At 40.0% G+C, this 72,089-nt stretch overlaps 1 protein-coding gene across 1 annotated transcript; it reads right to left on the bottom strand.

Moving 5' to 3' along the window:
• Positions 1–47,297: 47,297 nt before the first annotated feature.
• Positions 47,298–51,663, bottom strand: LOC149771332 (sex peptide receptor-like). Its single transcript, XM_089948631.1, has one exon. The coding sequence runs from the start codon at positions 50,838–50,840 to the stop codon at positions 49,539–49,541; it is 1,302 nt and encodes a 433-aa protein (XP_089804757.1). The 5' UTR covers positions 50,841–51,663; the 3' UTR covers positions 47,298–49,538.
• Between the last annotated feature and the right edge of the window lie 20,426 nt (positions 51,664–72,089).

The following is a 72,089-nucleotide window of genomic DNA, read 5'->3' as shown; positions in this document are numbered from 1 at the left end:
CCTCAAACGACCCACTTTGTCAAACGTCAATACTCGGTCAAAGCCCTACGTTGGTTACATTACTTGTGCGACAAGGAAGACAAGTGGATTCAGCATGCCCGCAACGGAGGGGGCGAAAAGACCATCGGAACGTATTCGGTCGATGGCTGGGACTTAGAAAACCCCAAGATCGTGTACGAGTTTAACGGTTGCTTATTTCACGGATGTCCCGTCTGTTACCCTGACCGTGACACTAAAAATCAGTTTTTGCAACGAACCATGGAAGACTTGTACCAGGACACTTGTCAGCGACGCCTAAAGTTAGAACAGTAAGGATACCAAGTGGTGGAAATGTGGGAACACGAGTACGATCACCGTATGAAAACCGATCCCGAGTTTAAACGCCTCGTGGAAAGTTACCAGTTCATGGACCCGCTGAACCCGAGGGATAGTTTGTACGGAGGAAGGACCAATGCCACTTGTTTGCTGTACCAAGCCGACGAAGAGAAAGGAGAAGAAATCAAATACTTGGACGTGTGTTCGCTGTATCCCTACGTGTGCAAATATTGTCGCTTTCCCGTAGGGCACCCGCAATTGTTAACGGAACACATCGACCTGAAAAACATTCGACAATACGAAGGCTTGATCAAGTGTAAAGTTTTGCCTCCCACGAACCTATACCATCCCGTCTTACCTCACCATTGTCAAGGCAAACTGATGTTTCCCTTGTGCCGTACTTGTGCCGAAACGTGCAACCAAGACCAGCCTTGTCAGCACACCCAGGAAGAACGGGCCTTGACGGGAACCTGGGTCAGCGTAGAATTGTTCAAAGCTCTGGACATGGGATACCAACTGTTAGAAGTGTACGAAATTTGCCACTTTCCCAAGACACAACAGTACCGCAAGGGTGATCCCAGTCAGAAAGGCATTTTCGCTGACTACGTGGATGCCTTTTTGAAACTGAAGCAAGAAGCCAGCGGCTATCCTTCCTGGTGTCACACTCCCGAAAACCAAATACAATTCAAACAGAAATACTACGAACAAGAAGGCACCACTTTAGACCACATCGAGAAAAACGAAGGCAGGCGATCGTTTGCCAAAGTGATGTTAAATTGCTTGTGGGGTAAAATGGCACAACGACCGTGTTTACCCAAGACGGAATATTTGACACAACCTTCCCGCTACTTCCAGATGATTCACGACAAAACCAAATACATGAAACACGTGGACATCGTTCGAGAGAATTTGATCTTGGTCAATTACGAAGAAGATCTGGACTTTGTACAAGACGACCCTTTTGGAAATGTCATCATTGCGGCTTACGTGACAGCCCATGCTCGCTTAAAATTGTACGAAGCTTTAGAACTGTTAGAAGAACGCGTCCTGTACTTTGACACGGACAGTTGCATTTACATCCATCACCCGATTCAACATCACCCTAACATCGAAGGAGACCGTTTAGGAGCCTGGACAGACGAGCATCCCGACGACAAGATTCTAAGTTTTGTCAGTGGCGGTCCCAAAAATTACGGCTACGAATACCGTGACAAACAAGGAGAAGTGCACACGACGTGCAAAGTGAAAGGACTGACTCTGAATTATCGTACCAGTCGAGTGGTCAACTTTGGGGTATTGAAAGAAGCCTTGCAATCGGGAGAGGATGGAAACTTTAAAGTGACCACCTATCAACCGAACAAGATTGTACGTTTACCCACTCACCACATCGTCAGTCGACCCTTGGAAAAAGTCTATCAAATCGTGTACCAGAAGCGAGTTCGACTTCCCAATCATTTCACCTTACCGTATGGACACGTTGGTATAAAACATTGGTTGTAAGAGGATAGTTACCCCACCAGAAAGATGACTTCGCCACAGCAAGAATCGAGTGAGAAACCCGATGAGAACTCCAAGTTCAAACCCTACCATTTTCCAGTCTTCTTACCTGACTATTGTGATTGTACCCGTCGATTGGACACGTTTCAGAAATGGCCTACGGATAGGGAAGGATTACCTTCTTCGCATGTTTTAGCTAGAACAGGATTTGTCTACTTGGGACCTGAGTCAGGATTGGGATACGAGGTACAGTGTTTTGCTTGCGGACTGAAGTTACGAATGGATCTATGTATCTATAAAGATTCAGCTATTCTGGAACATACTCGATGGTCTCCGCACTGCCCTTACCTTTCTATGGCCTTTCCACCCATCACACTACGGTACAATGTTGACGGTACCTTAGAGACGGTACCTTCCGAAACAAGACATAAAAAACGTAAAAAAGGAAAGATGTACAAGCTGGAGACTGCATTGCGACTAGTATAAAAAGGGGGCTATGGTCAAGATCGATAGTTCATTGTGACTACCAAGACCGAGCGAACAAGATGAATACTTTGAAAAAGACATCGTTCCAGTTTGGGGATTGTAAAAAAGTTTTATCTTCCTCTAGTGTGACTAATATTGGATGGATAAGACCCAGGCATTGCGACGGAAAATGTCCGGAAGGAAACTGCGATTGTCCATGTGGTTACCATTGTAATTGCGTAACGGAGTTTGCAGACGAGTGCGATTGTGAGCCTTGCGATGGGATCGATGCTGTACGTTGTGACCTGAGCGATGACGTAAAGCATCATGGGAACTTTGTTCTCACTGCCCCTGTCATGGAAAGTGATGCTGTGCGTGTCAAACCTGAGGGATGCGAAAGCGATGCCGCTCGTCCTCTTAGACATTTTACCGGGTTTAAAGGGGAATGTCGACCTTCACGTCTACCCCCCTACGGATGTCATCCAGCCCTGAGCAAACTCCTGTTCCTGTCACCCAACCCTCATCGAAACGAACCTGTGAAAGACGAATATTCGTTCCCTGTGCGTTTGTCGGAATACTGCGACTTTGAAAATCGTCTTCAATCGTTCAAAGGAAAATGGCCAAAGTATCTGGGAGGACCGACCCCTGAAGAATTAGCCAGAGCCGGATTTTTCTACTTGGGCGAAGGAGATAAAGTCAAGTGCTTCAGTTGCGGTGTGTCACTTCACCACTGGGAACCGCAAGATTCGGCCTACGTTGAACATGCTCGATGGTCACCGAATTGTCATTACTTACCTTTAGTGGGACCGAGACATTGAAGTAACTTCTTACCATAATAATCTGTTCATGGATACTTTACAAGAGAACATTCGTGCTTTGCCTGTGGAGTTGAGAGAACGCATTTACCGAGAGCTGGTCAAAATACAAGTCAAACGTAAAGAACAATTGCGTCACCAGATCTTTAACCACTGGTACCTTCAGGCTATACAAGGACTGATTGAGTTGAAAGTGTTCCATTGGACAGACATTGATCAACGACCTCACCACTGGTGCCAAGACGGAGGGCCTGTCCTGTACACGTCTCCGTCCTCGACTTCATTTCACTCCCCATGAAAAAATCTATAAAAACCTCAGACCCTTTTTCGTCTGTCTCACACAGTGTGAACATGACGTCCCTTCAGTCGCATCTTCCCGTCAAATTGATTCGTGCCTTGTATGGCATCAGTCGAGAAAAAGATCCACAAACACGAGCCCGTGTCTTAGAAGCTAGTCTCAAAGAAGTCTTACGATGGTTCACGGTGACGGCACGTCAATTACTCCAAGGAATCATTCAGATTCCTCATCAAACCCAACGCTTTTTCGATCGAAACAAAGTCGCTTTGGTCCAACTGGCCGATCCCCGCATCGACACTCAAACCAAAAAACAAATCATTTTGAAACCTGGAGGGAGCGGTACTCTAGGAGGGGTCATCATTCGCTCACTCTTAAGATGGGATCCTAATGCCCCCAAAGTTATCCCCAAGACAAAAGTCCAACGAAGCCCCAAGAAGAAAAAGAAAAAGACCAAGTCCCCAAGAAGAATAACTTCTCCAGTGGCAGGACCCTCCTCTTACCAGACACCACCACCCCGGAAAAAGAAAAGAAGCCCCCAGAAAAAGAAACAGAGAAAAAGTCCTCAGAAAAAGAAAAGTCCACAGAAGAAAATTAGTCGCAAGAGAGGCACTTCGGCCAGGACGCAACCTTACACTCGCAAACCACGATCTGCCACAGCGTCTCCGGCAGCCTCACGTTTGTCCACTTCTCCGTTGATGTCACCAGGAACTGAAGAATACTTGGAGACGTTGATCACACCAAGAACTTCTCCGTTGATGACCCCCAAAAGAACTTCCCCAGTGGCAGGACCCTCCAATTTAGTGGCAGTGGCTGCTGCTCACAAAGTACCTTCTCCCAAAATCAAAGTCCATGAAAGATCGGGCATGTTACAAAGTTTACTGGATTTGTCCAAGCAAGAACTGGCTCGATTTAGTCCGTTACGTACCCCTGCACGACGTGTCATGCCTGTCCTCAAACTGATACGCCGTAAAGACAATCAATGGCGACGCGTTTCAGTATAAAAAAGGCCTGTGACCGAGTAGGGTATCAGTGTTTTTAGGTGCTCCTAAAGACTCAAAGATGTCACTCTCCAGAAAACCCCAAGGAAAGAAAAGGAAAGGACTACCACCACGTTTAGCCAAACATGGGGACCTGTTATCTGTCCTGTCCAAAGCTTCTCCACCCCTACGAAAAAAACTCATTCAAACGGCCTCCAAAGAGGTCATCGATACCGTGTGCGAATGTTGTTTGAACGTCTTGAAAGGCACGATCCCTTTGTCCAAACACCAGAAACAATGCTTAGGCAAACATCGTCACGTTCTTCGGAAAATGGTTCAAAAGAAAATTCCCATTCGTCAAAAAAAGAAGATGTTGGTCCAACGTGGAGGCATTTTACCTCTCTTGTTAGGCCCCATACTGAAAGGAGTCTTGGGAACCATGTTGGGAGGACTGATGGGAGCAAGATAAAAAGGCCTTCGGAAGTCCCAAGATCTCAGAATTCACCCCTGACAACCCCATGGAGGACGAAAACTAGCTTTAGTGCCTTACAAACGATGGATGGAATACCATCGGTGGCAAGAACAACGCACCCCGCATTTACCTCCCAATCCCAATTTGAGCGAGATGTCCCAGTCACAACACGAATTGCAGTCCTTGATGGATCGCCAAGATTTGTCCGAAACAGAAAAATCGCAAAAGTACGGTCAACTCTTGCAAAGACTGCAACTCTTTCACCAGAAAGCTTTAGACGAAACAGCTCTACCCACTCTGAAAGATTTTAAGACCTTGATGAAAAGTCCAGCACCATCACCAGTACCAGTACCAGTACCACCAGTACCCGTGACCAAGACAGAAAAAGGAAAAGAAGAAGAAGAAGAAGGGTTTCAAACTCCACCAGAAAAAGTACGCAAGTTAACAACACCACCTACCTCCAGAATTGAATGGATTAAAAAGATGATGGCCACCCCTTCTTCCTCACAAGAGAAAAAGAAAGTGAAGACAGAAGTGAAGACAGAAGTGAAACAAGAACCGATATCCCCCGCTCAGACATCCTCCTCCTCTTCGACACCTATTGCCGGTCGCACACGCAAAGCCTTGCAATCCAAGAAAATACCCCAAGAGAAAAAGAGTAGCCTCTTCCAAGAGTGGGTGCCTTATTAACACACCAATCAACACAAAAAAATGGAAAAAGTCTTAGCCAGCATTTACTACGATCCCTCGCATCCTGCAGGTTACGCAGGAGTTCAAAAATTGTATCGTGCTGCCAAAACGCGGCTGAAAAGTCTCCGTTTACCTCAAGTGCAACGATGGTTACAAGAACAAGCTACCTACACTTTACACAAACCCATTCGACGCAAGTTTGCCAGAAGTCGCACCCGAGTGGAAGGCATCGATCATCAATGGCAAGCCGATTTAGCCGATGTCTCTCATTTGGCCAGCTACAATCGTGGCTACAAATATTTGTTTTGTGTCATCGACGTCTTTTCCAAATTTGCCTGGGTCGTGCCCTTGACTTCCAAATCGAGCAGCGAGTTAGTGCGAGCCCTGCAACGGGTGTTGAAACAAAGCGGTCGTCGCCCTCTTCGATGGCAAACGGACAAAGGCACCGAATTTCTGAACCAAGCTTTCCAAAAAGAATTAAAGAAACGTGACATTCATTTTTTTACCACCGAGAATCCCGAAACCAAAGCCAGCATCGTGGAACGTTTTCAACGCACTTTGAAAGAACGCATGTGGAAATATTTTACGCATCACCACACTCTGAAGTACATCGACGTCTTACCGCACCTGGTGCAAGCGTACAACCAATCTTACCATCGAAGCATCGGACGTGCCCCGCAAGACGTGACTCCCGACAACGAAGTGTTGGTGTTTGAGCGTCTGTTCGGTACGTCCCCGACGAGAGCTGTCCCCAAGAAAAGTGGAGAGTTGGCCGTAGGAGATTGGGTGCGCATTGGCAAAACCAAACGCACTTTCGACAAAGGTTACTTACCTAACTGGACGACCGAATTGTTTCGCGTCACTGGACGAGTGCATGGCCGTTATCCTGCCGTCTATAAATTGGAAGACATGAACGGAGAAGTACTCAAAGGAACGTTTTATTTGCCCGAGTTACAACGTGTCACCAAAAAAGAAGACGACGTGTACGACATCGAAAGCATTCTCGAACGCAGAACCCGTAAAGTGGGCAAACGACGTGTCAAAGAAGTCAAAGTACGTTGGAAAGGATATCCACCCAGTTTCGATTCTTGGATCGACGCTTCGCAAGTCATCGACTATAAAAAGAAGAAGTGACCATCATGCCTTTTCACACAGCAGCAGACGCAGCTACGTCGACCACTCCTTCTTCCCCTAGTTCTTCTGTGCAAGATTTACAAAAACAACCCTTGTGGGTGTGGTGTGGAGAACGTGTGCCTAAAACGCAAATCGTCTTTTTCTGCCAAATCTTCGTGGTGTATTGTGTCATCGGGGCAGCCATCGCCAATTTGAGTTTGCAACAAGGAGACAAACAATTGTGGACCATTTTATTGAGCAGTTGCGTTGGTTACCTGCTTCGCAATCCCTCCCTGAAATTCTCCTCGAACGGGAACGTTGTGTCCAGTGCCAGTGCCAGTCACCACTCCAACAACCAGAACCCCATTTTGGGCGGAGACACGCCTCTGACGTCCAGTAATATCCCCTCGGACAGCCACAGAACTCTGGAATTATGAGTCACCAAAACCAGTTTTACTTAACCTTACCCAGTGACAGTTCCATGGAGGTGTTTCCCAATAACACGTTGTGCTTGCACAGCCAAATTACCTCAAGCCATCCCCTTAGATCACGAAGCCCATTGGGAAGTGGCTTTAGTGGAAATGATTCTCCCGACCCAAGTCCACAATGTCATTGCCCAGCAAAATAAATTTGATGTGGAAGTTCATGACGAGCAATTGCAAGAGTACTTGGATAAGAATGTCAAATATGACAGTAAAACCTATGATGTGAAAACTAAAACGTGGACCTACCACTTCTTCATTCCCCCAGGCTATTATTTCAGTGGTCATCATTTGGTCAGCACCATAGTTTCCAGGTTTAATGGTGTGTTTGGGAAAGCTTTTGACATTGTCAAGAACAAAAGTGTCACCATGGAGTACCACAAAGTAGCTCGTCGCTTCTTGATGAAATTTGAGCGAAGTAAAATCGTGTCCATTCAATTTTGTCCTGAATTGTTTGACATGTTGGGCGGTAACACGGAGATGAGGAAGAGCTTAGAACAAAAACAAAAACCCGAATTACCCATCATTTACGACAACGTGACTTTTGGCCAGTATTTTAATAGCCCGGTAGAACTGAACCAAGGACTGAATTTGATCTTTGTGTATTCCGATGTGGTGGAATACAACGTGGTGGGACACACCTCCGTACCGTTACTGCGTGTCATTCCTTTCAAAGTGGATTCTGCCACAATCGCTGACGAGGAAGGTGGAAACACTTACCACGTCCACCGCGAATTTGTCCATCCTCACTATTTGCCGGTCAGCAAGTCGTATTTGGACACGGTCAACATTACTATAAAAGGAGATTTGGGACAAAATATTCCATTCACCAAAGGAAAAGTCACGGTGAAACTCCATTTTCGAAAACGGTTCTCTCACGACTCGTAAGTAAGTCATGTATCCAGTGTACCGAGGGGTGGCTCGACAGCGAGGACACGGTTTAGGAGACATGTTAAAATCGGCCTTTCGTTCGGTGGCCCCGGTGTTGAAACCGATGGTGACACGCGGATTGCACGCCTTGAAAGATGCGGCACTGACACAAGGCAAAGAATTTCTCCAAAATGTCATCATCGACAAACAAAACCCTAAAGAAGCCTTCATGAGGGCTGGCAAAAATGTCTTGCTGCAAACGGGCAAAGACATTTTAGGCCGACGAGACACACCTATAAATGCCCTGCACGCTACCGAGTCAAGCATTCAGCAAGGACAAGGCAGAAAGAGACGACGAAGAAAACACCCTTTCACCAGACTTCAAGCGAGAAAGGCCAAGAAAAGAAGAACCGTTCGAGACTTAGACGTTTTCGATTATTGAAACACAAAACAAAATGATGCACCGAGAGTCTTGCGCCTGTTCCAAGACGGAACTGGATCTGTTTGCCATGCCCCCCACCATGATTACCATGCAAGAATCCCAGTGGGTGGAATTTCATCCCGTCTCCTCACTGACCGATTCCGCTCCCATCGAGTTTGAAATCAAAGGACAGCCCGAAGATTACATCGATCTGAATAGCAGTTACTTGTACTTGAAAGTCCAAGTTCTAAAAAAGGATGATAAAGGAGTAGAAGACGATGATAATATAGCTCCCGTCAACAATTTCATGCATTCCTTGTTCAGCTCAGTGGATTTGTACTTGAATAACAAACTGGTCAGCAGCAGCATGGATACTTACCCTTACCGTGCCTACCTGGAAAATCTCTTGACGTACGGAACAGATGCCAAGGAAAGTCATCTCAATGCCTGTGTGCTGTGGGTAGATGACACACCGGACAAGTTCGACGCAATAGATCCAAGCAATTTAGGCTTTGGGGCAAGAGAAGAAAAAATCTTAGACAAGAAAAGTTTAGAACTGATGGATCGTTTGCATTTGGACATGTGGTTGCAAGAGAAATATTTGCTGAACGGAGTCAATGTCCGCTTGAGACTGAATCGCAGCAGTACCACTTTCCATTTGCAGGCTGCTGATCTTACTAAGGCTCCTAAAAGCATAATTTTAGAGGCCAAACTCTACGTACGACGCGTAGAAGTGTTACCCAAAGTGGGTAACGACATCAGTCAAACGTTGAGCAGAACGACCGCCAAGTATCCCATACGACGTGTGGAAGTGAAAACATTCACCATTCCTGCTGGACAGCATTCCATGATCGAAGATCATCTGTTTCAAGGACAGCTACCCAAGCGTTTAATCCTTGGTATGGTCCTGAATTCAGCCTTCAACGGAGCCATCAAAGAAAATCCTTTTAACTTTCAACACTTCAACGTGAAGAAAATCGAAGTCAGTCGCGATGGCAAGACCTTGTGTACCCGACCTTTCGAACCTGACTTTGCCAACAAAAATTACTTGAGATCGTACTTGTCCCTGTACGAAGCCACCGGCCAGTTAGGAACCAACACCAGTCACGGCATTGAGTACGACGATTATGACGGAGGCTATGCTTTGTGGGCTTTCGATTTCACTCCAGACCAAGGCAGCGACGAGGGACATTTCCACCCTATAAAATCTGGCCAGATTCGTGTGGAACTTCAGTTTGCAGCAGAACTGAAACAGACAGTGAACGTCATCCTGTATGCAGAATTCGATAATACCATAGAAATCAACAGTTTGAGAGAAGTCATTCTAGATTATTAGAAAGCCATGGAAGACTGTTATCCCTCTTTACCTAGTGGAGAAACTTTGGAGATGGAATGTAAGGAGACCGTGGAAGTAGAAGAATCTCAAGACAAAGACGAAGAAGATATCATAATGAAGTCGAGATGGCCAGAACAAGAAGCCCATTTAGTCTGCTGTTTTGCCAAACACTTGGTCGACAAAATGACGGAATTGATCAAGAAAAATTGTTACGGATGTCAAAACGATCATCCCAGTCAAATTCAACACGATAAATGCCTGATGTTGAGTCAAGAAGAAAAATTGGACGAGTATCTGGACGAAGCTTGGAGTCTCATCTCGAACAAAGACGTGTTGCACCAGTGGTATAAAGACTTGCGTGAACATTCTTGTCCACCATTAACCACTCAAGAGATCCATCGTATCGAAGCTCTCCTGAATCAGAGTGAGGAAACAGAACGAATAACCGTTTATTCGTCAGACATTTTCAAGCAAAAAGTCAGGATCGAATTGACGACTTATTATTACCTGTGAAGAAGAAAACAAACACAAATGGATACCTGGGAACTTTATTACCTTCTGAACCACAGTTCGTATACGGCTTCTTGGAATCCTGTCGTCTGTGCTAAAGATGAACTCCCTCATCGCAAACCTAAAGACCATCAAGCTTACGTGATCAACACGGACGACAGTCATCTCCCAGGAACCCACTGGGTAGCCGTCTACTTTCCTCAAGAAGGCTGTGTGGAATATTTCGATTCGTACGGATTGCCCCCTTTGGAAGACGATATCATCGACTTTATGAGAAGAAATGCTCAAACCACCCGATTCAATAATGTGAAATTACAAGGCACAGATTCCTTGGTGTGTGGACAGTACTGTGTGTATTTTCTGCATCATCGCAGCCTGGGCTATTCCTTAGAACATTAAGTGACTCATTTCGATCCTCGTTCTTCTGCTAGAAACGATGTGAAAGTAGATCGATGGTTTTGTGACCATTATGCTTATCTTTTGTCTCAAGCTAGGAAACGTAGTGTCAATCAATGGCCTAATGATTTCCAACAGTGGAAATCACAATTTCATTCACAACGTTGTCAGCCCTGTTTAAAGTAGATTGTTAATTGAGAAAAAAAATGTTTGTGATTTGAAAAAAATTGTTTGATGTTATAGTGTTGGATTATTGTTTAAAATGTTAGAGTTGTTGTTTAGTGTTAAGTGATTTTTGAATAAAAAATGTTGTGTTTAGAAAAAAATGCCTTTGTCTTTTGTTTAGCTATAAGAATGTTGGATTGATGATCTTTGATTTCTTACTATCCCTCTCATGAACCAGAAGAAATAGAGAATGTGAGAATGTTAAAAATCACTGAAGACCTGATAGAAGAGCTCTTCAGAGAAGAAATGAACAGGGAGAAAGAAGAATGGACAGAGAAGTACAGACTTCAGAGACAGCAGCAACAGCAGCAACAACAGCAACAGCAGCAGCAGCAGCAACCTGAAGCTGACAGAGGCTTTGTCGATTGTCGTATCGACACCAAAGAATTCTTCTTCTCTTTCCGAAGAAGCAGACCTATCGCCAGAAAGTCTATCCTCAGAGGACATCGCATTCTTAGAAACTAAAAAAAAGAATGCCATAGCAAAACAAAAAAACAGCCCTTTTCAGGGCTACCCAATACTCTAGAAAAGAAATAACGATCGATTTGCCAATGTGTGTAGGTAGAGTAGTGTGAAAATAAACACTAACTCTTTCTTAAAAAATGTGAGGGTATGTGTTTGTGTGTTTGTGTGATTGTGTTTGTAAGTGATAAAGTAGGTTGGTGTGGATAGTAGATTAAAATGATGTTTGTTTTTTGGGCTGTTTGAGGTGTATATTTTGGGTTAGATTGGATTGCTTTGCGTATGTGGATAGTCTATTGAAGTGATGGGTAGCATAAAAAAAGTGAGCGAGTGTTTCTTTTAGGTCCGCGCGTTGTTCTGGGTCATGATCTAGGTAAGATGAATTTTATGTTTTTAGGGGATGTTTTCCTTCACGTCCGCGCTTTCAGTATAAATTGAAACTCGTTCGGCAGTCCAGCTACCCTTGTTGATTGATCAACACAGCCAGAAGAATGAATAGCAGAATAGTGAAACTGTTAGAACTCCAGATGCACCTGGAATATGCCAGGCGCATAGTAAACGAACTATCAGCGGAGGCTATCGTAGAAGAAGCAAGAATACAGAAGGAAGAAGAGGAGAGAAGACAGAGGGAAGAGGAGGAAAAGAAAAGAGAAGAGATGATGTCGTTTAATATTCCTGAAACAGAGGATTGGGGTGCTGAAGCGAATCATCCTCCCTCTGCGCTCCCCAGAAGAAAGGTGAAAGAAGACTGGGGAAGAAGATGCGTGTGCGGCGCCAGGCCAGGAAGGTGCAACCATTAGATAGGTGCATCTGGAGTTTAAAAAAACAGCCCTTTTCAGGGCTACCCAATACTCTAGAAAAGAAATAACTATTAATTTGCCAATGTGTGTAGGTAGAGTAGTGTGAAAATAAACACTAACTCTTTATTAATAGTGGAAGTGTATGTGTTTGTGTGTTTGTAAGAGCTCAGGTATGTTTGTGTGAATAGTAGATTATGGGTTTCTTAGCAAATGTGGAGAGTATAGTTAGGGTTATATTATATGAAATGAGAAAGTAGGGGGATGTTTTCCTTCACGTACGCGCGATGTTTGGTCATCATCTAGGTAAGATCCATTTTATGTTTTAGGGGGATGTTTTCCTTCACGTACGCGCTTTCAGTATAAAACTAACAGTGTTGGCCATTGGAACCCATTCTACGGAATAAGCAAACAAGAAGATGCTAGCAGCTTCAGCTTTATACAACGATCTTATGGGAAGTTGGTATTGGATGGTAGATGGATTGAGTGTAGTAGAAAGGGTTGAACAGGAATGGAGGTATGCAGTGACAAAAGACTTCGTCTCAAGACAAGTAACCAGCCCCCACTTATCCGTAAATATTGTAAAAGAAATAATAGAGGATGAGGAGAAGAGAATAAGAGGTTTAATTAACCCACCGTATGTCAAAGTGGGTAAGTTAAAAGAAGCGATAGATCATGTGACGAGTGCAAGGTGCTTTCTAGAAGACATTGTAGAATGGACAGATTGGTGTTTCGCGAAGTGGGGGTTAGAAAAACTTAAGAAAGCTGAAGAACTAATGAGGAATGTGCTGACCGAAGAGGTCAAGAAGATCAAAGAAAAGTGGTCAAAGGAAAGAAAAGAAGAAGAAAATAGGAAAAAAAGGGATGAATTCGAAAAACTGAACACAAACTGGATGAAAATCCAAGAGAAGTTCAGGGCCATGGGCCACCCGGACTGGTTGCCGGAAACAGAAAAGAAAAAAAAGAAAGGAATGATGGACAAAATAAGAGGATGGTGGAAGAAGTTAAGAAGTTAAAAGAAGAAAAAACCCAAAGGCCCTTTTCAGGGCCCCCATATATCTCGAAAAGAGATAGCCTTTCCATTGCCTACCCCTTTTTTTAAAAAAATCTTTAAAAAAAAAAAAAATCCCATGTTCCATTCCCTTTGTCCCTAAACAAGCCCAAACTCTATTCCCCATGTTAAATTCCCCTTGTACGTAGAGTGACCCACGATTTATTCCCATGTTAAATTCCCCTTGTACGTAGATTGACCCACGATTTTTCTCCATGTTAAATTTCCATTGTACGTAGAGTGACCCAGGGGTCCCTGTAATGCTAATTCCCATTGTACGTAGGGTGCCCCCTTTCACTACTTTTGTCGTTCAAGTCTCTGACGTAACCCAATGTATGACATCATAAGCATATGCACCTGGGTCGAATTAGGAGGTGAATAACCAAAATCATTAGTCAATAATTGTGTCATTATCGTACTATTCTTTATTTTAAAATACGTTTTATGTAGACTAAGTGGTTAGAGCGTCCAAACACACACACACACACACACACACATTCTTGTATATCGAGGACAGGCGTATGGAACCGCGTACCGAGGACATTTGTTCTGGTGATGTTAGAGTGAAAGGAAATACTGTTCGAGGCAGTACATTAATAGCAAATGGAGATGTATCAAGGAGGGAACTGTATTATCAGTTCTAAGGAATATGGAATTTAGCAATGCAAGCGAGGACGCACACGTTTACACAAATGTTCTGTATAATCCATACAAACTAAGGACGCACACTATTTGACAAAATCACGGAGACCGCGGACATTGGTACATTATGATCAACAAGGACATGTTTGCATATCTAGTCCAGTCTTAACAATCAATGCGACCGCTCAGGTGGCCTAGTAGTTAGAGTGTCTGCCTCGGATGTGGGAGGTTGCGGGTTCGAACCAAGGCATAATCATAACAAAGACATGACAATGGTACTAACAGCTGCCTCGCTAGTCGCTCAGCATTAGGAGGTTAGTGTTATGTCTTAGTCGGTCTGGTGTAAAATAATGTGACTGCGTGGGACATCATGCTACATGTCTGCGGTGTAATGCCCCAATGATCGACATCACTATCAACTGCCTCACTGCAGACACCGTAGCGATATGACTGAAAGATTGTTAAAGCTACGTTAAAATCAAATCTAAATCACATACTAGTACTAAGTAAATGTAACCTCTATTAGGGTTTCATCTACAACTGTTCTTCAGGGCAATTACATAATTTTTTGACTGGCTGATGAATTTATTGATTGGCTGATTGTCCTGCAATTAGACTTTAGTACGACATAACACGCTTCTAACTAATCCACCACTTTGGAGATCATATCATAATAATTTTGGAGTATGCGCATTTGGTTACAGCGTCCCGTTTTAAGGAATTCTTTGATTTGTGTGATTACTTGTTTGATTATTTGAACTCGATGCAATGGAAATATTCCTTAGCCCGAAATAATTAGCCATTTAGTAGGAGTAAATGTCAAGGAGTGAAATGTTAGTGAGTTTCCATGATGCCATGGTTGACTTTTAGTGAATTCAGGTCAAAACCGCATGGGTGTCCCTGGAGTAATATAGTCCCTATTAAAACCTAATGGTGTACATTGGTTGTGTGACTGCAGTGGTAGTATTTACGGCAGGAGACCGGTAAATTACACAAAGGAATAAACAAAGAATAATGATAGACTAAAACATCGATAACAACAACAATAACAACAACTTATCTATGTTAACTGAATTTAAACCTCCTAAATAGCCTTAAAGTTCAGTAATTGCAAAAGTGAGGAACATAGTTCTACGAGAGTACATGTATGTATAGAGTTAGTGGATGGGGATAATTGTCTAATACCTATTTACAAACAGTTTATCCTGTTTTGTTGTTTTGGAGCCATGAATGAACAAGAATATACTTTAATGGTACAACAGTCTCTTGGTTCACCTTCCAAATCACTTAGTTTATACATTTGCTAATTCAAGGTACCACGTAAAGGTGTTTTGTATCGCTGATTGGAAGTTTTAAACAGTTTTTTCACCCGCGTCGCCTTCTTTATTAAACATACTGAAAAAAGACTAAATGAGTAAGAATATTACAGTGTAATGCAGCTATAAATAAATGTTCTTTTAAGTTATAAATACAAGTTGGTCCAGTAGAACATCCTGAGCGTTTTGGCTATTGTTAAAAACCTCTTTAAATTTGGGAAAGCAATATAGATTGACGTTTTGATTTTAGGTGCGTATCTCTTTTAAATTCAGCACTATTTTGATACAGTTCAGAAATTCAGATGACGTAACCAGTATAAAAAGGAGAATGGGACACTATTTATATTATTTACAACTTATGCATATACTATACACGGAGAATGGGACACTATTGATATCATTTACAACGTATGCATATGCTATACACGGAGAATTGGAAACTATTAATATCATTTGCAACGTATGCATATACTATACACGGAGAATGGGACAATATTGATATCATTTACAACTTATGCATATACTATACACGGAGAATGGGACAATATTGATATTATTTACAATTATGCATATACAATACACGGAGAATGGGACACTACTGATATCATTTACAACTTATGCATATACTATACACGGAGAATGGGACACTATTGATATCATTTACAACTTATGCATATACTATACACGGAAAATGGGACACTATTGATATCATTTACAACGTATGCATATACTATACACGGAGAATGGGACAATATTGATATTATTTACAATGTATACTATACACAGAGAATGGGACACTATATGCAACGTGTGCATATGCTATACACGGAGAATGGGACAATATTGATATCATTTACAACTTATGAATATACTATACACGGAGAGCGGAACACTATTGATATCATTTACAACGTATGCATATACTATACACGGAGAATGGGGCAATATTGATATCATTTACAACGTATGCATATACTATACACGGAGAATCGAACACTACTGATATCATTTACAACGTATGCATATACTATACACGGAGAATGGGACACTATTGATATCATTTGCAACGTATGCATATACTATACACGGAGAATGGGACAATATTGATATCATTTACAACGTATGCATATACTATACACGGAGAATGGGACAATATTGATATTATTTACAACGTATACTATACACAGAGAATGGGACACTATATGCAACGTGTGCATATACTGTACATGGAGAATGGGACAATATTGATATCATTTACAACGTATGCCCACACTGTACACGCGATGAATTTCATTTTATTGGTCAATTGTACCTTCCATTTAAAATGTAATGACCTCTTTCTAAATATTTTATGCAAGCCCTAGAAAACTCTGAAAGCGAAACGATTTTTTTATAATGTAAATATGCATTTTTGTAGATAATGGTGTAAATATGTCTATTCTAAGATACCTGTGTCCTTTTTCTGATTATATACCCTTTTATAAAGTTTCAAATGGACTGCTTCAAGCAAAGGATAAATTCATATTCGGATTTTATTTCTTTTAAAAAAAACAATAGCTACCGAGGGTTTCGGCGTTAACTTCAAAATGTACTTGGATAAAATTGAGAATGACTTATCGTTTAGATGTAATGAAATTAAACACCCGTTTCTAAACGGGATTTAAAAATGGTCACGGAATTATTCTGCTACCAACGAATATTGCATATATAATGAATGTAAACTCATCCAGTGAGAATAAGGTCGAATAAAATCAAAATGATCAACTATTAATTACGGAACATAGATTGTCTTAGACATTCCACTTTATATACAGCGTCTGTAGTTTATTTTTAAAAGTATTTTAGCAAGTTGATATATAACATTCTGCAAACCTGATTGGTCCAAAATAAGCCCATGAAAGTTTTGTGCTGTATTCTCATCATTGATTGGCTGTATCTATATCAACACCACCTTCTGGTACATTTTTAATCGTTTACGTTTACTTTTAACAGTATGGCTACCGTCTTTCCAATCGAAATAGATGACACTGACAAGAAAGCATGGTAGTAGTTAACTTATGTCAGGAATACATGAGTTTTCCTAGTTAAAACAAAAAAGGTGAGAGAACTGAGAAAATCCATAATGCTGACCAACGCTAACATACAGAGTCTATGTAGAGAAAATCCAGGGAGCCCAATTTAATGAAGACAGTCCCCTTGACGTTACTGCGGTATGGCCCTTTCACCCTACCCTTAGGATAAGCGTAATTTAATGCAGACAGTCCCCTTGACATTACTGCGGTATGACCCTTACACCCTACTCTTAGCATCGGCCTAATTTAATGCAGACAATCACCTTGACATTACTGTGGTTAGACCCTTACACCCTACCCTTAGAATAAGCCTAATTTAATGCAGACCGTCCCCATGACATTACTGCGGTATGGCCCTTACACCCTACCCTTAGGATCAGCCTAATTTAATTTTCACCCTTTGGCCTTAAAGAGTAAATACTCTCACCTGTCTTATGCCGAGAGTGTCCATAAATACTGGTCTCTCACCTGCCTTATGCTGAGAGTGTCCATAAATACTGGTCTCTCACCTGTCTTATGCTGAGAGTGTCCATAAATACTGGTCTCTCACCTGTCTTATGCCGAGAGTGTCCATAAATACTGGTCTCTCAATCTAAAGACAGTTATCCAGTTATAGCATCCTTCCAAATGAAATAATACAAACATCAAGTCACAACAACATTATATAAGAAAATAAAGAGAGATTCAAGAATGCAAATTAGCATTGGCCTACCCATTAATCACCCTTGCAGACAACTGGAATATAATAGTATAAATTAGCATTGGCATATCCATTAATCATCCTTGCAGACAACTGGAATAGAATATTATAAATTAGCATTGGCATATCCATTAATCATCCTTGCAGACAACTGGAATATAATATTATAAATTAGCATTGGCATATCCATTAATCATCCTTGCACATAACTGGAATATGATATTATAAATTAGCATTGGCATATCCATTAATCATCCTTGCAGACAACTGGTTAAAACACTATTTCTCCTACCATATCCAGTAGTGCATTTGTTGTGACTGTAAATGATAGACTCAGATGGTATAGCAGACGCACTCGCATGTCGACCTAGGAATTACATCTCATTTGTCTACATAGCCATTCCGGATTACAATAAAAGATCTCAAGGTATATAGGATTAATTAAAGGGAATCACAAATATAATATTTAATACATACGAATGCATATAACAGCGACTAAGAAGCATCATTTTTTTGTGATGTGTGCTTAGTCGTGATGGAATATGGGCTTGTGGGTGCAGACAAGGTGATGGGTACCGTTGACCTGCGGATATGGGTTCGAATCTCCATAGAGTAAGAATTAAATCATTCTCTTACCTTTATGAAAGTAGTAAATCTTAATTTTGCTTACGGAATATAAATTAGAACATCATTTTGTTTATCAAAGGTTATGTCAAAAATAAAAGGCAAATGTCATACAATTTCGAACATTTATTCATTCTTTACCAGTAGAAAAGGGAAAATGTGAAAATTTGCCTTTGTGTGAACTATTTTGTCATCTTTGCAAGGAATACTGCGTGGGTGATGAATCTATAAATGTAATTGACGGAGCACTAAGAAAGTAATTACCACCAAGGCATTTCTATGCTAGACTAAATGAAGTCAAGTTCAAAGAATTACCAACTAAGCATTTCTACATTAGACTAGATGTAGTCACGTTCACAGAATTGCCTGTTATGCATTCATATAGTAGACTAACAGTAGTCGAATTTTAAAAACAAAATAGCCACTGAAGCATTTTTATATCGGAGTAATTGTAATAAAATTCACATAATTATCACAAAGGCATTTCTATATCATACTAAATGTGGTAAAGTTCGAAGCATTACACCAAAACTATTAATTTGTCATGCTACATGTAGTAAAGTTCAAATCATTACCCCAAAACTATTAATCTGTCATACTACATGTAGCAAAGTTCAATGCATTACCCCAAAAGTATTAATCTGGCATACTACATGTAGTAAAATTAAAGCATTATCCCAAAACTATTAATCTGTCATATTACATGTAGTAAAGTTCAAAGCATTACCCCAAAAGTATTAATCTGGCATACTACATGTAGTAAAATTAAAGCATTATCCCAAATGTATTAATCTGTCATACTACATGTAGTAAAGTTCAAAGCATTACCCCAAAAGTATTAATCTGGCATACTACATGTAGTAAAATTAAAGCATTATCCCAAAAGTATTAATTTGTCATACTACATGAAGTAAAGTTCAAAGCATTACCCAAAAGTATTAATCTGTCATACTACATGAAGTAAAGTTCAAAGCATTACCCCAAAAGTATTAATCTGTCATACTACATGTAGTAAAGTTCAAAGCATTATCCCAAAAGTATTAATCTGTCATACTACATGTAGTAAAGTTCAACGAATTACATAATTATGTTAAAAAGTCTATTCAAGTAAACTGAATAAAATGAACGATATTATTTTATTGAAATTCCATTAATTTCTAAAACCTATAATTTGACGTTTATATATTTGTTTTCTGATGGAAGAAAAGGTATCAGAACAACATAGCCAAATACTGAGAATTGTAAAGTAGTTTCGCACAGTGTCTGTTATAGAAAAACTATAAATTCCTCACTCTCTCTCTAAAAGTATTGAAGTGGGTTTATATTTAATTGGATTTATTGGGCTTTGCCTAGTATGGCCACTTGTCCCATGTATGGTGGCCATATTGACCTGTTGCGGCCATCATAGTTCAAAAACCCAAATAATGACCACTAAAGTGGCACCCATTCAAGGTAATCTTCAAATAATCTACGAATCCACAATCCCATAAATCAGGTCGATAAAATTCCCTTCAATTGTCCGTGTTATCATCTACACTAGCCATTTAGAAAAATGCGAGTTATCACCCTTAATTAGTGCCCGAGTGCTAATTATTAACATGTGTTAAAAATAAATTCTGGTGGAAATCCATTAATATGTACTATATAAGATGAGGGATAGATTTTCATCTTTTACATTTAGGACCAACTTCTGTTGCAATAATTCCTTGAGAGAAAATTCCATAACGTCTTTGAAAAAGTTGCCATAACAAGATTTTCACGATTATCTCTCTAAGTGCCATATTTTTGGCCAGATCTAACCATTTTCAACTAAATCTAATGTAAGTAGTCTTTTTGTATAAACCTGAAGTAAATATAATCATCTATTAAAGAGACGCAGCGATTAAAAAAGACCAAGATGACCACTGCAGTAGAATGATTGGATGTCAGTTTAGAGCCATTTGCATAGAGATCTACAAAATATCGTAAGACATGTTGCAGCGAAAATTCCATGTCAGTACAGCAATCCGTTCAACAGGCTTAGCGATACTAATATTTTCAAGATGTCTGCTGTTGCAGCCAGTTAGGATGTTTGAACGATTCAACTTTATTACGAACACGCTTCTTATTAAAAGACGTGTTTTTTGGTGAAAACCCAAAGTCAATAAAGAAATACCTGTTTAAGGGGACAGGTGATAAGACAATTTTAAATATGTCCGTATCAGTGGCCATTTTGGACATGAGAACGGCATCATTTCATTTTGAATAAACGTAGGAAGTGTTTTGCATAAAGCCTAATGTCTTTATAATTTTCCTTTCTGGATGAATAACTAGATTTCAAGAAGATAGCTGTGGTGGCCATGCTAGAGGAGAAATTGACACCTTTTCCAAATATGTTTAATTAAAGATCGTTCGAAGTCAACACCCCCCCCCCCCCCCGCGACATATCGGAATGAAATTCCGTTCGGTAGCAATAAGCACTACACAATTTTCATTTAGATCAGACTAGACTTCTAGGAGAAAATTTTCATTACTTTTCTTCCTGTAGTTATGAGAAGTTGCAATAGCGAAACTTTCTTTTCAGACGACGGACGGGACATGTATGTAATCATTATCGTTTGTCAAGTACAGCCCGTCCGGATTTGAGATTGTTAACGTAGATACAGTTTGCATTTTTCTTAAATGTATTTCCTTGTTTCAGTAACAACAACCTCATCATTAATAATAATAATAATAATAATAACAATAATAATTCGAAGAAGAATCTTTTAATAAAAAACGTACATTTTACTGTGGGCATATTTGTTAATTATACGTTAAAAAATTTTCATATTTGGAACATTTTTGTATGGTATATATGCAGGTTGGAAGGCAAGGTATTAAAATTGATTGACGAATAAATATACAGAGAATGTCATTAATACAACTGATAATAAATATTTAAATTGTCACATGTGAATAGTATGAACGGTGTGTGGGCATGTGTGTGTGTATGTGTGTGTGTAAGGGAGACAGACAGACAGACAGACAGATAGACAGACAGACAGACAGAAAGAGAGACAGAGAGAGGCAAGGGACCTAGAACGAGATTACTTCATTGAGAAATGCAGCCTTAAGGGAAGACATTTTCTCTTACTATCTCATATCTAAACAGCGAATTCCAGTATTTTTGACTTCAAAAACACTACTACTGCTAATACTGCTACTACCAACAACACCAATAATAATAATAATAATAATGATAACAATGCTAATAATAATGAAGTCTTTATTTTCGTAGACTGTAAGCTTTATAAAGTTAATCCCTATCCACGTACAAATTATATACAGAGATGAAAACGTTAAAAATGTCATTAATCCAGATTAACATTAGATAAAAGTGTACAGCCTAAAAATATATTGTCAAGTTATCACTACAAAAACAAACCAAGGCAACACTCACAAAATGATAATGCACTCGTAGATGAGTTCCAAAACCGACCGGTAGAATTTGAAAGGGTCGGTAGGCCAACCATATGTTTCATAGATGGCTAGTGGCCTTGTTATTACCTATGGTGCCCCCCACCCCCGACATCGGTACCTTCTGGCTGCACAGGTGTAAGTTAATTAGACCCATTATACAGCCAATACCCATTCAATAAGTTGTCAAGCAACACCTGTCTGTCAATGTGTGGGGTACTACTGTACACTAAATAGCAATCAGACCCCTATAAGGTGCAACCGTCCTTTATGACCCCTAAGTTCAGACTGACCCTGGTCAAAATATCCACTTTTATAATGTGTCTCGGCCTTTATGACCCCTAAGTTCAGACTGACCCTGGTCGAAATATCCACTTTTATTATGTGTCTCGGCTTTTAGCACACATTAGACTAACTGATCTGCTCAAACAGGTCTTAACTATATTTCCATCTAATAAGTAAATATTTAGCAACCGAAAGAAAAATATTAAACAAGCAAACAGATAGACACATTTGTAATCGATTTTTATGTCCACGGGAGCTCTACCAATAATTGATGATTAAGACCGCTTTCCCCTGTGTTTCCCATTAGCCGATGACTTGATAACAATTTTCATTAAGGATGTCGAAGGAAGATATAATTTGCGATAATATAATTTATTTGATGCCGTGATCAAAGAGCAATTTTTTTCCACTGAGTGGGCTTGAGTTACCTACATTAGAGCCGTAATCCTACAACGGCAAAACCTATTCCTGAACCATTTACCTAATGTATGTTATGAGACATACCTATTTTGTTCCCCCAACGAGAAATAGGTCACTTAGAGGTGGGAAATATTTCTCCAGAATTTGTTTTTCCAAGAGAAATATCGCTCAAGTATTTTTTTCTTCTCACAATTAAGATTCAAATAAGACATAGTTATCCTAAAATTAGAAAACATTTGGTGCGCAGTTTCTGAGAAATGTTCATAAATTCTTCAAGTTTCGATATATACGTGAACACTGACTTAAAATAGTCACACATCTTTAGTCAAACTGTTTTAAAAAAATAACTGATTGACAGGAAATATAAGTGGAGCGATTAGTTTGGCACAAGAGTAGAATTTTCCCAAGGGTCAAAGTCAAGAGCGAATGCCACTAAACGCAACACTTTGGTTTCATAGCTAGTAGATTAAGTCTCTAATGTAACCCAATCATAGGCAGAGTGACGTAAGAGACAGTGACTTGCAGTAAGCCAGGGTTTAGGATCTCATATCACCTTCATGTACGCGCATGAAGTTGCTATTTTATGGCTACTTACTGTGGATGAGATTGCCACAAGGATTTATAACACCCCCAGAAAACAATGTTGATGGCCGAGAAAAACAAACATCACGAGGTCCAAGACCAGAAAAATAGCATTCACCTGGATAGAAGGACAAAGTGAATAGATTTATTTGGTTTTAAAAATCCTTGTTATAACCAAAATCAATTGTACATGATTGTGCAATTATGGTACGTTTACTTATTTTAAAATACCGCTCCGGTGGTCTAAGTGTATCGAGAGTCCGCCTCGGATGCGTTAGGCCGCTGGTTCGAATCCGGGCTGGGTAGTACCAAAGACTTATAAAAATGGTACTCACAGCTGTCTCACTAGGCGCTCAGCATTATGAGGTTTGTGTCACGTCTGGTCGGCCTGATTTCAGGATAATGTGAATGGGAGGAACATGATGCGGAATGATAGGCCAGTGCTAGATATCACTATAAACGGCCACACTGCAGACATCGTAGTGATATGACTGAACAATTATTAAAGTTACGCTAACATCTAATTCACACACACACACACTTTTTTTAAATAATATTTTATCTGAAAAGTAATGAGACATTACTCTGTATATTTTGCATTATTTAGCACCAACCAAAAAACCACAATAATCAATAAATACACCAACAATGCCAACAAAAAAGAAAAGACAAAACTGCAAACGAACCAATCAAACCTCACACAAACTACACAGAAAGAGTGGAGCAAAGTATTTCATTTCCTAAAGGAAACAATATATATAAATAAACTCGATATATCTATATCAGAAAAAATAAAATTTTAAAAAAGGGGGGTGGGGATTTTTCATTTTAACAATAAAAATGTCGCCTGTTGAAACAAACATTTAAAACGCAATTTGGGACAAACGATGGCATGGAAAAGAAACAGATAGACAAATAGACAGGCAGACGGAAAACACATTCCGTCAATGATTCGTTATTTATGATAATGCTCACTTGAGCAAATATGAAATGTGGCTGCGCACAGTAGTGATCAGTTTGAATATCATTGTGTACACATGTGCTACAGCGATAACTTTTAAGCAACGAGAGCAGAATGCATCCGAATTTGAAGTCATCTAATAAACTATTTCAGCAAAGACAACTCCAGTTGATTTAACAAATTAATAGCGTGATTATAAAACTACTACTGCCTCTGTTGTAACAGTTGTTGCTCCAAATAATGTCACCTATATTATTTCTCCTCCTGTTTCTATTGATGTTGCTACTGCAACAACAAGTACTACCACCACCATTAATACTAATACTTGCAAAGGAGGGAGAAAGGATATACAATGATACGGTTTCAATCAAGCGTTATCCAACATAAACTATGAGAACTCGAGATCTTGAGATATGGCGTTGTAGAAACACATTTTCCTATTCATCAGTTGTACTACTAACGGACGTAGAACAGTAATTGCTCAGAAGCGCTGACATAACCTTCATTCATTAAAAAAATATGGAGGAAGAGAGATAGATGCATCATAAATAAAAATTGACAGTTGGAAAAATAATAAAAATTATATTACTTTATAAAACGTGAATTTGATTATAGTTTCAATGAACAGATTAATAAACATTGTTATACGTGCAAAGTAATATCTTGATTTTTTGAGAATGCACGAATTCCGGGTCCTTTGGCACTAATGTTATGCTTCTTTGTTCCTTTGCAAATAAAGATGTTTTGTATTTAATTATATGTACATTTTCCTAAAGACCCTTTTTGTATCGCCTCAAATTCATTTTTGATCTTAAAGAGTGACCATGACAACGGATATGGTTGCTGCGAGAAAGGTTCGATTCATCGCTTGACAAGAACACATCGTCACCTTTAAGGGACAGTTGCTGCTAGAAAGGTTCGATTCATCGCTTGGCAAGAAAACATCGTCACCTTTAAGGGACAGTTGTGCGGTCAGACGATAATTTGTTGAGTTGGATGTAGATGATCGTGAAGAACGCATAGATTAACGACGAGATGACAGACTGCGCAGACGCTGGAAGCCCCGCTTGACGTAGAGGAACATGAAGAACGAAGAACTGTTCTCCTGAAACCTTTCATCAGACATCAGTACACCCAAAAATTAAAGTTACAACTCAGCACCAAAAAGACCATGTATATGGCGGAAGCATGACGACCTATCTCATGAAGAAGAATTGACGTATTCATTTAGAATCAACAACAGGTAAAAGATGCCATTTGAACATAGCAGAAACATTTATAATACGCGGAAATGGTTCTATTTCAATTTAAGCATTTGATCAAAGGCTTCAAAAGCGAAACAAAACTGTATAAGATACATTTATTTTGTCGATACATTTCATCAACCTACCCGTCTGTTATCCGGCCTGAGACACAAAACACACGTACCAAAAAAAGGGGAAAGAAAGAAATTATTGTACTCACAAAATTCAAAAGAAAATAATTGTAAGGCTAATTATATGCAACGTGCCGCGCAAGTTTGAATACAAAAAAGAAAACATCCATCTTTCTAAAACATTGATTTCAGCAAAATGTAAACTAATATCACAAAATAATTAAATGATCGTCGACGCTTGTATGATAATGGAATGAAAAGTCGGGGTCGTCTGTGTGCGAACGGGTGCTGCAGAAGAAGGAAAGCTTGAGCTAGAGAGTTCAGAGTTATTCTCTTGTGTTCTGATTAATGCATGCAAAAGAAGTGGAATTAAAGGCAGATAGTTTAAAATTTTCCCGAGTGCTGGGAAAGAGAGGACTTTGCAACCCCTGGCTATCAAAGTCTATTCCTTGTAAAGGGCACTTCTAAGGTCAGCAGATGATGATTCAGCGAATCAAAATCAAGCTTATGGAACAGGGGAAGGATGGCGAGGCAAAGATAAATAGAAAGAAGAACAATGAAAATTCGAGTGTCCGAAGACCTTTACTAGATAAGTAAGACAATCAAAACTTCTGCGATCAAAGTAGAACTGAAAAGACTAAACATTAACATGGAAATCATCCTAGAAGCAGGTATCAAATCAACAGGATATCTTAGAAAGAAAGACTACACCTTCTCTGGCAAGGATACAGCCCAGATGAAACAAAATAATACGGAGTTGGCTTTGCAGTCAAAAACAAACTATTTAGGTTGAAAGACTTTTGCACAATCGGTCAAGGACCAATACATTTTTGCAAGCATGTAGGCCCCAACGCTCCACTCGTCCTCCGAAACAAAGGATAAGTTCCATGACGAACTCGAGGCAACCATCAACGGAACCCTAAAACACGAACACCAGTATCTGTTCGGGGATTTTAATGCAAGAGTAGACCCACCTGTCTAGGACATCTTTAGCCCCTACATCATGTCACCGGCAGGATCAACGACAATCGACATATACTACTAGAACATTGTCCCCGCCGTGACCTCTACATCAAAGATCTGGCCGTTTAACCAAATAGATTTCATCGTCCCAGTCATTGAGGCCAAATGTACCACCTTTCCAACTACTAGAGTGCGCTAAACAAGAAAACTTTACACTCAATGGGAGCTGCCAGAAACAACGCTTAATAGACTGCAAGGTGATGTGCCTGCTACTTTTGGTTTTAGCCTGGTCAGAATGTCCGGATATCAGCAGATGAAAGCATCATCAGAAGTTTGTACGATGAGATCAAGAAGGCAATATGTCCTATTTAAAACAAGACAGAACCTCTAAGATTAGTTACACGGGAGATCACAAATTAAAACGACAAGAAAATGGAATGGTGGGTCAAATGCTACTCGGAATTTTATTTTCTAGGACGAAGTCGACGATGAGCCAACTGTTGATGAATTTTGCAATGTCAAATAAAGCCTAGCAAACGAAAAGTCCCCCAGAAAAGATGGCATTCCACCAGAAGCGGTTAAATGTGCAAAATCTCTCCTGCAGAGCGACATAGGCAAAGTGTTTGGTCGGATCGTCCTGAACAGACTTCGGAAACTTGTGAATCGAGAATGCCCTAAGTAACAGTGTGGCCTCATAGCAGAAGGCCCGCAATCGACATGATTTTCTCATTGTGCAAGATAAATGCAGGGAACAAAGAAGGTCACACTATAAAGCCTTCAATGACACTTCAAAGGCGTTCGACCTTCTCATTTGAAACGGATTGATTGGTCATGCTGATAGAAAAAAATGGATATCGCAAAGCTACTCAGCATGATCCAGTCGTTTAATGAAAACATTTATGACGCAGTTCAATTTGATGGCTCAACGTCAGAGGCTTTCGAGATACGTAGTGGGGTCAAGCAGAGGCGTGTTCTTTCTACGTTGTTCGAGATTTTCTTTTCTCTCCAGATCAAACATGCCTTTGACTCATCAGTCTATGGAATCTACCTTTACAAAAAGTCAGAGGAAAAACAGCAGATTGGCTCTTCTCAGAACCCAAACCAAGGTTCATAAAGTTCCCATCCATGACCTGCACGTTGCTGACGTTGCGGCAGTGACAAACTGCACAGCAGTTCACCTCCCAAAACTCAATTACTGATTTTCACTAGCTTGTCAGGACTCGGGCTTACCATCAGCCTGAAAAATGACGGTAGAGAGGAATCAACCTATTTGAAGCGCCACCTTAGTAGTGAATGGGGATACCCTAGCGTCAATGGGAATTAGCATTACAAAACCCCCTGGGACACTCTAGCGTCAATGGAAAATTAACATGGAGAAAAATCGTGGGACAATCTAGCGTCAAGGGAAATTAACATGGAGAAAAATCTTGGGACGGTTTAGCGTCAAAGGAATTTAAACAGGGTGGGACTTTATAGCGTCAAGGGAAATTGAACATGGGATTTTTTTTTAAAATTTTTTTAGAAAAGGGGTAGGCAATTGAAAGGCTATCTCTTTTCGAGAAATATGGCTGGCCCTGAAAAGGGCCTTTGGGTTTATGTTAATATTAATATTAACATAGATGGCATCTGTCACATCTTCTTCTTCTTCTTCTTAAACTCCTTCTAACTGCCGGTCCATACACAAGTACCCTCTTGAGACATCCTTGTCTTTCTATGTAAACTCTCCTCATCCATTGACTAGTATCTGTCCTATCAACAACAGTCCACTTGGACCTGACATACATGAGCATGTCCGTCCTAAACATCATGGAAGACATAAGGGTGGATGACTCAACTGTGGTCCACATCTTGAAGCGACGAGAATAGGTGAATCAATGCAGTGAACTGCGCTTATTTATAGGTACAGGAAGGATTGAAACGGATTGAATTCATTCACCAATCCGAACACGCGTTACAAAATTCAGTCAGCTCGCATCCAATCCGAAGAGAGCAGTCTGTGACGTCACGTGGTCTATATAGATTCGTTAGCGCTTGTGTGCAGTCAATCTATGCGACAGTGATTCAACATGACGGAAACTCAGAAAACGATCCATTGGGGTGCACCAGCAGGGGAGACTGCCCAAGGGAAACCGGACTTACTTTCAGAAGAGGTACATTGGGATTTTGTGGATTTTCTTACCTCGCAAGAATTTGTTCCGGAACCTTCGTTACCTTCTTCATTACCGCAAGTGGAGAATTTTAGACAGAGACAGAAAGAAGAATTGGAGAAATTTATGCAACGACAAAAGGAAGCGGAACAAGCTTTTCTCCTACAGCAACAGCAACAGCAACAAGAAGAGGTAAGAAAAAAACAAGAAGAAGAAGAAGTAGCAGCAAAGAAACAAGAGGGTGAAAATCAAACGGCTACGGTACTGTTGGACATTTTAGCGGAGTTAAGAAGTCTGAAACAAATGTATCAGACTTCTTTATCACGACCGAAGAGAATACGACCTTCCCGAGCTAAACACGCCAACCCTGTGACTAAGCCTATCGTACCACCCTTAGTGATTTCAACCCAATCATCAGAAGTAGGCCTCGGCCGTGGCAAAGGCTTAAGGCAGTTAAAGTTGATTGGTTAAACTCACCCCTACACCAAAAAAGGCCCTTTTCAGGGCCACCCACTTCTCTCGAAAAGAGATAGCCTTTCAATTTGCCAATAACTCAAAAAAAAACCAAAAAAAAAAAAACAAACCATTTTACCCTTATAGTACGTGTCTGTGTATGAGTGCGTGAGTGTAGCTTCTTATTTTAAATCAAAACTCAAAGACACTTACCTTATATCATTCATGTATTCTTTTATCCATTTTTTACAATCCAATTCACAATTCACCACAGAACACTTTAATTAAAAGTTCATTGACTTCTTCTTTCTCCTTGTTTAGTCTCTCTGTTTTTTGAATTTCTTCACCGTTTTTTCCTCATTTTCTTCCCTTCTTCTTTTCTTCTCCTGTTTCTTTGCCTCTTTTAAATAGAATTGTCTTCTTTCTTCCTCTTCTTCCTCTGAAGAATCCCTCTCTTCTTTCAAAGAATCCCTCTCTTCTTCCGAAGAATCCCTATCTTCTTCTGAAGAATCCTTCTTTTCTTCTAACTCCTCTTGTTTCTTTTTTGGGCAATCTGGAGACGAATGTCCTTTTTCTTTACAATAATAACAGGTATCTTTACTTTTGTCTTTTTTAGCCCCTGTTTTTTTTTCTATTTTGACGGTCTGGACACTCTGAAGACCAATGCCCTTTCTTCTGACAGATATAGCAAGTATCCTGACTCTTATCTCGAAAGGAAGGAGAGTAGTCCGTCGGCTGGTCTGAAGAGAATTTTCTAATGACCCCTCGCAAAGCTCTGACGAAAAAGTTCCATCTAGGTAGTCTCTTCCATCGTTCTCCTCGGTTTGAGAGTGAAATGAATAGTGAAAGGACAAGACACACCCTTTTTATATACGCTGGTTTGCCATGACTATAAATTAGTCTATGGTGTTTAAACTTGAGTCATTTGACGTTTTGCACTCAAGATGAAACGATCCTATTCATTCGAGAAGAAAGAAGAAGAAGAAAGTAAGAGGCAGAAACGTGATCTATCGCCTCGTACCAGGGCTGAAATCTTGGCACAAATTCATGCCAGTGATTTTGAAGAGGACATGAGTGAACCAGAATCCGAACCCTCTAAACCAAGTTCACCACCCTTAGTCAACCCTGAAAAGTACTATTCCATTCGAGAGATGGAAAAACGCTCCTCTAGAAAATTTAGAACCACGGCTTACACCTACACGGTGAAGTTTAAAGATTTCAAGGCCGACGTACCCTTGGAGAAAGCAGAAGGGTTTATCACCGAGATGTAGGATTCTTTGCTCACCTCACTCAAGCGACAATGTCAACCCAAAGAAGACGATCGTTTGACACTATCCATAGATCACGACGGTTTGAAATCCCCTGTTTGGATCGAGTTTAGCAGACCCGCAGAACTAACCCCTTCCAAAGTCATGGACAAGATTCAACACGTACAACATTCTAATGACCAGTTTGACATCACCGATGGTAAAGCCACACTGAAAATGGCTCACGTCTCTCCTCCTCAAGGGACTGGACGCAAAAAGATGTTATTGGTGGACGACCTTCGCAACACCAAAACAAGTCTCGTCCGAATTAACAACCCTCAAGACCAGATGTGTTTAGCCCGTGCCATTGTGGTGGGACGAACCTATGCCAAGAAGAACGACACGGTAGAATGGAAAAGAACCTGGAAAGCTATTCAACAATCCGACCGAGCCAAACAACGAAATGAAGCAGAACTCCTGTTACAACAAGCTGGACTGTCCAAAGACACACCCTGTGGCATTCCTGAGATGCAAAAATTGCAAGATGCCCTAGCTCCACGCTACACCTTGAAAGTGCACCCTCAAGAAATGCGTGGAACTCTGTTGTTTCGAGGCCAAGATTTTAAGGACGGAAAATACATTCATGTCTATTATCACGATGAACATTTCGATACCATTACCAGTATCACTGGATTCCTAGGATACGGTTATTATTGTGAGAAATGTGACTATGGTTATAACAATCGAGAGCAACACAAACATTGTGGATGGAAATGCTCCGGATGTTTGGCCTTTCCACCCTGTCTGAGCGAAGAACCAGTGCCTTGTCCAACTTGTCTGCGCACGTTTGTCAGTCCTACCTGTTACCAACAACACTTGAAAACACAAGGTTCACAGAAGAAATGCGCTTGTCAACTGCTGAGATTGTGCCCTGCGTGTAGACAAGGCATACGTACCAATAGTACCAAGGCACACGTATGTTCAGGAAAGAAAAAATGTCACATTTGTCACCACATCGTGGACTTGGAACACCAATGCTACGTGCAAAAATACCAACCCCCACCAGAGAAAGAGGACGGTCACAAGAAGAAAGGCAATTTCATCTTTTTCGATTTCGAATGCATGCAAGAGACTGGCATTCACATTCCTAATTTCTGCGTGGCTCATCGAGCGTGCTAGAAGTGCATTCAAGAACCTATCTTCAGTCATTGCCCTCACTGCAGCAAGATTCCTGGAGGGCGTGAAAAGATCTTTCGGGGACCGAACACGTTAGCCGATTTTGCCCGATGGGTCTTAGACCCCATCGACAAGACGTGGAGCCAAGAGGACATCGAACGTTACGGAGATTGTCATCGTCATGCCACGGTGATGGCTCACAATTTCTCCGGATACGATGGACAGTTTCTTTTGAGATACTATACGGAACAAGGCACCGAGCGTCCTAAAGTGACTTTGAACGGAGCCAAAATCATTTTCATGCAAGTGGGACAAGTACAGTTTAAAGATTCGATGAGCTATTTGGCCATGCCTTTGAGTCGAATGCCTAAAACGTTTGGAATGACAGAAATGGCTAAAGGGTACTTTCCACACTTTTTCAATACGGAAGCCAATCAACATGCCGTTCTACCCCATTTACCTGAGGCTCACTATTACGACCCCGACAACATGCGTACCGAACAACGAGAAGCTTTCTACGCTTGGTACCAAGCTCACGCCTCGGACCCTTTCGACTTTCAGGAAGAAATGCTAAAGTATTGTCGTTCCGACGTGGACATTTTACGGCGTTGCTGTGGAAAATTTCGAGAACTGTTCATGGAACACGGAGGGGTCGATCCTTTGAAAGAAGCTTGCACCATTGCCAAAGCGTGTTCCTTAGTGTATCGACAACGATTCATGCCTGAAAACACCGTGGCTGTCATCAGTCCTCAAACGACCCACTTTGTCAAACGTCAATACTCGGTCAAAGCCCTACGCTGGTTACATTGCTTGTGCGACAAGGAAGACAAATGGATTCAGCATGCCCGCAACGGAGGAGGCGAAAAGACCATCGGAACGTATTCGGTCGATGGCTGGGACTTAGAAAACCCCAAGATCGTGTACGAGTTTGACGGTTGCTTATTTCATGGATGTCCCGTCTGTTACCCTGACCGTGACACTAAAAATCAGTTTTTACAACGAACCATGGAAGACTTGTACCAGGACACTTGTCAGCGGCGCCTAAAGTTAGAACAGGAAGGATACCAAGTGGTGGAAATGTGGGAACACGAGTACGATCACCGTATGAAAACCGATCCCGAGTTTAAACGCCTCGTGGAAAGTTACCAGTTCATGGACCCGTTGAACCCGAGGGATAGTTTGTACGGAGGAAGGACCAATGCCACCTGTTTGCTGTACCAAGCCGACGAAGAGAAAGGAGAAGAAATCAAATACCTGGACGTGTGTTCGCTGTATCCCTACGTGTGCAAATATTGTCGCTTTCCCGTAGGGCACCCGCAATTGCTGACGGAACACATCGACCTGAAAAACATTCGACAATACGAAGGCTTGATCAAGTGCAAAGTTTTGCCTCCCACGAACCTATACCATCCCGTCTTACCTCACTATTGTCAAGGCAAACTGATGTTTCCCTTGTGCCGTACTTGTGCCGAAACGTGCAACCAGGACCAACCTTGTCATCACAGCCAGGAAGAACGTGCCTTGACGGGAACCTGGGTCAGCGTGGAATTGTTCAAAGCTCTGGACATGGGATACCAACTGTTAGAAGTGTACGAAATTTGCCACTTTCCCAAGACACAACAGTACCACAAGGGTGACCCTACTCAGAAAGGCATTTTCGCCGACTACGTGGATGCCTTTTTGAAACTGAAACAAGAAGCCAGCGGCTATCCTTCCTGGTGTCACACTCCCGAAGACCAAATACAATTCAAAGAGAAATACTACGAACAAGAAGGCATCTCTTTAGACCACATCGAAAAAAACGAAGGCAGGCGATCGTTTGCCAAAGTGATGTTAAATTGCTTGTGGGGTAAAATGGCACAACGACCGTGTTTACCCAAGACGGAATATTTGACAGAACCTTCCCGCTACTTCCAGATGATTCAAGACAAAACCAAATACATGAAACACGTGGACGTCGTTCGAGAGGATTTGATCTTGGTCAATTACGAAGAAGATCTGGACTTTGTACAAGACGACCCTTTTGGAAATGTCATCATTGCGGCTTACGTGACAGCTCATGCTCGCTTAAAATTGTACGAAGCTTTAGAACTGTTAGAAGAACGCGTCCTGTACTTTGACACGGACAGTTGCATTTACATCCATCACCCGAGTCAACATCACCCTGACATCGAAGGAGACCGTTTAGGAGCCTGGACAGACCAGCATCCCGACGACAAGATTCTAAGTTTCGTCAGTGGCGGCCCCAAAAATTACGGCTACGAATACCGGGACAAACAAGGAGAAGTGCACACGACGTGCAAAGTGAAAGGACTTACTCTGAATCATCGTAACCAGTCGAGTGGTCAACTTCTGGGTATTGAAAGAAGCCTTGCAATCGGGAGAGGATGGAAACTTTAAAGTGACCACCTATCAACCGAACAAGATTGTACGTTTACCCACTCACCACATCGTCAGTCGACCCTTGGAAAAAGTCTATCAAATTGTGTACCAGAAGCGAGTGCGACTTCCAATCACTTTACGTTGCCGTACGGTCACGTCGGTATTGGTCTGTATATGAAAAGGAACCCTAGGCAAGATCGATAGTTCATTGTTCATTGAAGTAACTTACCATGTCGTTGACGAAGAAGAAACCAGATTGGTTAGGAATCAAATGTTGGACATCACCGAGACCAGGGTTTTGAGGCTTGGACACAAGAGGTGGCCCAGTATGCACGAGAGTTATTCAAGGAAAAAAGTTACTTTTCAACCTGTGTTAGTGACGGTGCCAGAAGAACCCGTCACCCAGGACAGGACTGTCGTGGACAGGCCTGAAAGACCCTTTCGGGAGGACACTTGTGTGACCTTACCCCCTACTATAGAACTGGTTAGAACTTTACCCAAAACATGTGGTTGTTGTACAGACACTTGTTTTTATTCCACGTTCATGGTTATCATGTGCCTTTTATTCTTGTACTTAAGCCTTTGGCTTTTAGGTAGTTTTGTCTTTCGTATTCATGTTTGAAAAAAAACATTCAATAAACGTGTTCTGAAAAAGTGTATAAACTCTTGTCTTGTTTGTTTTTCGTGTCACAAGTGACATTCCTCACACTATGGCTACCTCTGCTGTCTCTGCTCCCTCTTCCTCTACTGTCAAAGTGATCGACGAACACTTAGATCGTGCCAGTTGGGAGGCTTTGTATCTTCGCCATCCCTTTAACATGCTCATTGCTGGACCTAGCGGTTCAGGCAAAACCGAATTCGTCAAACGTTTGATCGAACATAAACATCATTTGATCGATCGGCCCCCTCAACGAATCGTGTGGTGTTACAAAGAGTGGCAATCGGCGTACAGCCTCTTGCGAGAAAGTCAAGGCGATTCCATCGTGTTTGTGGAAGGCATTCCTAAAGAAGACGACGGCATCGTCTCTGACTCCCGTCAAACCCATTTGGTCATTTTCGACGACATGTTAGGAGAAGACGAAGAAGAAATTAAACTGATGTTCACGCGCAAAGGGCATCACCGTAATGCCAGTGTCGTTTACATCACCCAAAATTTGTTTCACCAAAGTAAAGTCCATCGCACCATCAGTCTCAATGCGCATTACGTGGTCTTGTTTAAAAGCCCTCGAGATAAATCGCAAGTGCAAGTCTTAGCCAAACAGTTAGGAACGCCTTGGCTGACTCAGGCGTACGACGATGCCACTCAAACTCCACACGCCTATTTACTCGTCGATTTGAAACCTACGACTCCCGAGGATTTGCGATTTCGTACCCACTTGTTTCACCACTGGTGCCAAGACGGAGGGCCTGTCCTGTACACGTCTCCGTCCTCGACTTCATTTCACTCCCCATAAAAAAAATCTATAAAAACCTCAGACCCTTTTTCGTCTGTCTCACACAGTGTGAAAATGACGTCCCTTCAGTCGCATCTTCCCGTCAAATTGATTCGTGCCTTGTATGGCATCAGTCGAGAAAAAGATCCACAAACACGAGCTCGTGTCTTAGAAGCTAGTCTCAAAGAAGTCTTACGATGGTTCACGGTGACGGCACGTCAATTACTCCAAGGAATCATTCAGATTCCTCATCAAACCAAACGCTTTTTTGATCGAAACAAAGTCGCTTTGGTCCAACTGGCTGATCCCCGCATCGACACTCAAACCAAAAAACAAATCATTTTGAAACCTGGAGGGAGCGGTACTCTAGGAGGGGTCATCATTCGCTCACTCTTAAGATGGGATCCTAATGCCCCCAAAGTTATCCCCAAGACAAAAGTCCAACGAAGCCCCAAGAAGAAAAAGACCAGGTCCCCAAGGAGAACTTCTCCAGTGGCAGGACCCTACTCTGACCTGACACCACCACCCCGGAAAAAGAAAAGAAGCCCCCAGAAAAAGAAACAGAGAAAAAGTCCCCAGAAAAAGAAAAGTCCACAGAAAACTAGTCGCAAGAGAGGCACTTCGGCCAGGACGCAACCTTACACTCGTAAACCACGATCTGCCACGGCAGTGAGTGCGTCTCCGGCATCCTCACGTTTGTCCACTTCTCCGTTGATGACACCAGGAACTGAAGAGTACTTGGAGACATTGATTACACCAAGAACTTCTCCGTTGATGACCCCCAAAAGAACTTCCCCAGTGGCAGGACCTTCCAATTTAGTGGCAGTGGCTGCTGCTCACAAAGTACCTTCTCCCAAAATCAAAGTCCATGAAAGATCGGGCATGTTACAAAGTTTACTGGATTTGTCCAAGCAAGAACTGGTTCGATTTAGTCCGTTGCGTACCCCTGCACGACGTGTCATGCCTGTCCTCAAACTGATACGACGTAAAGACAATCAGTGGCGACGCGTTCCAGTATAAAAAAGGCCTGTGACCAAGTCGGGTATCAGTGTTTTTTTGGTGCTCCTGAAGACTCAAAGATGTCACTCTCCAGAAAACCCCAAGGAAAGAAAAGGAAAGGACTGCCACCACGTTTAGCCAAACATGGGGACATGTTATCTGTCCTGTCCAAAGCTTCTCCACCCCTACGAAAAAACTCATTCAAACAGCCTCCAAAGAGGTCATAGATACCGTGTGCGAATGTTGTTTGAACGTTTTGAAAGGCACGATCCCTTTGTCCAAACACCAGAAACAATGCTTAAGCAAGCATCGTCACGTTCTTCGCCAAATGGTTCGAAGGAAAATTCCCATTCGTCAAAAAAAGAAGATGTTGGTCCAACGTGGAGGCATTTTGCCTCTCTTGTTAGGTCCCATACTGCAAGGAGTCTTGGGAACCATGTTGGAAGGACTGGTGGGAGCAGGATAAAAAGGCCCTCGGAAGTCCCAAGATCTCAGAATCGAGCCCTGACAACCCCATGGAAGGACGAAAACTAGCTTTAGTGCCTTACAAACGATGGATGGAATACCATCGGTGGCAAGAACAACGCACCCCGCATTTACCTCCCAATCCCAATTTGAGCGAGATGTCCCAGTTACAACACGAATTGCAGTCCTTGATGGATCGCCAAGATTTGTCCGAAACAGAAAAATCGCAAAAGTACGGTCAACTCTTGCAACGACTGCAACTCTTTCACCAGAAAGCTTTAGACGAAACAGCTCTACCCACTCTGAAAGATTTTAAGACCTTGATGAAAAGTCCAGCACCATCACCAGTACCAGTACCACCAGTACCAGTGACCAAGACAGAAAAAGGAGAAGAAGAAGAGGAAGGGTTTCAAACTCCACCCGAAAAAGTACGCAAGTTAACAACACCACCTACCTCCAGAATTGGATGGATTAAAAAGATGATGGCCACCCCTTCTTCATCACAAGAGGAAAAGAAAGTGAAGACAGAAGTGAAGACAGAAGTGAAACAAGAACCGATATCCCCCGCTCAGACATCCTCCTCCTCTTCAACACCTATTGCCGGCCGCACACGCAAAGCATTGCAATCCAAGAAAATACTCCAAGAGAAAAAGAGTAGCATCCTCCAAGAGTGGGTGTCTTATTAACACACCAACCAACACAAAAAATGGAAAAAGTCTTAGCCAGCATTTACTACGATCCCTCCCATCCTGCAGGTTACGCAGGAGTTCAAAAATTGTATCGTGCTACCAAAACTCGACTGAAAAGTCTCCGTTTACCTCAAGTGCAACGATGGTTACAAGAACAAGCTACCTACACTTTACACAAACCCATTCGACGCAAGTTTGCCAGAAGTTGCACCCGAGTGGAAGGCATCGATCATCAATGGCAAGCCGATTTAGCCGATGTCTCTCATTTGGCCAGCTACAATCGTGGCTACAAATATTTGTTTTGTGTCATCGACGTCTTTTCCAAATTTGCCTGGGTCGTGCCCTTGACTTCCAAATCGAGCAGCGAGTTAGTGCGAGCCCTGCAACGGGTGTTGAAACAAAGCCGTCGTCACCCTCTTCGATGGCAAACGGACAAAGGTACCGAATTTCTGAACCAAGCTTTCCAAAAAGAATTAAAGAAACGTGACATTCATTTTTTTACCACCGAGAATCCCGAAACCAAAGCCAGCATCGTGGAACGTTTTCAACGCACTTTGAAAGAACGCATGTGGAAATATTTTACGCATCACCACACTCTGAAGTACATCGACATCTTACCGCACCTGGTGCAAGCGTACAACCAATCTTACCATCGAAGCATCGGACGTGCCCCGCAAGAAGTGACTCCCGTCAACGAAGTGCTGGTGTTTGAGCGCCTGTTTGGTACGTCCCCGACGAGGGCTGTCCCCAAGAAAAGTGGAGTGTTGGCCGTAGGAGATTGGGTGCGCATTGGCAAAACCAAACGCACTTTCGACAAAGGTTACTTACCTAACTGGACGACCGAACTGTTTCGCGTCACTGGACGAGTGCATGGCCGTCATCCTGCCGTCTATAAATTGGAAGACATGAACGGAGAAGTGCTCAAAGGAACGTTTTATTTGCCCGAGTTGCAACGTTTCACCAATAAAGAAGACGACGTGTACGACATCGAAAGCATTCTCGAACGCAGAACCCGTAAAGTGGGCAAACGACGTGTCAAAGAAGTCAAAGTACGTTGGAAAGGATATCCACCCAGTTTTGATTCTTGGATCGACGCTTCGCAAGTCATCGACTATAAAAAGAAGTGACCATCATGCCCTTTCACACAGACGCAGCTACGTCGACCACTCCTTCAGGACCTAGTTCTTCTGTGCAAGATTTACAAAAACAACCCTTGTGGGTGTGGTGTGGAGAACGTGTGCCTAAAACGCAAATCGTCTTTTTCTGCCAAATCTTCGTGGTGTATTGTGTCATCGGGGCAGCCATCGCCAATTTGAGTTTGCAACAAGGAGACAAACAATTGTGGACCATTTTATTGAGCAGTTGCATCGGTTACCTGCTTCCTAATCCCTCCCTGAAATTCACCTCGAACGGGAACCCCGGGAACCTTGTGTCCAGTGCCAGTGTCAGTCACCACTTCAACCACAATCAGAACCCCATTTTAGACGGAGACACGCCTCTGACGTCCAGTAACCCCTCGGACAGCCACAGAACTCTGGAATTATGAGTCACCAAAACCAATTTTACTTAACCTTACCCAGTGACAGTTCCATGGAGGTGTTTCCCCACAACACGTTGTGCTGTTACACGGCCAAATTACCTCAGGCCATCCCCTTAGATCACGAAGCCCATTGGGAAGTGGCTTTGGTAGAAATGATTCACCCTACACAAATCCAAAACATCACCGAAAAACAAAACACTTTTGAGGTCGAAATCCTGAACCAACAATTACAAGAAGCCATGAATGACATCGGGTTTTCAGGGGACACAAGACCATCCAAGAATTCACCCTTCAATATCTACACCTTGAAAATTCCGGCAGGGTTTTATTTTAGTGGCCAACATTTGGTGGACACCATTGCTTCCAGGTTCGAGTTAACTTTTGGCAAAGCCCTGAACAGAATCAAAAAAAGTGTCACCCTGGAGTACCATAAAGTGGCTCGTCGCTTACTGATGAAATTTCAGGATACCCAAACGATGTCCATCAGTTTTAATCGTGACTTGTTTGATATTTTAGGTGGAGACACAAAAATGGCTCCAAATTTTAAACCAAAGATCAACAGCAATACGGAATTTTACAAGTTTTTTCGATTCCCTGTAGAACTGAACCAAGGACTGAATTTGATGTTTGTGTACTCCGATGTGGTGGAGTACAACGTGGTGGGACACACCTCCGTACCGTTACTGCGTGTCATTCCTTTCAAAGTGGATAGTACCACGACCAGTGACCAGGAAGGTGGAAACACTTACCACGTTCACCGCGAATTTGTACATCCTCACTATTTGCCTGTCAGCAAGTCGTATTTGGACACGATCAACATTGCTATAAAAGGAGATCTGGGACAAAATATTCCATTCACCAAAGGAAAAGTCACGGTGAAACTCCATTTTCGAAAACGGTTCTCTCACGACTCGTAAGTAAGTCATGTATCCAGTGTACCGAGGGGTTGTTCGACAGCGAGGACACGGCTTAGGAGATATGTTAAAATCGGCCTTTCGTTCGGTGGCTCCAGTATTGAAACCGATGGTGACACGCGGATTGCACGCCTTGAAAGATGCGGCACTGACGCAAGGCAAAGAATTTCTCCAAAATGTCATCATCGACAAACAAAACCCTAAAGAAGCCTTCATGAGGGCAGGCAAAAATGTCTTGCTGCAAACGGGCAAAGACATTTTGGGCCGACAAGACACACCTATAAATGCCCTGCACGCTACCGAGTCAGGCATTCAGCAAGGACAAGGTAGAAAGAGACGACGAAGAAAACACCCTTTCACCAGACTTCAAGCGAGAAAGGCCAAGAAAAGAAGAACCCTTCGAGACTTAGACGTTTTCGATTATTGAGAAAGAACAAAAAAATGATGCACCGAGAGTCTTGCGCTTGTTCCAAGTCGGAACTGGATCTGTTTGCCATGCCCCCCACCATGATGACCATGCAAGAATCCCAATGGGTGGAATTTCATCCCGTCTCCTCATTGGCTGATTCCGCTCCCATCGAGTTTGAAATCAAAGGACAGCCCGAAGATTACATCGATCTGAATAGCAGTTACTTGTACCTGAAAGTCAAAATTCTAGATAAGACTGGAGGTCCTATAGACGATGAAGCAGTAGCTACCGTCAACAATTTCATGCATTCCTTGTTCAGTGGAGTGGACTTGTACTTGAATAACAAACTGGTCAGTAGCAGCATGGATACTTACCCTTATCGTGCCTACCTGGAAAATCTCTTGACGTACGGAATAGATGCCAAGAACACTCATCTCAATGCCTGTGTGCTATGGGAAGCTGACGAACCTACCAAGTTTTTGAAAATTTGGAAACTGATGAAAAGAAAGACAACAATGACGGATTTGTAGAACGAAGAAAGAGAATCACGGGAGTCAACACAAGTTTAGAACTGATGGATCGTTTGCATTTGGACATCTGGTTGCAAGAAAAGTATTTGCTGAACGGGGTGGATATCCGTCTGAGACTGAATCGTAGCAGTGCCGCTTTCCATTTGATGGCTGATAGTGACGGTTACAAAACCAAAATCCTAGAAGCCAGACTCTACGTACGCCGTGTGGAAGTGTTACCTAAAGTGGGAAACGACATCAGTCAGACGTTGAGCAGAACGACCGCCAAGTATCCCATACGACGCGTGGAAGTGAAAACCTTCACCATTCCCAAGGGACAGCGATCCATGATCGAAGATCATCTGTTCCAAGGACAGTTACCCAAACGTTTGATCGTTGGTATCGTCGAGAATACAGCCTTCAACGGAGCTGCCGAAAAAAATCCTTTCTACTTTCAACACTTTGGCGTGTCCAAAATCGAAGTCAGTCGCGATGGCAAGACCTTGTGTACCCGACCTTTCGAACCTGACTTTACCAAGAAGAATTACTTGAGATCGTACTTGTCCCTGTACGAAGCCACCGGACAGTTAGGAACCAATACCAGTCACGGTATTACGTACGAGGATTATGCAGGAGGCTACGCTTTGTGGGCTTTCGATTTCACTCCAGACCAAGGCAGCGACGAGGGACATTTCCACCCTATAAAATCCGGCCAGATTCGTGTGGAAATTCAGTTTAAAGACCGAAACCTTGATGAAACGGTGAACGTCATCCTGTATGCAGAATTCGATAATACCATAGAAATCAACAGTTTGAGAGAAGTCATCCTAGATTACTAGAAACCATGGAAGACTGTTATCCCTCTTTACCTAGTGGAGAAACTTTTAGTGTTGGATTATTGTAAAAAAATGTTAGAGTTGTTGTTGTTTAGTGTTAAGTGATTTTTGAATAAAAAATGTTGTGTTTTGAAAAAATTGTTTGATGTTATATTGTTGGATTATTGTTAAAAATGTTAGAGTTGTTGTTTAGTGTTATGTGATTTTTGAATAAAAAATGTTGTGTTTTGAAAAAAATGCCTTTGTCTTTTGTTTAGCTATAAGAATGTTGGATTGATGCTCTTTCATTTCTCACTATCCCTCTCATGACACTCACTAAACGTTGCGACTCAAAAGCCGTGTGGGGGATGTTTTCCTTCACGTCCGCGCTTTGACTTTAAGAACCGGGTTGTTTCCAGTCTAACCATCCATTGTCGACTCATCCTCCTAAGAAGATGTGCTCCAAACTAGCTAAACTCAACGAAGCCTACGTGAATTTGCATAGGGTCAGACACAGTCTGATACCGAAGCCAGAAGAAATAGAGAATGTGAGAATGTTAAAAATCACTGAAGACCTGATAGAAGAGCTCTTCAGAGAAGAAATGAACAGGGAAAAAGAAGAATGGACAGAGAAGTACAAACTTCAGAGACAGCAGCAACAACAACAACAAGAGCAGAAGCAGCAACCTGAACCTGACAGAGGCTTTGTCGATTGTCGTACCGACACCAAAAAGTTCTTCTTCTCTTTCCGAAGAAGCAGACCTATCGCCAGAAAGTCTATCCTCAGAGGACATCGCATTCTTAGAAACTAAAAAGAATGCCATAGCAAGGAAAAAAAAAACAGCCCTTTTCAGGGCTACCCAATACTCTAGAAAAGAAATAACAATCGATTTGCCAATGTGTGTAGGTAGAGTAGTGTGAAAATAAACACTAACTCTTTTTTAAAAAAATGTGAGGGTATGTGTTTGTGTGTTTGTGTTTGTAAGTGGTTAAGTAAGTTGGCATGGATAGTAGATTAAAATGATGTCTTTTTTGGTGTTTGAGGTGTATATTTGGAGTTAGGTTGGATTGCTTTGCGTATGTGGATAGTCTATTGAAGTGATTTATAAAAAATTTAAAATAGTGATGGGTAGCATAAAAAAGTGAGTGAGTGTTTCTTTTAGGTCGGCGCGTTGTTTCATGGTCATGATCTAGGTAAGATCAATTTTATGTTTTTAGGGGATGTTTTCGTTCACGTCCGCGCTTTCACTATAAATTGAAACTCGTTCGGCAGTCCAGCTACCCTTGTTGATTGATCAACACCAAAAATGAACACGAGACTGGAGAAACTGTTGGAACTTCATGTGCATCTGGAATATGCCAGGCGCATATTAAATGAAGTGGCCGCGGAAGCCATTGTGGAGGAGGGAAGGATAAGAGAGGAGGAGGAAAGAAGAAACAAAGAAGAGGAGGAGAGAAGATATAAAGAAGAAGAGGAAAGAAGATACAAAGAGGAGGAGAGAAGATACAAAGAAGAGGAGGAGGAGGAAAAGGAGAGGAGAAGAAGAAATTTCAGAATCCCAGAGAGCGAAAATTGGGATTCTGAAGCGACATATCCTGCCTCTGCTCTCTCCCCCCAAAAGGTAAAAAGTAACTGGGGGATAAGATGTGTATGCGGCGCCAGGCCTGGAAGGTGCCACCATTAACCAGGTGTCCATGAAGTTCCAAACAAAAAAACAGCCCTTTTCAGGGCTACCCAATACTCTAGAAAAGAAATAACCATCAATTTGCCAATGTGTAGGTAGAGTAGTGTGAATATAAACACTAACTCTTTTTTAAGATAGTGTGAGGGTATGTGTTTGTGTGTTGGTGCTTGTAAGAGCTAAGGTATGTTTGTGTGAATAGTAGATTATGGGTTTCTTTACTGTTTCTTAGCGTAGGTGAAGAGTATAGTTAGGGTTCTGTAAGCGCTCACGTACGATTGTGTGGATAGTAGATTATGGATTTTGTTAATTGTTTCTTAGCGTATGTGGAGAGTATAGTTAGGGTTTTGTAAGCGCTCACGTACGATTGTGTGGATAGTAGATTATGGATTTTGTTTATTGTTTCTTAGCGTATGTGAAGAGTATAGCTAGGGTTCTGTAAGCGCTCACGTACGATTGTGTGGATATTAGATTATGGATTTTGTTTATTGTTTCTTAGCGTATGTGGAGAGTATAGTTAGGGTTTTGTAAGCGCTCACGTAAGATTGTGTGGATAGTAGATTATGGATTTTGTTAATTGTTTCTTAGCGTATGTGAAGAGTATAGTTAGGGTTCTGTAAGCGCTCACGTACGGTTGTGTGGATATTAGATTACGGATTTTGTTTATTGTTTCTTAGCGTATGTGGAGAGTATAGTTAGGGTTTTGTAAGCGCTCACGTAAGATTGTGTGGATAGTAGATTATGGATTTTGTTAATTGTTTCTTAGCGTATGTGGAGAGTATAGTTAGGGTTTTGTAAGCGCTCACGTACGATTGTGTGGATAGTAGATTATGGATTTTGTTTATTGTTTCTTAGCGTATGTGGAGAGTATAGTTTGGGTTTTATTATATGAAATGAAAAAGTAGGGGATGTTTTCCTTCACGTCCGCGCTTTTCGTATAAGAACCCACAGTATTCGTCGTTCAAACCATTCTGCAAAGAATAAAAAAAGAAGATGGCTTCTAACCAAATGGACAAAATGGAAAAATTTCAAAACGTCCTCGACAAGTTAGGAATGATAGAGCAAATGTTGGTTAACCTAAACGAGGATCACTATTCTTATAGTCCCCATCGAGTGAAGATGGAGATAAACAATTTACGAGAAATGAAGGTAATCATCAGTGATCTGTTGAAAGAAATAAAGGAGGAGAAGGAGGATGAAGAGGAAAGGATAAAGATGAGAGCATGGAATGAAAAAATTGAAAAAGAAGAAGAAAATGAAAAGAGGAAGAAAGAAGAGGAGGAAGAGAAGAAGAAAGAAGAGCAGGAGAAAAAAAAAGAAAGAAAAGAAGAGAAAGAGTGTTGGAGATCAAATAAGAACTTGGTGGAGAAAAAGAAGAAACTAGAAGCAGAAGAAGAAGAAAACCCAAAGGCCCTTTTCAGGGCCAGCCATATTTCTCGAAAAGAGATAGCCTTTCAATTGCCTACCCCTTTTTTAAAAAAAATTTTTAAAAAAAAGATCCCATGTTCAATTTCCCTTGACGCTATAAAGTCCCACCCTGTTTAAATTCCTTTGACGCTAAACCGTCCCACGATTTTTCTCCATGTTAATTTCCCTTGACGCTAGATTGTCCCACGATTTTTCTCCATGTTAATTTTCCATTGACGCTAGAGTGTCCCAGGGGGTTTTGTAATGCTAATTCCCATTGACGCTAGGGTATCCCCATTCACTACTCACCTTCCATCAGCATCAAAAACTCAGAACTTTACGTTGTCAGCAAGTGCACATACATTGGGTCTACCAATACTAATGATCTCTCTCTCTCTCTCTCTCTCTCTCTCTCCGCAGAGGTCAACTCCAGCTTCAGTGATGTCTAGTCTGAGCAAGGGTATCTGGAGCAGCAACAAAACACAGCAGTACCAAGCATGCGTTATCTGCATGCTCCTCTATTCCAGCTAGTCTTGGCCATTATACTCCCATAAAAAAGAGATTTAACACCTTTCACCTACACTGCCTCCGTTGCTTCCATGGAATCTCCTGAAAGATAGAGTTTCTAACACAGAGGTTCTAGAGCGTGCACACATCTCCAACACAGTCGCATTGTTAGACCAAGTCTCCTATGATGGTTTGGATCCTAGTCACAACCCTAGAGGTATGAGCTCGAGCAAAGAATTCAGAGAAGTGGAGCTCGAGCAAAGAATTCAGAGAAGTGGAGACCACAGTAGCAAATGAGAGAGGAGAAAAGAGTCATAGAAAGAACAGGCTGAAACCCAGGACACAAGCTTCAAGTGCGGTGGATGCAACGGAGATCGTCGTTTGCCAGTGGATCTTGTCTACCACAACAAACGGTGCTCGTCAACAGACTGAATACCTCAAACACAGCTCCTTTGTCTTCCTGGACTGAATGATGCTGATACGAACAATATCTTGACTTGCATTAACTTCTGATATTTTTATATTCTTTAATGCAGTATATGTTAACCTTTACGATTTTTCGCTTATTACACGTATATTATTATTATTATTATTATTATTATTATTATTATTATTATTATTATTATTTACCTGTCATAATGCCAGTTACAATGAAAGTTCAAATATGTTGATTCACTTAACGTTCATATTTATCTGACTTTTGTTGTAGATATCATGTATTTTGGTTGTAATCATCGTGTATTTTGGTTGTAAGCATCGTGTATTTTGGTTGTAATCATCGTGTATTTTGGTTGTAATCATCATGTATTTTGGTTGTAATCATCGTGTATTTTGGTTGTAATCATCATGTATTTTGGTTGTAATCATCGTGTATTTTGGTTGTAATCATCATGTATTTTGGTTGTAATCATCGTGTATTTTGGTTGTAAGCATCGTGTATTTTGGTTGTAATCATCATGTATTTTGGTTGTAATCATCGTGTATTTTGGTTGTAAGCATCGTGTATTTTGTTTGTAATCATCGTGTATTTTGGTTGTAATCATCATGTATTTTGGTTGTAAGCATCATGTATTTTGGTTGTAATCATCTTGTATTTTGGTTGTAATCATCGTGTATTTTGGTTGTAATCATCGTGTATTTTGGTTGTAATCATCATGTATTTTGGTTGTAATCATCGTGTATTTTGGTTGTAATCATCATGTATTTTGGTTGTAATCATCGTGTATTTTGGTTGTAATCATCATGTATTTTGGTTGTAATCATCGTGTATTTTGGTTGTAAGCATCGTGTATTTTGGTTGTAATCATCGTGTATTTTGGTTGTAAGCATCGGGTATTTTGGTTGTAGTCATAATGTATTTTGGTTGTAAGCATCGTGTATTTTGGTTGTAATCATGATATATTTTGTTTGTAATCATCATGTATTTTGGTTGTAATCATCATGTATTTTGGTTGTAATCATCGTGTATTTTGGTTGTAATCATCATGTATTTTGGTTGTAATCATCGTGTATTTTGGTTGTAATCATCATGTATTTTGGTTGTAATCATCGTGTATTTTGGTTGTAATCATCGTGTATTTTGGTTGTAAGCATCGGGTATTTTGGTTGTAGTCATAATGTATTTTGGTTGTAAGCATCGTGTATTTTGGTTGTAATCATGATATATTTTGTTTGTAATCATCATGTATTTTGGTTGTAATCATCATGTATTTTGGTTGTAAGCATCGTGTATTTTGGTTGTAATCATCGTGTATTTTGGCTATAGACATCGTACATTTTGGCTCTTTTAGTAACTTTTAGTAACTTTTCATGACAACTTTACTCTGTGTGCTTGTGCATGTGTGTGTAAGAGAGAGAGACGGGGGTGGGGGGGGGAAAGAGAGAGAAAGAACGGAGGTAGAAAGAGATTATGTTATTTGAGAAATGCAATAATAATAATAATAATAATAATAATAATAATAATAATGTCTTTATTTGTGTAGACTATCATAGTAACCATTTTAAGGTGCATATGTTAAAAATGTCATTGATTCTAAATGACAGTAAGTAAAAATGTACAGCTTAAAAATCCATTATCAAATGTACCAATATGAAAATGCATTAGTAATAAGATTAAGGCAACACTCATAAAAAGGCTATTGGATTCGTGGTTAAAAGACCGAGTTCCAAAACTGATTGGTAGAATTTGAAGGGTATGGACCATATTGGCACGAGATGAGAATTCCCCCATGGGAGAAAGTTTGCTTGAGGGGGGAAAATTCTATAGCGATTTGTCCGATATTTTACCGCTGCGAAAAACATACACTTGAAAGTGGGCGGTATTATACAGTATTTGTCTCATACGGTTGATCCAAATATACAACAACGCCCGAGAAGAGATAATCGCTAAGGCCGTTGGACGAGGTGAATATTATTATTCGGGTCATGATAAATCATAGTATTAACCAGAATCGAAACCCAGTCTATACCACATGAACACATGAAATGGTGCACAAGCCAACGGACAAACAGAATCCACATAAAGTCCGTCACGTGATGTGTAATACATAGCCAAGACTACATATGTGTTTTGTTTCGAATGGGTGGAAAGAACGAATTTGATATTTCGTAGGTATATGACGGGGCCGTTAGGCCGAGACTATGTTCCTGCGCCGTATCTAACGAGTTCCTTCCCTGACTACTAACAAAGCACTTACGTGGTTTTGTCTTTATTATATTCCCATTTTATGCATGAATTCCTTTCGATTCTTGGTGAATACTTCTAGAAAAATTATTTAGGCATTTGGCGTTCTATGAAAGATATTGTACAACGCTCTAAAAAATTCGCAATGTACGTAACCAGGGCTAGGCTTAGATATATACTGTATTTGCCTTATCGGCCTGTCTGCTTTGCACATATGGTTATTTACTCATTAGCTTTGAGCTTTTAAAACTATTGCATGGACATATCAATGAATTTAAACTACAGTCATAGGCAAGTGGATTTGTTTCTACCTTCTCAAATAGAACATAGGTTTTGGCCCAGTAAGGGACCTCTTTCTTACACCCTATTTACCGAACACACTCACTCACGAGCAACTGTCAGAGCAAATTCAAAGACTAGCAGTAATTAAGCACATCCAGTTTATACAGAAATCTCATTTACTCACATTACTTTCAAACTCTCTGTTTTTATACTTCCATTTAGTACTAAACGTTATTGGTGCATTCAACTTAAAGGTGGTAATTTAAGCATATATTTTAAAGATAACGATGATTCGGTCTGTTTCTAATATACGGACTAGATTTTTATTATTTATTTGGATATTTTAACAAAGCAAAACGGAACAGTTGCACTACTGGTTGCATTAAAGTCCCACTTTCAGTTCTCAATTTCGCTACTGATTTTGCAGTCAATTCCCACTTTTACATTTATCAATTGCGCTACTGATTTTGCAGTAAAGTCCCACATCCACAGTTATCATTTGCACTACTGATGTTGTAGAAGAGTCCCACTTTCACAGTAATCAATTACACTCTTGATGTAGAAGAGTCCCACTTTCATAGTTATGAATTGCACTACTGATGTTGTAGAAGAGTCCCACGTTCACAGTTATCAAATTACACTACTGATGTTGTAGAGTCCAACTTTCACAGCTATCAATTACATTACTGATGTTGTAGAGTCCCATTTTCACAGTTATCAATTACACTACTGATGGTACAGTAGAATTAGTCTTTCATATCAATTTTGCCACTCACTGTTAGTGTGGAACAGATACACGTTCTTATTTATCAATTGCACTGCTGATTGTGTAGTATCGTCTCTTCATACTTGAATAGTTATTAAGTGTACTAGTAACTGATTGTTCAGTACATTCATTGCTTAGAAGCATTCACAGAAGAATTGTTCAAAATAATTGTATGAGATAAAATTCACCGACGCAACAATAAAAATAATTGAAAATTGAAAACATAATAGACAATATTTTTGTATCCAACGTAAATTTGAACACATTTTTCAATGAGCAGATTATTAAACATTGTTATATGCATTAGTAAAATAAAGTCTTATTTTTTGGAGAATAAAGATACAAATCCGGGTCCTTTTGCACGACTAGTATTTTTCAATGTTCCTTCGTGAATAAAGATGTCTTGCATTTAACTATTTGTACAGTTATTTTCGCCTATTTTCGAAAATCTACATTTTTTGTCTCAAATAATGTCTAATTTTGATCGTAAGGAGTGACCCTGGCACTGGACATGGTTACTGTTAGAAACGCTAGATTCATCATTTGGCAAGAATACGTCGTCACCTTTAAGGGACATCTGTGTGGTCAGACGAAAATGTGTTGAGTTTGATGTTGATGATCGTGAAGAACGCACAGATGACCGACTTGACAGACTGCGCAGACGCTGGAATCCCTGCTTGACGTAGAAGAACGTGAAGAACCGAATAACTGTTCTCCTGAAATCTTTCATCATACAGCAGTACACCCAGAAATTAAAGTTAAAACTCAGCACCAAAAGGACCATGTATATAGCGGAAGCAAGACGAAGTGTCTCGTGAGGAAGGATTTCTCCAGTGATGTAATCGTTTACAATAAGAATAAGGTAAAGAATGCCATTTGAAAATTCGGGTATCAGGAAAGCTATTGCAATACTCACTACCATGATGTTGATCTGACGGTCACGTGACCAGCGCCTCTTCCCACTCTCTTTGTTGCAGTTAATGTTCTCCATATTCGTGGCCGATTTTCTCATCGTGTAAATCGTCATTGCCGTCATAACCGCCAGAAGCACACATGGGAATATGTGGATAAGAAGCAACGTTATCCACATGTAAGCGCAAGAGCCGGTACATGGTTTTTCTATGACCCAAGCACAGAGCGAAAGCATTGACCTTTTGTGCGTTTTCTCCTCCACCAGATGGAAAGAATGGATGCAAAGTGCCATAATATAGAATAAGGCAATGGCAGCTGCAGTTTTCTTGATGGTACACCAGGCTCTGGAGGAAAATGGATGACAAACACACATGTATCTCTGGAAGCCCAGAGCCAAGGTTTGCCAAATTGAGACTGTGTGGAACACGGGAAAGACGAACAGTCGTAACATAAATACCAAATGGCACGTGCGCAGGGTTAATAACTCCCTTTTCAATCCGTAGACATAGATAGAGCCTGGAACCGCTGAAAGGCCTGTCAAGGTGTCTGAAATAGCAATGCTCAAAAAGAAAATGGTAGTGGTTTTCTTGTTGCAATTCCTGAGGAAAATTCCAACCACGAAAAAGTTCATGAAAGTCATAAGAAAAATCAATGCGGGAAGCAAGTAGCCCAGGATTGGGACTTCAAAGGAGAATATCTTGTGGTAGTAGAAATCCGAAAGTCCATGATAGTTCGTATGTAAACCGTAGGAGAAGTTGAATTTTGTAAAGTTGGTATTATTGGTCATGGAAGAATTTCCACTATCCATATAATCGCGGTAGTCTGCATAAATATAATTATAATAATCCGCCATGATGAGCTGGTAATGTTTAAAAGGATTTTAAATGTAAAGAGATGGAAATAATAAGTCCGTTTCTAAAAGTAAAAACAGTGATAACAATTTTGTATTCTGAAGGATGTGAATAATTGCCAAATAATGAATGCAATTTAAGTTCTGTCCGTGAGTCACTCAATGCAGATGAGCTTCCAAAGTTTATAAAAGGTTGGATAACCACGAAAAGGTCTTTCAGCACGTTTGCAGCACTGTGGAAGGTTCAAGTATTACTTAGAAAGTTATGATTAACGACGTCAAGTTAAGTTCCTTTGAAACAACACAAAACAAATAATAAGGCAGATAGCTTCCAGTGAAGAATTTTAACCGTTCGCAACGTACGTGTTTTCTGGAACAAAAACTAAGAATTTACATCGTTCTTCTGTTAATGCTGATTGATCCCCATAGTGTCAATATGAATGCGCATACTCTTTTCATTTTAATTAAAACATCACATTTACTTGAATTCCATTGCAATTCAGCCTTCAAACATGGCGAAATCAATCATATTAAACCAGGTAACAACGTTTTTCATTTACTGTCCAGCAAATAACATTTTTCTGTTTCTCTTTCAAGCCATCTAGAAAAGAAAGTGTCTTTGCACTACTAATTAAAAGGGTTTCCACATTATCAAAATAATATTTCGGTCATTTGATCACCTTTGGAAGAATGACGATCACAATCAGCATCTAATAAATGTCTTTCTAAGTGAAGTATATTTCGTGTAATATATTGGAAACACGACTGCTAAAACGTTCAATTCGCTGGAATGGAGACGTTCTCAAATGAGCCGTGGTAAGAAGATTTTCTGTCTTAAATAATGACGCTTAAACAATGACAGGAAGCACTGAAAGAGTCACTTGAATTCGTTTTCCGATGAACTGATCACATTTTTGGTTCCTGTTAAGAGTAGCACAAGAAGACACTGTTATACTCCGCACTTACACATAAAACACTGGTGCAAAACGATCGAGCATGGATTGTAGAAACATTTTATGTCTGCGAAATGATTTAACGTAAATGTATACATTTAAACAGAGACTTCAAAAGTACAAAAATCTATTCAAGATATCGTCATATTTTCTTGAATTTCCTTGATGCTTTTCATGAACCTACCAATCTGTTATCTGGCCGGAGAAAAACAAGCGAACACGCATTCACGCACACACACACACACACACATACACGAACACATGCACACACATGCACAGGCCGTGCCCTAGAGCAAGGCGAACGAGGCGACCGCCTTAGGCCCCGATCTTTCAGGAAATCAACTCCACAAAGTATTTTGTTTGCTTGGCGCCCCGCTCATCGCTTGCTGCCTTGGGCCCCGCATACTGCCTTGTACACACACACACACACACACACACACACACACACACACCTCTGTAAGGGAAATAAAGCAATTACTGGTGTCCGGAGCTGCAAAAATAATTGTAAGCGTCATAATGTACAAAATGTAGCACAAATTTAAAGACAAAATAAAATAATTCAAAAGTGCGTATTGTTTCAAACTTTCATTCAAAATTAAATCTAAGCTAATAACACATAATATTTTATTCACACCAAATAAGTGATCATTAGCGATTCTGGTTGATAGACTGCAAAGTCGGGATCAACGAGTTTACAAATATATGCTGAAAAAGACGTGGACTTTAAGCTAAAGACATCAAAGTTATTTTCTGGTGTTCCGTATGCTATAGAGGTGGAATTAGGAGCAGAGTTCAATGTTTTCCGTAGTGCTGCAGCAAGCGTTTGTTGGAGAGGAAACGGCATTGTTACCCCCCCCCCTCCCCCGGTTTCAAAATTCTTTAGCTATCGTTTCAACGAACGAATGCTGGAGAAGAAGTGGAGTTTGAGCTAGAAAGTTCAAAAGTTTTCCCTTATCTTCAGATACAGGGATACTGGAAAAAAACGTGAAGTTTGAGAGTTTAATGTTTTTCCAGCGTAACGTTTGTTACAGCTCCAGGATTCACAGTCTTTCCCGAATGTTTCCGGAATGTTCCGGCAAACGTATGCTGGACAAGACCGAAAATTAGAGCCTAAGTGTTCAATATCATTTCCTAGTGCTCAGGCAGTAATCTTGTACATTATAGTTATTCGTATGGTTCAGTTATTGAGTAGATAAAAAAAAGAGAAATATAGAAACTAACTAAACTTACTAATCACTAAAAAGTTGCTCTTTTAGAATACTTATAACGTCATCGCTCAACCTGTGCCCCAGAGAATATCTTCAGTCCTATAACCTTGATCAGAGAGTGTAAGAGCGAGGTAAATGTGGATAATTGTTAGAAGCACGAGGTTCCAATTATTGCCCAGTCGCATATAAGGCCACACCACGGTGGCTACACTCATCCGTATACTTGTGTTCGATGGATAGAATCATTGTACGCTTCTCGGTATGGTTACCACGTTAAAAACCATGTCATGCAATCAATGACGAGATGATCTTCATGGCCAAGTACAGAGATAATCATGAGATGAGTTACAGCTCTGCAGGTCAGGGTAAGATGATTCAGGATATAGACTTTCCGATGGTTTAGACAATACCTAATACAATTGGCCTTAAGCTCCGAGTTTCGAACAGTTTTGACTAAACCAAGAACAAATGCCTTGGAGGTGTTCTGACAGACTTGATAATCCAGAAAAATTAAGAGCATGTTAGTGAAGGACTCACGGTACTAATTCAGTTTCCATAGTAAACCTATGCAAAAACATGATATTAAAATTCAATAACTTACAATTTTTAGTGCTCATGATCAAACCTGTACTTACCAGTATAGATGAAACCTGGATGTCAGCATCTTTGTTGAGGAAAGTATATGAACCGCGCCGTTTTCTGGACCTGCATGTGTTTGAAACATGTGCTTTCAATTCCGCACCAAAGAGTCAGGTGCTAATTTTAGTAATGAGTGTTCCAAACTCAGGACTGTTAAAGGACTGATATTCGATCAATAAAAAAATGTCTCTGTTGTTGTTCACTTACAACTAGGATAAGCTCTCAAAAGATTCTTTTACATAAAACATAACTTACATACATTATTAATCAATCCGCTATCGCTTAACCGGCTTGAAGCAGCTGTTCCGTTTTTTAGTGCCGTTTTCATGATATTTGTGCTTGTTGCCTGTTTTCATCTTCGTTATTGTGTTCATTATGTATTGGCTGTTAACCTCGTATGTGTTTCTTCATCTCCTTGTTTTGGAAACGAGAACAATTAGACTTTTTCTCAGATGTCTTGCTCCACTGATTTTGAACAAACCGTCATCTCGTGATACTCGCCAGTCAACCCGTTTATGTTACGATGGACCCTCATTAATTGCTTTAAATGATCACTCCTTGGCTCTCCACGCTACATTGTGCTCTAGACTAAACGAACTGGGACTACATTCATCATTACTTAAATGTAAACAGAAGCGAAAAAAGAAACGTTGTTTCAAAGCTGGCCGGCGTAGAACAGGAAGAAAAATCCCAGTTACCTCCCTTATTTAGGCTCAACAGTTTAAAAATAAATTAGACAGTTAATTTAGATAACCTAATTAAAATCCCTATTAATTCGTAAACCTTTGTGTCAACTATCCAGGAAATAACTCTACGCATTGCATTATTCAATGCCCAGTCAGTAGGACCACTAGAAAAGCGCACAGAAATAGTTAATTGAATCAACGACCAAAATGTTGACATATTTTTCCTGACAGAAACATGGCTAAAAACATCAAGCGATGAACCCAAGTGTGCGGATCTAACACACACTGGTTACTCCATCAATTCGTTCCCCCGTAATTCTCGCGGAGGTGGAATTGCTGTCATCACAAAGAACTACATGATAAAACGTCTTAACTACACCACAACATTCAATTTTGACCACACATCGTTTTGAACTAGTCCAAACCACACTCACACTGGAGCAAAGGTCAGTCATTTTTTCTGCCTATACCCCCTCCTCCTGGTAGAAAAAACAATTCTCTCTCTCTTTTTGGAGTAGTTTCCGAATCTCCTGGACTATGGAAATTCGATAGGTGGCAACCTGATTATTCTTGGAGATTTCAACTTTCACTTTGACTGTCCCGGAAACTCAAATACATCAAAACGCATAGATTCCATTAATGTTTTCAACCTCAGACAGTCAGTTAACCAACCCACCCATAAACATGGTCACATTTTAGACTGGATTCTTCATATACCTGATGATAACATTCTACGGTCCTCCCTGGTATCCCATGACCTTGCATCAGATCACCTCTGCATTATATGCCATCTTGACGTATCAGTCCCTAACCCTCCACCTTTATCTGCTACTAAGAGAAACCTCCGTATGATAAATATAACCAAACTAATGCACGACATCCAAGGTAACCTAACAACTTGCTTACCTCCTACCGCAGAACAACTCGATAACTGTCTGCGTTCATTGCTTGACAAACATGCCCCAGCAACCAAGTGCAGAGTATCAATTCAAAAGTGTTCTCCATGGTATAGCAGTTTTAGGGACCAGCATCGCACTGCTAAAGGAGACTGCCGTAAAGCTGAAAGGCTCTGGCTTTCCACCAGACTCACTATTCATAAGCAAATCTATGAAGTCGCTAAGAAGAATGTCACAAATATAGTCCATGCAGCGAAATCAGCCCACTACACTACTAAGATCATGGAAAGTTTCAGCTGCAAAGAGCTCTTCGAGATTACTAACAAGCTAATGTCAAGGAACAAATCAACACCACTTCCAACTACATTCTCCCCAGTCGTCCTTCCGGACATGTTTGCAAATTTCTTCTGTGACAAAGTACAAACCATCAGAGATAAGCTTGACACCACAATTTCAATTGACTCGTCGTCACCATACAGTTGGGATACAGAATTTGAGCGGCAATCATTAGCAGTATTTGAACGTGTCTCTATGGATTTTGCACGTACAATCCTGATGAAGAGTGCACCAAAGTCATGTGAACTTGATCCAATTCCAACATCACTGCTGCTTGAGTGCTTAGATCCAGTATTGCCTTCACTAAATGATGTTATTAATACCTCTCTCTCATCCGGGGAATTCCCATCATTTTTCAAAACTCCCATTGTAAAGCCTCTGCTGAAGAATTTTATGCACATGGGAGCTACACCGAGCGTTTTGGCTGCCTGCTTTATTGACACGTATTCGGTCTGGTCTTTCTTGGCAAGATTGTGCCAATAACGGCACGGGTAGCACCAAAATTTCCTCCATCGCTGACAAGGCTCTAACTGCAGTTTTCGCGCTGCGTCACGATATCCAGGTCACCGAGACGGTTATCGAGTTTAATACAGTTCAGGTGCTCTACGATGTAACGGCGAAGAGCCTCAAACACAAAACGATGGCCATACACCTGTGCCTTCTTTATTCCATTGCTGGAAACAAACAGCAGCCAGTATCCGGAGTTGGTGATAACGATGATAAACATTTTGTCCACGCATGACTTGTGTTGCCATTTTCGTTAGCTTAGTAATTACTGAAAACGGACTGAGCCCTCCAGTTGTCAATTACTATACTGTTATAGTTTGTGTAATTAAACGTATTGCTTTGTTAACACGCAACACGGCCTTGTCAATGACGCGGCGATAATTTTTCTGGCGGTGTAAAGAATGTCGCTGTAACGCCATCAGCTCAAACGGCACGTATTCCACGATGATTTATCCGAGTAAAACAGATCGATGTTTTCGGCGTACAGTAGCATTTCTGTTTCCGAACCCTTTTGAAGTACTTTTAACATCGCCGTAATCCACACGGTCGTCGTTCTCCCCGAAACACAGTATCAAACCAATGAGCATTTCTATAACGGCCAAAATCGCGACAGCGAATATGTTTGTCGTCACTTGGTTTAAAATCCACCGGTACATTTTCTAAAATCCGCGTCCAGCAGTAAACCCTGAGAAGCCAACGGAAAACAGTTAAAACCGATAACACCTGCGGGTAATAATCGGATAGAGTTCCTATATATCTCACAAACGATCACTTAAACACAATCAGTACAACTGTATTGCCGTCACGATGTAGCTATCAGGAGAATAGCGAAAACCAGGAATAACATCGTCAATGCAGATTTTGTTTGCTGCGATTTAACCGCCCTGTAGCTGTTCCGTGTAGAGTCGTAAGGTAGGTTCGAACAGAGATTCCCACAAGCACGGAAATATAATTGGGACCATTTTACAGCCTGGAGACGATAATCTTAGACACAATTGTATCGACATAGCCAAAAGAACAATAATCCATCACCGCGACCAGCTCAGACCTACTGATGGTCGTCTAAATTATATTTAAACACTCCGGCGACATTTGCTTAACGCAGTACCATGCAATAAACTTATCGAGCTGCTTCTGAAAATCCATAATGATTATTTTAAGGCTGCTTCTCCAATACAATAGACGTGAATGTGCACAACCAGGAATTGCTTGTCGAAGCTTTAGATAAGGTAAAATAACGTGCCTGTCTTTAGAAGCCACTGCGGAAAAGGCAATAGGCGTGGCACGCAGGCAAATCCTGATAACATGAGAGCAGCGGGAGGAGCTGTCGGAAAATGGAATCATTCACCTCACGTACGACTCACACCTCATCAGAAAACAATGTGATTTGTGCATGAGAACTGAATGCTTTCAGGAACTGTTAAAATTATTGCAATCCTAATGGTACCGGAGCCAGAGAAAACACCAGGTAACTCACCTAAGCCGTCGTCGAAAATCGTGAGGATCTCGAGGACGCTATCATCAACACGTGCCCTCCCTGTGGAATTAAAATTCATCAAGGTGGTAGGGATAGGGACAGACCTTGTTTTACTCACAGCTCAGTAGCAAAGATTTGCACAATAATGGAACGCTCTACGTCGTCTACGACAGAGGCCTCATCATGAAACACGGCATGACCTGCATGCCTCGCGAAGAGCTTATAAAACTCATACACATGTCATCATTGCAGTAGGAGGCTAGGGGAGGGGCATATGTGGGGTCGGGGCTAATTTGTTTTGCCACATGGAACCGCCAATAATCGGGGAGTGGGGTCAGAACAGAGACCATCTTTAAATGAACATGTATCGGAACGGCTTTTATTGACCTATTTTCTTGAACTGAAATGAACCTGTTTTCATAAATGTGCTCGCATCCTCCGTTACGCGTACTACTTAACGTAATACTAAGAGCCATAGATTTTCAGTGATTATATCATAATCTCTTAAACACTTGCTTTTATGGCAGATAAATCATTCGTATTTGTTTCGTGGTATTATGCGGGGGGTGGGCTATATTTATTTCACCTAAATACTAATTTTATTCAGATTTCATCACTACAGTCTTATTATATAAACACATGAATCCATGTCGTACTGATTATTTATTTTCTGCATCAATTTTCAGCTTCTATTTTAAATTTTGGTAAATGAATTATATTGCTGTGTCTTTTTCTCTCAGCTGATATTCAAAAATGTACGGCATTGCCACAGATTATGGATTATATGCTTCCTCGAGGCTTGCTCAATTTAAGGTACATATTTCTTATAGAATTTCATACTTTGCCTGCGTTGAGATATAACGCTCTCTATTAAAGAATTATGTGATTTCAGAATAGCTTGTACCAAAAGACCTTGTACCAACACACAATGTACCTACACACCGTGTACCTACCTAAAATCGTGTACCTACCTACGCACCGTGTAACTACTTACACACCGTGTACCTACCTACGCACAGCACACCTGCATAACATTTGCATGTGGTGGCTGTAATATACCTACGGTATCTTAACTTTGCATGATTTGTAATAAAGTCTGATATAATTATGTTCTTTCATGCAATATATGTTAACCTATGGGATAGTTTGCTAATTACACGATTATTATTATTATTATTATTATTATTATTGACAAGTAATACTTGTTATAATGGAAATATCAAATATGTTTTACCTGAGAGCTTTCAGATTGTTCCGTCGTTTTGTTATAGAGATAATATATTTTGGTTGTTTCTGTAAAGATTTATCAAAGTCACCAGCACGCTGCCATTTTTATAATGAAATGTTTACATCAGCAAGAATTGTGTTAAACTTTGTGTAGCACCATACTTTAGTGGTTTTTACCCGGAGACCATGATGTTTCCTGTCGTAAAGTTCACAATTTGCACAAAAAATTAAACTATCCTGTATATCAGTGACGATGATATTTCATGTCGTAAAGTACTCACTTTGGACAAAAATTAAACAATCATGTATATTAGTGACAATGATATTTCATGTCGTAAAGTACTCACTTTGGACAAAAATTAAACTATCCTGTATATCAGTGACGATGATATTTCATGTCGTAACGTACTCACTTTGGACAAAAATTAAACAATCCTGTATATCAGTGACGATCATATTTCATGTCGTAACGTACTCACTTTGGACAAAAATTAAACAATCATGTATATCAGTGACGATGATATTTCATGTCGTAACGTACTCACTTTGGACAAAAATTAAACTATCCTGTATATCAGTGACGATCATATTTCATGTCGTAACGTACTCACTTTGGACAAAAATTAAACAATCATGTATATCAGTGACGATGATATTTCATGTCGTAACTTACTCACTTTGGACAAAAATTAGGTTATCCTGTATATCAGTAACGATGATAATTCCTGTGGTAAAGTATACACTTCTGTACAACAGATCAATCACCCTATACATCGGGGAACATGATATGTCCTGTGGTAAAGTACACACTTTTGTACAAAAAATAAATCACCCTGTGTATCGGGCACCAAAAAAGGAATAATGTAAAAAATGTGCATCAGGGACCGCGATGTGTCCTGTCGTGCAAAAAAAAAATATGAATCATCTTGTGTATTCTTTTATTCCATCAATAAATAAAAACACACCAAATAAGCACATTGTGTGATTTGTAGAAAGCAGTTCATGGCTACATGCATGGATTGTTGCCCTTGTGCAACTCTTTTATGTTTGGTTAGGTTACAAGCACATTAAGGTCTCACTGGTTAGTTTATCTGGTGAATTTTCATCCAACAATGACTTACTGCAGAAAAATGAGAATACTTTTACACTGAAGATACAACAACAACAAAAAAAACCCCCCAAAACAAGCTAATGATTTTTGTAGAAAGCATGCTTGTGAGATTTTGACTGAGGAAACCAGGTTAATTCCTTACATAACTGGTGGCTTTTATACTGAACCAATACAGCCACCAACCCCTCTTTGGTACATTCATTTTTGACAGGAAAGAGCTATTTTGAATATTTTCCTCTCACAAGGCAGCTAAAAGAATCAGTATGTGCCTTATTCATGAATAAAGTTCACTATTACTATAACAAAGTAGCATATTTTTCATCACCCCTCAAACATCAAGATTTTTAGATATTTACCTCTGTAGTAGACATACGTAAATACGTAAGCCAAGTAGGCTTTTCATTTGCAGCCCAAGTTACGCATTTGATCTCCAATGCTAGTCTAACTGTGACAGGCAGTTACCAAACGAGCCAACCCATTTTCAAACCTAACTCAAAGTAAATCTAAACCACATTACAGATTTAGCTTCTGTGTGAATTTATAAATGCTAGGCTTATGATAATTAGCTTCGTGCCTTCTACCTGAAAAATTAGGGAGGTGTCAAAATACGAAACTGTCCAGAGATACCTAAGGTCTATAGGTTATTTTGATATCACTTGCGCATCACCAAGTTCGCACCAGCCGGTTTTGGCACAATGATCTCTTATAACCTACACACACACACACACACACACACACAGATATATATATATATATATATATATATATATATATATATATATATATATATATATATATATATATATATATATATATATATATATATATATATATATATATATATATATATTGTTGTTGTTGGCTACTGGCAAACTTTCTCACATACCCACACTGGCTGACTCCGAGACTCGAACCCACGTAGACAGAGGTGAGACGGCAGTGATCCGTAACGGAAAGCGCTTAGCAGCAGAGAGGGTGAACAGACCACTTAGGGGAATGGTCACCCTTGTGTTTTACCAAAAAAAATAGTGACCACTCATAGAGGTCAATTACCACGTCTACGATTATTGTTTGTCCCAAACAGAACCGTAGACGCCCCTCTCTGCTGCTATCAATATTGGGAATCATCATCTGAATCATGGGAATCTTCATCTGAATCATCTTCATCTGAATCTTCGGAATTTGTTCTATGTTTCAAGTAATATTCAAGTTCTGATGGTGGTTTTTCTATTTTTGGATTTATGTTCTTTCTGTGTTTATAATATATCATCAAACTTCTGTATTCCTCTTCTGCTGATATTAATTAAATTATTATGTTATAATAAAATGGTACATCCAGAATCTCATACTGCAAGAACAGCACGAGAACGATTAGAAACAATTAAAAAATTTCTTCCTGTCAGAGACTCATTTAGAAAAAACTTGCAAGCGCAGCAAGAAGCACAAGTTGAGTATGAAGAGGACACTAAAAAACTGTTTAAACCCGTCACTGCAGCTACTGAGAAAGCTGCGGCGGCTGCTGAAAAAACTATATGGGGAGATATTGCGGAGGAAGATGAGAGGAGGAAAAAGGGTATTTTTCCGGTATTAGAAAAAACAGCAAGAAGAACCAAACAGACAAAGAAGATTTTACGAGACCTTCCAACTGACATAGCCGCAGCTCAACCTCCACCTGTTGATGAGGAAATACTTGAAGGTATTGGAGAACTTCGTACTGAAGTCGCCGATGTGAGAAAAAAACTTGCATCTAAATCCAAACCAGCAGGAGAAAACGTAGAATTAATTGCAAAATTTAACGAAGGAGTTGTTGAGGAAATTAGAAAAACTGAAAGAGAGAGATTACCTGAAGCAATATTAAATAGTATATCTAATAAATCTAGTATTTTAAAACCCCGTTTTGAAAAAACAAATGATGATAATTTCATTAAATGGATATATCGCGTATATTACGACAAAAAACAAGCTAGAGGTCCAGAATTTGAAAGACTTAAAGAAGAAGTAAAAAGACTTTATAGAGAGAGATGGGAACAACCAAAACAAGGAGAGTCCTTCCAGTATCAGCTTCCTCCACCTCTGCAACAAATAGAACAACAACAACAATCTTCTTCGCCACAGCAAAGGTTGAAGTCGGAAATTAAAAAGGCTAAAGAGTCACTTAAATCACCCTCCTCGAAGAAAATTCCTTCACCTTTACATAAAATTTCTGCACCGAAAATGACATTTACACCGACAGGTTCACCACATGGATTTCGAGAAGGTTCACCCCCGGCCACCACTGAAGTACTTACTCCGGTAATGCAACCACTAGTATTTAAAACACCTCAAGATGAACCTAAAACAGGATCTGGTTTATGTCCTGATAATATCATCAATGATGTGTCACGGTTAGAAGTTCTCATAGGAGGAAAACGTGCCGGAAATAATTCACCAGAAATAATTAATGAAGCAGCTGATATTTGTCGGCGACTATTTCAAGGTGGTATCATGGATATTGGCGCTTACCGAGAACTTATTGATGAGCTCGTTGATGACTAGTTGTTAGATAAATGGTAAATAAAATAAGATGATTGTGCATGATAATCATCGTAAACCCACACAGGTTAGAGCGGTAAACTCACGATTACCAATCTATGAAGCAATTTACGGAAATGGACTTGGTGATGTCATCCGAGGATTATTCACGAGGATAGCTCCAAAAGTAGCACCTGTTGCAAAACAATTATCGATGAAGGCTATTGATATTGTTCGTGATAAAACTCCTGGTGCAATTGTCAATGTTGCTGGTAAGGCGTTCTCGGCGATCAAAGAAAGATTATCACGATTATTGCGACGAAAACAACAACCACCGGTGAAACTGGCAAGTACTGAGGTGATGCCCTCAGACGTAAGTAAAATAATAAATCAGGCTGCAAATCAAAAACTAGCGGCGATATCTGAAGAAGCAGAAAAAAATATAACAGCAAATTTAATAGCAGGAAGTGGTCTTCGTCGACGATGATCATCATTTGGAAAAATGGTAACTATAATAAAATGTTCAGGCGCGAATCAGACCCAGCATTTGATATGGAGGCACCTGTCCTTAAGTACGAGTCAGTACGTGATTATCAATTTTATTCTTATGACGCAAGACTACCAAATCAGCGGGGGAGAATCGAATTACAGGTTCATGATACAAGTAGATATTTCTTGCCCGCTGAGGCGTTTATTGAAGTAGAAGGTAGACTTGTAACGAATGTTGTAGCTAATACGCCATATGCTGCTAATTTACGTGCTGGTTTTGTCAACAACGGGATTATGGCGTTGTTTGATAGCGCCACATACATGATTGATGGAAAAAATATTGAATCAGTTCAGAAGGATGTTGATGTTGCTACAACAATAATTGGTCTGGCGAGATATTCTGACGACTTTACAAGATCAGCTGGTCCAACAATGATGTTTGCTAAGGATATTACTGACAACGCTGATCATGTTCAGTATACTAAAATACGAACAGCAGTAGGTACTGCATCTGATCCACAACCAGTTGATTTTGAACACGCAGACAGACCAGGTGCTGCTTTTGATATTGTAGGAAGCGTTAATACGACTTACAACCTGGGATTTGCAACACGCCGATCAGCGCTGTCAGGAAATGATAGAAATTTTTCGTGTGCAATTCCATTATCACACATCTTTGGATTTTGCAGAAATGTTAGAAAAGTCATCTTTGGAGCTAAACACACAATTGTGCTCGTAAGAAAAAGTGATGATAATGATGCAATCTGGCGAGGTGCTGGTGTTGCCGAGGGTAAAGTAAATATATCAAAACTTTCATTGTGGATGCCAGTAATAACTCCATCTATTACTGAGGAACAAAAATTACTATCTTTTATGGATCAAGGCGGTAAATCATTGCTATCATGGTTAACAGTAACCACAGATGCTGCTCAAAGCAATATTAATGGTTTATTTACATGGCATATAGCATCACAACAGGGTGTTTCTGCACCACGACATATTTTTATTGCACTACAAAATATTAACCGGACGAATAATCAAGAACGTTCACATATGATATTTGACAACCTTGGAGTTAGTGAAGTTTCTTTACGGATAAATGGACATCAAGAACCATCCGAGGATATACAACTAAATTTTGATCAAAATCATGTAGCGCGCGCATATCATCGTTTAATGTCATTCATGGGACGTGATCAAAATATAGATACCGGGTTGCAAATATCACAACTAGATTTTACAGGTCTATATCCGATTTATTATTTTTCACTAGAACATCTTGATTTATCCAAACAATCTGTTGTTGATGTACACTTTCGAGCTCGTGTTACTGCCCCTCCTCCTGATATACCCGGTCCACCAATTGTTCTCGGCTTCTACAAAGCGATCGCGGTCATACTTAGCGACAAGGCCATGTTACTTGAAGGTGGCAGTGGTCGAATGAGGGTCGTTGATGCACCGGTGGAAAATCTTTAATCGTGTTATTTAGAAAAATATATTTTATATAAAAATGTCGTATAGTCATGTTAATGTTACTCTGACCCCGGGTCAGGTAAAAAAGCTTCAATCAAAAACCGCCAACAAATGCGGAACTAAAATATCACTAAAACGAGATCATATTAGTGGTGGTCCAAACAAATTATCGCTGACAAATAATCAGATTAAACATTTCAATAAAGCCCTAGAATCAAAAACTGGAGTTCAATTCCATCTCTCCCCGAGCGCCATCAAAGACATGGTTAAAACGGGTGGTATATTCCCACTATTTGCGGCCATTCCGGCATTACTAGCTGCGGCTGCTCCAGCCATAGCAAAAGCGGCCGCGTTAGGTGCTGTTGGAACAGCCGCTGAAATGGCACTAAAGAAAGCAACAGGGCAGGGATACAAAAAAAAGGGACGCGGTCTAAGATTACCGGGATCTCGTTGGGGGAGAGGCCTAAGGCTTCCAGGGTCATTTCGTTAAACGTTCCATCATCAAATTTTGATTTACTTGATGCTGCTAAAAAATTAAAAATATCCGCCTTTAGAGGTGTTTTTATGCGAGATCAATTACCGAAACAACCAAACAAACTTGAAACAGGTATTATTAATCTTGACAAACGTTCCGGACCTGGTACTCATTGGGTATCATACGCGGTTGATCCGCGTGGAATTGTTTATTTTGATTCGTACGGGTTAGCTCCACCTGTTGAATTTATCAAGTATGTCGCACCACTCCACGCAACAACCAGAGGTTCCAAAGTTTGGTATTCAACGCTACCAACACAAACAATGACAGATCCGCCAATATGCGGCCGTGAAGTAATTAATGTACTCGACGCTATATCAAAATCATCCAGGCCACCACATAAAGTCGTGCACGATTATACAAGCAACCGATTTGTTGCGCGTAAAGCATTTTAAACAACGGATCTTATTATAATGGTTGACATTTACGGAAGATCTTCTACTAGTAAGAAAATAAAATCCGACGTTGATCTGTCAAAGTATGCGACTAAAGATGACCTCGCTGATATTATGAACCTTGCTGGAGTTGATCCAGATGAGGTTGTTATTTTTCAAGATCGATATGGTAAACTAAAAACCAGCAATATCAAATGGAATGATATAGTCCGGCGAGTACTTGGTGCAGTTACGGATAATATTCCCGTGTTTACTGAGAGCGGCAAAATCAGAGATTCAAGTATGTCACTTAAAACCATCAGAGATGAAATTGCAAAAAGTGTTGCTAATCGTATGAAAAACACCGGTGACACAATGATGGGTGAACTCAGCATGAACGGAAATAAAATAGTAGTTTTAGCGGATCCAACATCTGACGAAGATGCAGCAACAAAAAAATACGTCGACACCGTAGACGGTAAATTATCCACGTTACGGGCCGAATATGATGTTCACGTAACCGGTTTTTTAAGGCATCGAAGAAATTTTCAAAGGACCGATGATGCCATGAGTAAGTTCTTTGGAACTCCTTCCGTCATCAACATGAAACTTTCTGATATCAAAACTGACCTAGACACGATCAAACAAACACAGCAAGACGTCGTAGCAGGAATTCCTGAGATTGTCAGTAAAACCAATTTGATTAAAATTCCAGCTGCAATAACTCCCGGGCATATCACAAACATCGTATGCACGGTATCATCGGGATTTGCAACATGGTCGCAGCAAAATAATACTATCAAATATACCGCAACAGTCACTGGCGTGTACAGGCTGTCTGTGTTTTCCGCCGCTAAGTTTGAAATATTTACAACGTTTCCATGGCGTCATTCCACAGACAGGTTTTCCGGGGTTGTATCTGTTGTATTAAATAGCGGAACCGAAGAAATATTTATTCTGGAAGCAGATGATAAGAAATTAACCGCAACATCCTTCTGGTGGTGTTTGGAATTTGTAGCTGAAACACCTCAATTGGTTACGGCATAAAAATATATATGGACGGTGCGCAATACAGATACAATCAAGCGCGTGAATGGCAGGCTGCGCTAAAAGATCAAGTTGATCAATATACAGTAAAAGTAAAAAAATATCGACGACGATTGGTTATCGTTGATGTGATTGTTTATTCAGTATCCGCTGTTGTTGCTGGAACCGGTGTAATATTATCAGCGTTAACAACGATGGCACCAGTAGTTGTAACTATCTGTATTTCGGCAGCAACAACTATTGCAGGTGTGCTTGGCATCATCACAAAAAAAATATGTACTTGTACGAACGAAAAGTTATCCGATTACAAAATAAAATTACATACAGTGACGGTAGCATACTCGAAATTGTCCTCGTTGTTATCAGCGAGTCTCAGTGATGGAATTATATCTGATTTCGAGTTTTCAATGATGACTAAAATATACGATGAAGGTATTAAAGATACAAGTATCAATAATGACAGAATTACTCCAGCAGATCGTGACCAACACAACTCCGCCAAAGATAACGATGATCTCGGTAAGTTCAACTAATCCTGAATTTAGTGTTAATTTTCCTACTGCAATTCCAGTAAAAGAAATAGCACTTGCACAATTACGAGTATATTACAGCTGGCCAAATATCAGATCAAAATCATTTAATGGTACACCAGCAAATAATTCGCTTGTATTTACTAACAACAACAAACCCGATGGAACACCTGACTGGGTTGTTGTTGGAATACCAACCGGCAGTTACCAGATTGAAGAAATCGGTGAGGAATTTGCGCGTAGAATAAAATCAATAACGGGAAAGGAATCAAAAATATCAATAAACGTTCACGAGCCGACGTTGTCCTCGACGGTTGAAATAAACTCGCCTGATTATGCCGTTGATATTTATCAATCTTCAATCAGATCCGTGCTAGGATGGCCTGAAATATCACCACCGATAACACCGATACCACCAGAACCGAAAAAGTCTGATTATGTCACGGATAGACAATCATATCATGAAATTAATCCATCATACGGGGAACACCTACGTATTATAAAAAACTCATCAATGCTTCACAATTTTGTCTTCTTCAGTGGAATTGAGGCATGGTTTTTTTATAATCCGGGAGAAACAGGACCTCATTGGGGTTTTCATCGAGAAACGATTATTAGATATTTTCAGGAAATCAATCAAGAGTGTAAAAAACAACTAGATCAACTGAATCAATATTTTAACGAATATATTTTTGACATATCAGCGTTATCGCGTGAAAAAATCATCACGCGTGTGGAAATATTAAATCAGCTTATATCAGATATGGAATATATTAATAACCGAATAGTTCAGGAGATGCTTATTATTTTAGAATCACCTGAAAATTCTGATGCATATAAATGGTTAGAAAAATATAAATTAACAGAAGCCGATGTACCAAATTATAAATTTCCCGGGTATAGTGTAACCGAGTTAAGAAAATCTATCAATGATGTCATCGACGAGTTTTTTCCTAAAATACTCGATGCATGGAGAAAATTAATTCCACCTCCAACTGTTCTTAGACATGATAATGATCCACATGGCGGAGGAAGACACGTATCCCCGCGAATCGTTAATATAACACCGACGGTCGCGGTCAATCTGGTTTGTGACGTAATCGATGGCAGCTATCAAATAGATCTCGGAAGATCAAATCAGGCTCAACAAGGATACATCCTGTACACGTTCACACCACAAGTTCCCCCTGGAAATTTAATCGTGCAAGAACCAACTAATCCCGTGTATTTGCGGTGTCACAATAATATGTTAACACGAATCAATTTTAAACTCACAGACCACCTTAATCGCTTGATTGACATACGTGAAGAAGAGCTTATAATAAATCTGTATGTAAAGTCGTAAAGACTTTTGTCGTAAAGACTTCCGTCGTAAGACTTTATCGTAGATCTTTATGTGGAGGGTTTTTACACACGAGGATTTCTTAACAGTTAGAAGAACATTTGTAACGGAGATCAGAATCAAATTCAATCAACTTAAAAAAATATTTTATTATTACTGGCACAAATTTGTGTTTGGTACAAATTAATCGGCCTAGGCAACTAAAAAAGCTAGTCGATGAAAGTAAAATTAAAATTTCTATCACAAAAAAAAAATAATATTTATTAATTTTCCTGATTTTACAAATTACTTGATTTTGACTACCAACTACCCCCTCAGAAACATAAAAATGCATGAACTACTTGATTTTGACTACCAACTACCCCGTCAGAAACATAAAAATGCACAAACTACTTGATTTTGACTACCAACTACCCCGTCAAAATCAAGAAAGTTCTAACCTTGTCAAATTGTTCCTAACAAATTTTATTTATTATAAATTAATTTTATTTATTAATAATATTATTTTTACTGAGATTTTTATTTTTTTTTTACTAAAATACAACGAAATTGCTCAATTTTCCTGATTTTGACTACCAACTACCCCGTCAGAAATCAAGTAATTTGTGCATTTTTCTTTGATTTTGACTACCAACTACCCCGTCAGAATCAAGTAATTTGTGCATTTTTCTTGATTTTAGTAAAAAAAAATAAATCCTCAGTAAAAATAAAATTTATAATAAATAAAATTTATAATAAATAAAATTTATAATAAATAAAATTTATTAGGAACAATTTGACAAGGTTAGAACTTTCTTGATTTTGACTACCAATACATGTGGTCAGCGTTGACTTGGACCCCAGTTACCAAAACTTTCATTTTCATTATCATCAGTAACGAGGTTACCTTGGATCGTTTCACCAACGAAGTTACCTTGGATCGTTTCACCAACGAAGTTACCTTGGATCGTTTCATCAGTAACGAGGTTACCTTGGATCGTTTCACGATCTGACATTATTTTTCTTAATTGTCTTATGCGAGTACTAATCGTTTTCTTTGCCTCATACTCGTGGGATAATAACGACTTAATTCTTTCTACGGCGGTAGAAAGAGGAACGAACTCCTTCACATGATCATCTTCTACGGTAGCTAGCGACTGAAACATTGCCGATTGAATCCGTTTCATGAGCCTGTATTCAGATGATAGTGTGTGTGTCCCCATGGTTTTACGTTCTTGTAAAATCTCAAAGTCAGAAACTATTTTTTCAGGATTAAGTTCATCAGATATATTAATTCCATCTTTTTTCAATTTTTTAATAGCGACAATTACATCATTGATATTTTCATGGTTCATTATATAATATATATAAATCTTTAAAATAAAAAAAAAATATCCCAGACCCCCTTCGAGTTCGTCGGGATGTTTCTGGGACAGCACAAACATATAACTTAATTAAGGTACGCTCAGCAAAATCACACCCATAATAATTAATCCAGTGGGTGATACGAAAAATAGGTATCAACAACCAGTCAATATTGTGGTTGTGAATTTGCTGAGCGGAGGGGTTCTTGCGGTTCCCCCCACTATTATAAAAATCGCAATTATGCGCACCACCGACAAATTGTCAGCCATGGGGATTCGATCCTGGACCGCGAGCGCCACAGTCCAATACCATACTGATCGAGCTATCAAACCTTGTTACGAACATATGTTTCGGAAGTTAATATATAGCTAAGGAACCAATATTTACACTAAACAGCGGTTTCTGAATCATAACAGTTTCTGGATTTATAACAGTTTCTGTATTTGTAGCGGTTTCTGTATTTATAACAGTTTCTGCATTTATAACAGTTTCTGTATTTGTAGCGGTTTCTGTATTTATAACAGTTTCTGCATTTATAACAGTTTCTGAATAATAGTTTCTGAATAATAGTTTCTGTATTTATAACAGTTTCTGTATTTGTAGCTGGTTTCTGTATTTAACAGTTTCTGTATTTGTAGCGGTTTCTGGATAATAACAGTTTCTGCATTTATAACGGTTTCTGTATTTAACAGTTTCTGTATTTGTAGCGGTTTCTGGATAATAACAGTTTCTGTATTTGTAGCAGACCGAAAATCAATAATATAGTGGCATTAATGCACCAGTCAAGGAACTTTCCAGAATTGTAAGTTCAGTGAACACACAACTGCAGGTCAATTACAATGAGTAACGATTTCTGTTTCACACACAGCTTCCTACGGATCAATAATATTATCATGTGTTGTATGATGGGAAAATATTTAAAAACCATAAATAATACTTATGAGTCTGTTCGTTCGGCACTATACGATGTAATTAGTTAAACTGACTAATTACAATCATAAAAAACCAACCATCTACGAAGAAAACTATATATTACAAAGTAATCTCCCCTTAAATCAAAAATTCAGTAGTGTATGGAGGACCTCTGTGACATAAATTAAAAAAAATTAATTCAATGTGGTGATGATAGTTAATAATGTGGTGATGATAGTTAATAATGTGGTGATGATAGTTAATAATGTGGTGATGATAGTTATTGATACTGAAATGTGATTTTCTGTTTATATTTTTTCGAGAGAGCTGTTTTATATATATTTTCTGCCACTCTTTGTACTGATTGCGGGTGAATATCAAAATATGTCGCAGCCGCGTTCATAGACTGAAACATAATTACTTTACCGGTTTCTATGTTTGTAGAAATTACCACCCTCTTTCCGATTGTCTTACATCTTCCTGTATTTCCACGTGTATTATTCTCGCTGTAAGAGATAGCTTGTAAATTGGATAAATTATTGTTTTGAGTGTCCCCGTCAATATGATCAATAACAAGACCATCATTGATCAACCCCCTGTGACACTCGTAGATGAAACGATGACAATGATATCTTTTCTTTCCAACTGTGAACCTTAGATAGCCAGTATTAGAAACAACGCCAACTGGTCTCTTCAACCTGCAATTTCTGATGATACCATTAATATTTGATTCATAGTTTGTTATGACAGGATGTGGGACAAATATATTTTGCTCCATTATAATAATATTATATGTTTAAATCATTGTTTGTCTGAAATCTTGATATATAATCCTCCACGGATTTTATAGCGTTTTCACCGCTATTATTTTTTTTGTCATAATATCTTTTAAGTTCTCTGAACCGTTTCCCGCCACATTTTCCACATAATTTTGTCTTTCCTCGCACTCCAATACCACACCGTAGACATGGTATTGGTCCTAGACTTCCTCATCGTATGTTTTGTGAGTGCATCCAACAATATTCCTTTCTACAGGATTTGTTGCATCGATTTACTGAGCCGATCATCAACCATCTACATTGGGACATTGTATATATATATATATAATTTTCTTTATTTAAATATTTGTTTTAGTTATATGAACGAGTTTGAAAGATTATCCCAAACTAGGCCTGTTAAGTATAAATTCAACCTTGACAGATTATCTCAATTGCCAGTACGAGATCTGGTTGATCCGAAAAATAAAAGTTTGATCTCGAAAATTCATGACGCTAAGAAAGAATTTTACACGGATGGTGCATCTCATACATGGTCAACGTTCAAGATTATACGCGCTGACTCCGTCAAGGACGCTGTCACGGACGCTACAATGAATGACAAGCGAGCGGCAACTATCATTAACTACATCGCTGAATACGAGGGCAATCAAAAATATTTATTCAGAGTAAAATTTATTGTATTAACAGAAACAGATAGTTGGATTATCCGTGACAAATATGATCCTGTCCTTGGCAATAATAAAACTATCATATTAAGTAAAAATTCCAGACCGGGTCTATTGACTGGTATTGATAAACCGTATTATGAACGAGCATATCCTGTAACAGCGGTTATTTATGGAATTTATGAGATAAATAAAAAACCTAACGTTGATA

This window comes from Sinohyriopsis cumingii, unplaced genomic scaffold (genome assembly GCF_028554795.1).
Source record: "Sinohyriopsis cumingii isolate HCF-2022 unplaced genomic scaffold, ASM2855479v2 utg001947l, whole genome shotgun sequence".
Lineage (NCBI taxonomy): Eukaryota > Metazoa > Mollusca > Bivalvia > Unionida > Unionidae > Sinohyriopsis > Sinohyriopsis cumingii.
This window is presented reverse-complemented; position numbering and strand designations above follow the sequence as displayed.

Bases quoted from the DNA above. Each gene is read 5' to 3' on its own strand.
- LOC149771332 (XM_089948631.1), bottom strand. From the start codon at position 50,840: ATGGCGGATTATTATAATTATATTTATGCAGACTACCGCGATTATATG.